This window comes from Cannabis sativa, chromosome 2 (genome assembly GCF_029168945.1).
Source record: "Cannabis sativa cultivar Pink pepper isolate KNU-18-1 chromosome 2, ASM2916894v1, whole genome shotgun sequence".
NCBI classification, from domain to species: domain Eukaryota; kingdom Viridiplantae; phylum Streptophyta; class Magnoliopsida; order Rosales; family Cannabaceae; genus Cannabis; species Cannabis sativa.
The window spans coordinates 54,060,277-54,132,365 of NC_083602.1; the positions used below are offsets into that span (position 1 = coordinate 54,060,277).

Sequence of the window (72,089 nt, forward strand, 5' to 3'; positions counted from 1 at the left end):
GCAGACTAGCCTCATGTACAAACTCAACCAGATTTTTGTTAAGAGGGGTAAATTTCGATTGACTATATTTCCTGGATCTGTTGACCATGCTTTCGTTGTAGCTTTGATTGTAATATTCCTTCATGGATAGATAGGGAAAATAATAGAATTAAGATTCATATTAGCAATTCTGTTGTGTAGGTAGGTCAATCAAGGGAAATTTGAGTTTTTATGCTCAATGGCACCATAAAAGAAATAATAAAAAAATTTAAAAAATTCATCTATTGTACACTATCAAAATTATGCCAATTTTTCTTTTTCTAATACTGAAATTCTCCTCTCATTTCTTCAATAGTTTTACTTTTTCTCTTTTTCTTCCTCTCTCTTTCATGTTTCTCTCTCCCTTTCATTTCCACTATTCTATGTTTTCACTTGAATCATGGATGAAATAACGCCAAAGACTGAAGGTATATTTTTTTTCTCTATTTCACATATAATACCTACTATTCTATGTTTTCACTTGAAACATGAGGAAATAACACGAATTTTTTGGATCTTTGGGTTCTTGGAGGAGAAAACTAATAGGCAGGAACTGACGTTAATTTTAACGAAGTCGATCATAGACGAACATCTAATCTTTTTTTCTAGTAGAGGTAGTTCTCACCCCTTTTGATGAGTGCTCACTCCATCCATGCTCCATAGTTTTTACATCGTTGGGGCTTGAGTTTTCACCCATTGTTGTTCTGCAGTTCTCTTATAAAGGGTGAAAAATGTGCTCCAAACAGTTCTCTTATGAAGAATGAGAACTATACTACAAAGAGGAGTATCAGTTGTACGATCCACTTGAACTATTCCAGTAATTTGGGGAATGTCTTTTTGTAGGATGTTATAAATTATAATCTATATGGATGATTCCTACTATAATATATAGCATATAATAGAAAGCATAATACATGTATCCATAGTCAAAGATTCGTAAAAATAAGATAGAGATTTAATTTAGGGTGTGTTTGGAAGTAATTGTGTAATTACTAGGTAGGGTAATTACTAGGGTGGTAATTACACAGTTTAATAATTACACTATATATGAGGTGGTAATTATATGTGAATTTTTAATATCTTGTTTGGCAAAATAGTTAGTAATTACATGGGAAAATAATATTTTTTAGTAGCTAATGTATAATATGGAAAGTTTTTAGTAATTACACAGTTAATTACATTCAATTCTCATGGGGGGCCATGAGAATTGGAGAGTGTAATTGGAACCCCTCAATTACTTCCAATTACACAGTTACAGTGTAATTACATGGTTAGACAAACATGTTGAATTGTGTAATTATCTTCAATTACACACAAATCCAATTTCATCGTGGTTTTCCAAACGCACCCTTACTAATTTAGTTACGAATACACAGTGGGAATAATGACTCCAAAGAGAGTAGTTAGATTAGGGTAGATTTTTTTTTTTTGGTGAAAATTACTTGTCACAAAGCACTTATTTTTCAATTCATACATCACTTAATATATATAGGCAATAGCTAGGTCATAAAATAGGTTTGACTTGCCCATTTTATTTTAAACTATTTAGTAAATAAATTAAAAGGAAATTAAAACCATATAAATGTGTTCACACATAAGTGGTATATAGTATATACCAATTATATGAGCCAACTTTAAATTTCAAAAATAGTTTCCAAATTTGTTTTAAAAACAAATTATTATTTATTTATTAAAATAATTGTAATCAATTAAATGCTTGTCAAAAACTAACCAATTATAATTTTGACCTTTTTTTTTTAAAAATAAAAGTCATCATTTTATCAAACGAATATCTCTGTTACCAAATTAGGTAACAACTCAACTAGAACAGTGTCCAAGTTGAACAGTCGATCAGGATGGGATATAGAGGCCCTCGCAAAGGAATGAGCTGCTACATTTACTGATCGTTTTACAAAATGAAAAGAAACATTACGCAAAGTACTTAACAAATTCTTACAATCACTTACAACTTTGCCAAATAAAGAAATCATAACCATAGAGCTACGAACAGTTTGAACAATTGAAAGACAATCCGTTTCTAAAGTCACATTAAGCAATGAATGATCTTTAATCCAACTCAATGCCTCCCAGACTCCAATTACTTCAGCCACCACAGGAGAAATCGAGCCATGAAATAACTTTGTACTGCCTTCAACAAAGAAACTACTGGAATCTCTTGCCACAAAACCAACTCCATAGGTAGAGGAATCATTAAACACAGCCGCATCGATAACCTTAATACTACTAACACTCCGAGCACTCCATTGCTCAGCCCCATCCCCCGGAATGAACCCAGTGAACAACAACTCATTGTTAGAATTCTGAGCAACACGCCATTGATTAAGGTAGTTTGTTGTAGATGCAACGATGCCTTCGATCCCCATGACTTTATCTTGCCAAACTTTATCATTCCTAGCATTCCAAATTGCCCAGCACAAAGCCACCAGCAAGTTTGCACTATTCAGATCAAGCATTTCAAATTGATTCATGCACAAGCCAAAAAAGAGATCTCCTGTTGCAATATCGTGCCAATACCCACCCGATCCCACACAGCTGCTGCAACTGGGCAAAATAAAAGTGCATGTTCAATGGTTTCCAGAGCCATATTACAGACCGGATAGGTGGAATTCACATGCACTCTTTTTTATTGCAGCTGGATCATTGTTGAGAGACATCTTTTCGCTGCACGCCATAACATATTTTTCATTTTCGGTGGGGGTTTTTAGCTTCCACAGCTTCCTCCAAAACCTGTCTTCGGCTAAAACATCCAACCCAAACTCACCATTAAGTTGATGCAGAAGCTTATATGCACTCTTCATTGAATATAACCCAGAAAGGTCAAGCGACCAATTTAAAGTATCCATGGTTGGTCGAGATAGAACAGGGATGGACTGCACCAACAATCTATCACGAGGCAGCAGCAAATCATTAAGAATGTCTTCCTCCCAGCTCGAACCGTCGATCTTCATCAAGTTGCAGACTTTGGCATTGGTTAAGCTCGGGTGAGATGAGATAATCAAAGGATTCTCAACATCCGGAAGCCAAGGTTCACCTAGAATGGATATACTTTTTCTATCTCCAACAACCCATCGGGTCCCCTTCTTTACCAAGGATTGAGCTTCCAAGATACTCCTCCACACAAAACTTGGATTAGGACCAATTGTCGTAGTGAAGAACGAACCATGGGGAAATATCTAGCCTTAAACACCTTCACCATGAGCGACTTCGAACTAACCAAAAGCCGCTATCCTTGCTTATCCAAAAGGGCAAGATTAAAATCACGAAGGTTTCTAAAACCCATGCCTCCCTTATCTTTGTGCCCACAAAGCCGCTTCCAAGACATCCAATGTATGCCTGAGGATGAATTATTAGACGATTTCCACCAATACTTAGCAATCATACTCTCCATATCTCTAACAATCTCAAGAGGAAGCAAAAAAACACTCATAAGATAACTAGGAAGAGCTTGTGCCACAGTTTTAATAAGAATCTCCTTACTCTCTCGGGAGAGGAACTTTGAGCCCCAAGATTGAAGCTGCTTTCTCAACTTTTCTTTCAAATAACTCAAGGCTGCCATTTTGTTTCGACCCATTGAACTTGGAAGACCTAGATACATACTTCCCTCTAGAGCAATAGGCACACCCAACAACTCCACAATCCTCTCCTTATTATCATCCGTAGTATTGGCACTAAAAAAGATTGACGAATTTGCAAAATTAACTCTCTGACCCGAAGCCAATTCAAACTTTTGAAGTACTTCTTTGATTCGGTGTGCTTCCTCATAAGTAGCTTTACAATTCAGGTAGTTGTCATCTGCGAAGAGCATATGTGAGATACGAGGGGCCCCGTTAGCTACTTTGCATCCATGCAACCAACCCCGATTCTCATACTTTCGAAGGAAGGCCGAGAAACCTTCCGCACACAGGATGAACAAATATGGGGACAAGGGATCCCCCTGACGAATGCCTCCGGTTGGGAGAATAGGACCTATCTCATGAGCACCATGAATAACCCTGTAACTTGCCGAAGACACACAGTTGAGAATCAGTTGAACCCAATGATTAGCAAAACCCAGCTTCCTCAACATCGCTTCTAAAAAACTCCAATCCACACGGTCATAGGCTTTGCTCATGTCTAGTTTAAGGGTCATGTAACCATCTTTGCCTTTTCGTTTCCTCCTTAAATAGTGCAAGATTTCAAAAGAAACCAGAATATTATCAGAGATTAAATGACCAGGGATAAAGGCTCTTTGATTAGCTGAGATGATTGTATCTATGAAGGGCTTCATTCTATTAACCATGACCTTAGTAATGATCTTTTATAGGACACTACATAAAGCTATAGGTCTAAGATCCCTCATTCTTTCTGGGTTTTTCTTTTTGGGGATCAAAACAATATTAGCCTCACCACAACCGTTTTCAAATGTACCATTCTCAAAAAACTTTCGAACACAGGCAATAACATCGCTCCCAACTATATTCTAGCACTTTTGGTAAAAAGTCAGTGTCATCCCATCCGGGCCTGGACTCTTATCTGGGTGCATTTAGAACAGAGCTTTCTTCACTTCCTCAACGTAAGTGGCTGACACAACTCCAGATTAACGTGGTCAGGCACCATCGGCTCCACACAATCCACAACTTCTCGACAAGAAGCACCCGAAGTCTGAAACACTTCCTGAAAGTAGCTAAAAACCACGTCTGACAACCCCGAATCCCAAGAAACCCAATTATCATTTGCATTACGCAGTTGGATTATCTTATTATAATTTTGACCTTTATTTAATTCATTTTATTAAAAATTTTGTTATTTCTTTTCTCAATGTGATATCTTTATGACATTTTTATAATTAATAATTAAATTAATTATTTAAGGCTACTGGGTTTATTTTTATAAGAGATGACATGGGAACCATGAATTCATGAACTCAAGTTCCAATAAGTTACAGTGATTTTATTTCAAACAAATAATCTCACTAGTTTATTAATTCTTCGTGACTCCACTATAGACTCGACATCGCACTCTTGATTTCATAGAACGTTTTACGCCAAGTATAAATAAGTTATCAATTGTTATAACTATTCCTGTTATTCAATCATCTATAGATGATATACTAATGAGGTGGGTACAAATTATCGTTTTACCCCTTCTTAGTATTTTATCCTTAACTCCCACTAAGTTCTTTATAAATGATATTTCTACAAACTTAATTATAGAAATGGGTACTCTATCATTTAACACTTGAACCTAGCTATAAGGAAATCAATGTTTCACCTCTTAAACAAAAGTTTAAAAGCTATAGATTTTATGTTTATGATAAATACTCTCACTCAGTTATACTACTAAATCTCCAATGTGTAAGTATGGACTAGTCCGTAGGATAAGTCGAAAATGAACAAATCAAAAGACTTAATAATATAATTAGTAGAATATATTTATCACTCGGAATAAAGATCAAATTGACCTATGATATGATTACATAATATACAATAACGATAATTAATTATCTTATCAATAATTAATTTCAGTCCAATATAACAAAATGTATTCGATCATATCTACTTGGTCAGTCCAATAGGACATCACACTAGATGTATAGGTAGATCATATTGTAGATAACTGAATCAGCAAAGATTTAGTGTGTTGATTTAATCTTAAGATAAAAGTATTTTACACATATAATTATAATTATAATTCACTGTGATTGTAATACTATCCTTGTAACTTATTATGTGTTCAAGATTTTGTAAATGTTTGTATTAATAGCAATTAATTATGTAATAAAGCATGTAAACAATGCAATTGACAGACCAAAAATAATTTTTACTTTTTTATTAATAAATAAATAAATTACATAGTTATAAAATAATACAAAGTAGATGAGAAGAAAGAAGTAGAAGATGAAGAGAGAAAGAAAAAGTGAATGAATATTTCTGAATTGTTTATTCTAATGGGGTGAATCCCTATTTATACAAATACAAGAGTGAAATATTAAGAAACTAAGAAAAAGGGAAACTAAGAAAAAGAGGAATGTTGATTACAATTATGGTAATAAATAAAAGATTTTGGCATCCACATAATTATTAATATTTATAACACTCCCCCTTGGATGTCCATAATAACTGCCTCATTAAAATCTTGCTGAAAAACTTGATCAAAAAGAAAAAGAGTATAGTGTAAACTAACTCCCCCTCATTAGGTATTTGTGGAGATCTTCTAATCGACGAAATTCCATCTTGTCTACTGTCTTCTCAAATATTGATGTTGGTAATAACTTTGTTAATAAGTTTGCAAGATTGACACTTGATTGAATATGTTGAACACCAATATGCGTTTTCTTGAAGCGTATAAAGAAGAATTTGGTGAAATGTGTTCTAACTCTATCTCCTTCAATGTACCCTCCTTTAAGTTGAGCGATGCAAGCAGTATTATCTTCATAGAGAACTGCTTGGGTTGATACTTCTCTATTGAGTGCAATCCATATGTTTTCTAAATATGCTATGTCAATGATCTCACTCACACACATTCTCTACTTGCTTCATAAAATGCAAGTATGTTAACATGATTTATAGTTGTCTCGTTAAAAACATTGCCAGAAAAACCCAGTGGGACAAAATCTGAGCTAGGGAAAAAGAGTACAATATATATTTCATATTCATAACTATTTGCAAGTTGCCTCATTAAAAACCTTGCCAGGAAAATCCAGTGGGACAAAACCTGAACTAAGGGAAAAAGAGTGCAACATAAATATGTCTTCCCCTCATGCACATATGATCCATAATTCTTTTGGTGATAATAGATCTCATAAGATTATTGTTATCACTTTTAAAATATCACCATATATAATCTTTGATCATATATTTTCTATAACTCTTCCAGAGTATGTATGGACTTCTAAATTATAGATGAGGGGTCTGTGGAACATTAGTCTTTAACCAACTAATTGTATCATTCATGTGTGTACACAACTTTGTTCATACGAAAATTTAAAATTTCAATTAGATATGAACATAACACATTAATGGTACTATAAATTTTCATTTGTGACAATGATGGTACTCCAAGACCATATATTTGTTCCACCTTGTTGTATGATCTTAATTTCCATATCAAAAGATCATATATCTATAATTCTTGATACATATGAAGTACTTCAGGACTTCAATACTAATGAACAAATTTTATACATTAATATTTCTCGAAATACAAAAGAAATAAAAGTTTGTTCTTCAATTAATCAAAAACTCTCCAAGAGTCTATCACAACGTATAATTTACGAATTTATATTGCATAAACAACCATAGGTATTTTTCAAATAATAATTTACTTACATGTCTTTATTTCATGCAAAGATCTTTGTCATATAGTGCGCGCGACTTTGAATTTATATCACTTAAGACATATATTAAATTCTTCTAGAATTTTTAGATAAGGCTTATTTCAAATTCTCACTATATTAGGAACTCCAAATAAATAATTTTTTGTTGCAACATTTATGTGACGCTTATAAATTCTCATAAAATATATTCCAGGCTATAATCAAATCATTATTATATTTTCTCAATATTTAAGCCTTACTTCAATCAATCTCATGTCTATGCAAACTTTGTACAACAATTCATTATGTACAAATACATATATGCAAATTTCTCATTAGAAATATTTATTTGCACACCCTACAGGTCTTACTTCACTTTATGTGAGTAAATTTGTCTGGACTGCGTCATAATATTTTGGCCAAAAATCAAAATGTATGTCGATAATTCTCGACAAATCTAATACAATGATCATTGCTATCTCATGTTAGTTTATTGCATATGCACACATTCAATATTTATTGTCGACAAAAATTTCAATAAATGATAATTTCCTCCCATATTGACATAACTTATAGAGATCTCTTTAAATTACATATTTTCAAATATGTTTATCATTTATAGGTACCTATAACGAATCACTTCAGGGATTCAATTATGATGAAATGTGTTATGTCTAACTTCTCTTAGGAGTCTCTTCGAGTACCGTTTTCATCACGGTTATCATTTTAATACTTTATAACATTAAGGTATCTCCATGAGTACCTCTAGATTTAACAACTTCAGGGCAAATCAAATGAACATTTATTAATAATTTCTATATTGTTCATTTACGCTTCAAGCGTTTTCAACTCATTCTATCTCAACGTTGAGTAATATTGATTTGCAGTTGGTATATATCATTTTGAACTATATCGTTCTTATATACTTTGTGCAAGGATCATTTTTCAAAAATTATCATCGATCCCAACTGCTTCTCTCCCCCTGATCGAGAGAATTTTTAAAAATTGTGATATCTAATAATATTAATACACCTGTAGGGATTTTAATATATCACAATGAATCAATATTTATTTAAACCCATATATACTATATGACATTGAACTTCAGGTTCAATAAACTTCAGGTTCAAGTTCAATACTTATGAACTTAATTCATTTCTAAGAATGAGTCACACGTGTATAATAAGAAATACATAAATTTACACATTTTGTAAATGCATGATCATAAAATCTTATCACATCGATAAAAAATTATGCAATAAAAATCTAACAATGCTCAAGATTGTTTAAGAAATATAATTTAAATATTTTTTATGTGCAAATATATGCATATTCTTCTTTTGAGCCTTATAAATTAATAATGAGAAGAATCTTCTGGTTCTTCAACAAAATTTAGTCAAATCCTTTGACAATTTATTGCATATGATTGATCATGTCAAAATAACTCAATTCATGAACTTCAGGTTCACTATAATTTGTATTTCAATGAAACTTTCACAAGGTAATGTAAAATCACTACAACATATAAGTAATCATAAAAAGTTTCATTTTTATATACACGAATAATATAATTATATTATTCTCCAAAACATTTACACTCTTCAGGAGTCACTATTATGTTTATCAAACTTTATATTTCTTCAGGAATCACTATCATCAATTTAATGACATGTATAATTTAAAGATACATGACAACTTCATCATGTTATTGTAATGGTCAAACATATATAACCATAATATATCATTCATTTTTCCTGGTATCTTTTTAACAAGTCGTCTAATTTATTAATAGACTATTCATTAGTCTAATTATCATGACTTGATATATTATATATTTAAATGTACAACCAGTACATACAATAAGTTATTTCTTATTACTTTCATAACTAGATAAAAGTTATACATCTAGGTGCATACAAATATATTTTACTACTCCAAGTAGCAATTGTATGTAAGACTTCTTCAGGAAGCTTTTCAAATAATCATTTTGTGATTCTTTATCACTTTGATTATATTGGATCACTAACAAATATTAGTAAATTATATATCCACTTTTGGGAATATGTAAACTGAATTATATAGTAACTATATATATACATATCCTGTACTAACAATAGTTTGAAACTATTGATTTCAAGAAATAATAAAATATGTATATATTAATTTGTTTCTGGCATTGCTAATATATGTGAAATCTATATTCTTTGAAATAAAATTTATGTCTATTCATTCTCTTTAGGGAATGATATTTGAATATTCTAAATGTACAATAAGTTTGTACAATTCACATTCTATTCAATAGTCAAATATACTTTTATCTTGATTATAAGTGTGTCCGTACTACAGGTACGTGACTACTATTATTCAATTCCACACATGATATATAGATTTTATACACTTTGATTGTGTGTGGTATCTCATCTTTTGGTTGTTTCCACTTTCTTCTGGAAATATTTGAGTAGTAAATAATGTCATCGATTATTTAAAATTATTACATTCACTTTGGGGAATGACGTTGAACAAGTAGAACATTATTATAAATTTCTTAAAAATTTATTACTTGTTCATCCATAAAGATATAAGAAATTATTCAGCAATTTCTTTTACAATATTTCAAAGAATATATGAATACAATTTTTGCATAATCTCCAAGATGTATGCAAAATTTGATCTTTAATATATGTCACATGCAATAATTTCCAACATTGCAAGTAATAACAACGTATAGTAACATGACTAATACAAACAATCTTTAAAAGTAGTTGAATTCAATTCGTATCATTCTCTGCAGGGAATGATGAACAATAAATACATGTCTCATGTATTTAAATAACATTAGTCATGCTCACTGCTATTCTTATACTTTGATGTTTCAATGCAATTTTCTTAACATTCTTTTTAGGTATTCTAAACCACTATAAAATTGCATCAATAATAATCATTTTTAATGATTCTTTAGATGTATTCACATAGATACAATCTTTTTTTTCTTCGATAAATATAAAACATTTACTTCAGGAAATGTTTGTCAAAATCTATATCGATATTAGATTACTTTTCATTGTCCTCAAAGAATACAAGAACATATATATAAATATGTATTCATCTCCTTCATTATATATCCATCAACTATATAATGAATATTACGTTTGCATAATCTTCAGGATGTATGCAAGATTTTATTGAGGACGCATAATCATCAAGATATATGCAATATTTTATCGAGGATGCATAATCTTTAGGATATATGCAATATTTTATCGATGATGCATAATCTTCAGGATATATGCAATATTTTATCGATGATGCATAATCTTTAGGATATATGCAATATTTTATCGATGATACATAATCTTCTGGATATATGTATAATTTATATAGATTTTCTCTATCATATCATAGGCACACATATATTGTAGATATTATGAATGATAAGAACATTATATATATATATATATGAATCAATAATAAATATATAAAAACATATACATACATATATAATATATAGATATATAGATAAAAAGAAAAAAGAAACCAAATGATTCTTGAAATTGTTTCAGTCAGAGCAGTATATATATAAATATATATTTAGTGTATTTTGACTTTGAAACAATTCAAGAACTTTAACAAGATACTTACATTGAGACTTGGGCAGAGACTCATGCTTGAAGCTTGGGCAGAGACTCATGCTTGAAGCTTGGGCAGAGACTCATGCTTGAAACTTGGGCAGAGACTCGTGCTGATAACGTGTTATAAAATAATATAAAATAATATAAAGTAGATGAGAAGAAAGAAGTAGAAGATGAAGAGAGAAAGAGAAAGTGAATGAAAATTTCTGAGTTGTTTATTCCAATGGGGTGAACCCTTATTTATACAAATACAAGAGTGAAATATTAAGAAACTAAGAAAAATGGAAACTAAGAAAAAGAAGAATGTTGATTACAATTATGGTAATAAATAAAAGATTTGGGCATCCACATAATTATTAATATTAATAACAAAAATATGATTTTATAAATGCATAGAACCAAACGCTTTTATGCTAACAATCAAGGTATATTTGATAGTTACTCTTGAGACTCGAGAGTGTCTTACAAATTTTCTCTGTGCATCTTGAATAAAAAATCCACGTGACACTAAAAATATTTTTTATTTATGGATAACAATACTAATTATGTTGATATTACACCGGCCTAAGTATTTTATATTATAAGATATATATGTGTATATTTATAATATTATATATGGAACACTTTTTAATGGGTATTGTTGCTCCAGAATTCGCCCAAAATACGTGGACCAGTCGAGAGGGGACACGTGGATCAGATAACTTGGAAAGATTTGCTAAGTCTTTGTGTGCCACCAGGAAGCGCTGTTAGCATGGGTCCCGGAGGAGGCACCCGGAGTACAAGGTACTCCAGGAAGCTAGTATAGCGAGAAGGGTCTCCGGGATGTGTCAGGTCTCTCCCGAGCAATCAAGTCGCATTTAATGCCGCATGGGAGGAAGCGTGTTGGGACTGTAACACGCAATAAAGTCTGACGGCACAACCCCCAAACAGCAGCGCTACAGTAATGATCATTTAAGTCTAGCGACGGCTACTCTGCGAAGAGTCACGTCAATCACAAGGCAAAAAGGACATTCTTCATAAAAGCCCTACAGCGCCTAGGGATGTGACCATGCATCACCCATGGTATATTCATCGGAAATGCCCAACTTTATGGATACTTACAGACACATGTGTAAGAACAATTCTAGGGATTACCCCACCAAAACACTATAAATACCCCCACAAAGCTCATTTAAGGGGGTCGAGAATCTTGGTTTGCAAAAGAGCAAGAAGAGAAAATACTCACCAAGAACATTCTCTGTATTTAAGAGAAAAACATTCTCTCAAGTGTAGAATCTGTATTAAATACATCCATTAATAAGAGAGGCTCGTGGACTAAGGCTCATTAACGCCCCAACCACGTAAAAAATCTTCATCTCACTTTCTTACAGCTCTTTATTATAATCATATTTTAATAGTTGCCGAAAACCTCGGTCAACATTTTGGTGCTTTCATTGAGAGCTGAGGAAAGCTGCTACATAACAAGCATTTAACTTCACAACAATGGTGGAGACAAGAGCTACACGTCATCCTCGTCCTCTAGAAGACGCTCAAGATCCCAATGAGGAAGATGTAGCCTCAAGGGCAGCAGAGGAGTCCGAGGAAGAAGAAGAAGAGATAGGTCCCGACGAGAACTACGAGGAACACCTCGACGAGTATGCCTATGACGGAGGAAGTTACTCGGAGTTGGTGCTCCTTAGACAAAAAGTCATCGATCATGAAGCTGAGATCGAAGCTCAGAAAGCGCAAAATCAAAAAATGCAGGAAGTGATGCTAGCCATGCAGAAAGCCATGGAGGCAGCTGGTATTCACGTGCATCCCAAGGCGATGGCCGCTGGGCTCGACGGGGAGCCAGCGACGTCTTCGCCTAATTCCCAGCAGCAAAGACCTAGGGAACCTAGCCCTATAAGGCACTCTGCTGAGGAAAACCAAACAAAAAACCCTACTTCTACCCCTGGTCGGAAGAAAAAGGTGCAGGATCCGCGAAGGGTCCGCTCGGATTTCCCTAAAGGGAAAGGTCCGCAGAGGGGCAAGCCCCAAAGAGGGAGTCTTGGCCCTCAGGATCGAGGGGACCGGAAAAGCGTTTCCGTGCACCAGGAACCAGGGGGTAGAGGAAGAAGAGGACAGAGATGTCCTCCCATTGATCTAAGGAATCAAATCAATGGGAATCAAGGTGACCTCCGGGATCACCTTGACCAAAAAAGATACAGGCCCGTGGTCTCCTCGGGTACTGTAAGCGAAGGGATTATGGCGGAACTTGCCATACTTCGAAAAGATATTGCTCGAGTCTCCCGGAGGCAGAAGGGAGACGACTCCGACTCGGACAGTGAGGATCGAGAGCCTTGTGCCAAACATATCCTGGAGGCGGAGCTCCCTAAAAACTTCAAGATGCCCGAAATGGCAGCATATACTGGGAACTCCGACCCCAGTGATCACTTGTCACGGTTCAACCGTGTCATGACAGTCATGCGGGTCAGCAATGACGCCAAATGCTTATGCTTCCCCCTCACTCTGAGCGGATCGGCAGAGGAATGGTTCAAAAAATTGGAACCAAGATCGGTGGGTTGTTGGAACAAACTCCAAACCAACTTCCAGAGACAATTTGTCGCTGCCAGGAAGGTCAACTTGGAGGTTAGTGCCTTGACCAACATCAAGCAACTGCCCACCGAGACCTTGAAGAATTACATCAAGAGGTTCCGAGAGGAAGCCTCGAAGACCAAGAAGGTCGACGACGGACAACAGCTTGCGCTTCTCCAAGCGGGGAATCCGCACTGGGACTCCGCTTCGGAACGAATTACAGCAAGAAGGTGCTGCTAGCCTTCAGGACTTCCAGAAGCGAGTCCAAAAATATATTAACCTCGAAGAAGCCCAGATCGTGGCTTACGGAGGCTATTATCCCACCGGGATAGCGGGATACATGCCAGGAGTGTCGCCCTCGGGTACTGTCCCGACCGCGACTCCCCCGGTAAGTGGCATACAGTTCTCTGCCACTCCCGGATACAGCCAGGGTCAAGCTTTGGCCCCGGCATCTTCCCATTACGGCAACCCGTCCGGGGTGAATGGACGGACTCCTTCACAGGCTGCCCCGACTGCTAGCTTAACGGGCCCTACCCAAGGGTCGAGGAGCAAAAGGTCCTCCAAGGGCAGCACCCGAACGGGAGAGAAGCGCCAAAAGAAGGGGTACACACCCCAATACACCCAGTACACAGAGCTCACGGACTCTCAGGAACGTGTATATTTTGCCACAAGGCAGAATACGCACTACCGGAGACCCCGGCCATTGTACAAAGACGGCTCCGGAGAGATCCGAGTAAAGATGCGAGTACCACAACGACATTGGTCATAGCACCAATGAGTGTAAAAATCTCAAAGACGAGATTGAAAATTTGATCCGTTTGGGCCACCTCTATGAGTGGATCAAAAATAGGTTGCCCCACCTTAATCCGGGGCGGGTGGCGGGGGTATGCCTCCGGAACGCCGGGGGGTACAGCAGAGTATTGCCTCCACTGCTCCCGCAGTGACACCCGGCATATACCCGGACTACGCCCCGCCTAATGGACGGGTAGCCATGATCTCCGGAGGTCCCCATATCGGAGGAAACACTCGCAAGGAGCGAAAAAGATATGCCGAGGCCGCAAGACACAGTGAGGTGTGGGAGGTTACTCAACTCCCGGCTCAAAGGCCCCGGCTAATGGACCAGCCCATAACGTTCACGGAAGAAGACGCCAAGACGGTGCGTTTTCCTCACCACGACCCGCTGGTCATAGAGACCCCCATCGCAAATAAGGTGGTGGCTAGGGTCCTGATTGACAATGGGAGTTCCGTGAACTTGCTCTTCAAAGAAGCCTTCATCGCGATAGGGTTGACCGACCGGACCTCTCGCCCGGTGGATCGCGGCTCACGGGGTTTAACGGGACGACGCTAATCCCGATGGGAAAAGTCGAGGCTCCCAGTTACCTTGTGCCGGATACCCCCCAAAGCACATTCAAGTATTGCACCTTCGTGGTGGTAGATCGGCTCCAACGACTACGGCGCAATCCTAGGCCGACCGCCCTCGTTGACTTTGGTGCAATTACTTCGATCAGACATCTATGCCTAAAATTCCCTACCCGAGAAGCCGGAGTCGGAACGGTGAGGGGAAATCGGGAGAGGCCGGGCAATGTTACAATGTTGCCACCCACTTACCGCACTCATGGTCCGGGGGCCCCCGAGATAGAGAAGGCCGAAGAGGACGAGTTGGATCCTCGCATAGGGTCCGAAAGGGTCGTGGAACCAATGGAGGACGTCGAAGAAATACCAGTGTGCGACGACGACTCCACCAAAGTACTCCGGATAGGGAAGAGCAGGGATCCGGAGGAAAAAGATAAAATAATAAAAACAACGAAGGGCGCCATCGACATCTTTGCGTGGCGCCAAGAAGATATGACCAGAGCATCGGCCCTCATGTCATCACCCATGTACTCAATGTAAACCCGGACATGCCCCCGTACGAGAAAAGAGACGCCGCTCGACTCGGTGAAAGCCGAGGCCTTAGAGAAAGAGGTGGATAAACTTTTGTCCAATGGCATGATCCGCGACGTGTATTATCCGAATGGTTGGCCAATCCGGTCCCCGGTGCCCAAGCCGAACGGGACTTGGCGGGTTTGTATAGATTTCACGGATCTAAACAAAGCACGCCCAAAGGATCGCTTTCCGCCGCCCAGATCGACCGGATGGTAGACGCCACGTCCGGATTTAAGCCGCCTTGTCTTTCATGGATGCCTATGCCGGGTACAACCAAATAAAAATGCATACGGCGGACCGAGTGCACTAGCTTCGGGACCGATAAGGGGGTATACGTTACCTAGTCATGCCTTTCGGATCGAAAAACGCCGGAGCAACCTATCAAAGAATGGTTAACCGGATGTTTAAAAGCCTCCTGGGACGAAACATGGAGGTATATGTAGACGACATGCTCGTCAAATCCAAAGCATGCAACAGCCATGCAAGTGACTTAGAAGAATGTTTCGAAGTCGTCCGGAGATACGGCATGAAGCTCAATCCGAAAAAATGCACCTTCGGGGTCAAGTCGGGAAAATTCCTGGGCTTCATAGTCAGCCAAAGGGGGATCGAGGCGAACCCGGAGAAAATCCAAGCTCTCCTGGACATGCCATCCCCCAAGAAACATAAGGACGTGCAGAGCTTGACCGGAAAGGTAGCCGCACTGAGCCGCTTTATCTCACGATCCACGGACAAGTGCATACCCTTCTTCAATATACTGAAGAAATGCCAAAAATTCGAATGGTCGGATGAATGCGAGGAGGCATTCAAAAGGTTAAAAGACCACATGGCCAAACCTCCTATCCTATCAAAACCCGTCCTTGGAGAAGACTTCTTCCTTTACTTGGCCGTCTCCGAGCATGCGGTCAGCGCTGCACTGGTCCGGGAGGAAGAAAAAATTCAGCACCCCGTGTACTATGTTAGTAAGCGCATGGTAGGGGCCGAGACAAGGTACCCGGTTATTGAAAAATTAGTATTCTGCCTCCTGATGGCATCAAGGAAGTTGAGACCATACTTCCAAGCCCATCCGATCAGAATCTTGACCAATCATCCACTCCGGCAAGTTCTCCGAAGCACCGAAGCATCCGGAAGACCCCTCAAGTGGGCGATGGAGCTGAGTCAGTTCGACTTACATTACGTGCCCCGGATTTCCATAAAAGGCCAAGCCTTGGCAGACTTCATCACCGAATGCAATGAAGCCGAGGCGACAGCCAATACACCGGAGCCACCAATCCCCACTTGGAGAGTATTTGTGGACGGAGCCGGAGTGGCTATGATATCACCTACTGGACTGCGGCTCCAGGCGGCACTCCGATTCAACTTCACAGCTTCGAATAATGAAGCCGAATATGAGGCCCTGATAGTAGGGCTAAAATTGGCTAAAGCTGTAGGAGCCAAGAGAGTGGAAGTCTACAGTGATTCTCAGCTGGTCGTAAACCAAGTTTCCGGAGAATACCAAACTCGCGGCGAACGGATGGCCGCGTACGTAGCAATAGTCCGAGAACTGCTCCACGAGTTCACGGACTATAAGATAGAAAGAATCCCCCGAGAGAAGAATGCTCATGCGGACTGTCTGGCTAAGTTAGCCTCGGACTAGGGGTGTTCATAAAAACCGAAAAACCGAAACCGACCATCAAACCGACCAGACCGTAACCGAATTTTCGGTTCCACGTCATCACCGAATTTGGCGGTCGGTTTCGGTTTCGATTTTGACTGGACATCGGTTTCGGTTCTTGAAATAAAAAAATAGTTTAACCAAAAAACCGTCAAAACCGCCAAAAACCGCCCAAAACCGCCAAAAACCGCCAAAAACCGCCCAAAACCGCCTAAAACCGCCAAACCGAAAACCGCCAAAAACCGTACGGTCGGTTTTATACGGTTATAATTTCTAAACGGTCGGTTACGGTTTTCGTAAAATAAAAACCGTAACCGTCCGGTCGGTTATAAAATTTTAAAAACCGACCATAACCGACCGATTTTCACCCCTACCTCGGACAGTCAAATCGAAGAGCTGGGGGTAGTACCAGTGGAACGCTTGGCAGAGCCAAGCATCAAAATAAAAGAGACCACACAAACGGTTGGGCAAGAACCCAGCTGGATGGTCCCCATCATAAAGTACATAACCACAGGTGAGTTGCCCCAAGAGAGGGCACTGTCTCGAAAGATTCGAAGATCGTGCTCATCGTTATGTAATGATGGATCAAATTCTCTACCGGAGAGGACTCAGCATGCCTTATTTAAGGTGTGTCTCGGACCCTGAAGCTAGACAAATCATGCTGGAGGTCCATGAAGGGTTCTGTGGAGATCATACGGGAGGACCCAGCCTCTCAAAGAAAATATTGAGGCAAGGGTACTTCTGGCCAACAATGAAAAAAGATTGTATAGACTATGTCCAAAAGTGTGACTCGTGCCAAAGGTACGCGAACATACCGAGAGCTCCTCCAAATGAGATCACTTTGATGACCAGCCCACAGCCGCTTCGCGGTACGGGAATAGATCTCATCGGATCTCTACCTACGGGAAAAGGAGGGGTAAAGTATGCAATAGTAGCAGTGGACTACTTCACCAAGTGGACAGAGGCTGAGCCTATGAAGACAATAACTGCTAAGAAGGCATTGGACTTTGTTATTAAAAACATAGTGTGTCGATACGGCTTGCCTCATAAAATAGTCTCAGACAATGGAAAGCAATTTGATTGCGAGGAATTTACTGACTTTTGCAACCAACACGGAGTGGTAAAAAGCTTCTCCGCGGTAGCCGGCCTCGAACAAACGGCCGGGCGGAAGCGATCGATAAAATCCTAAAGGTCACCTTGAAAAAGAAGCTACCGGCCCGTAAAAATAACTCGGCTCGAAGAATTGCCAAGGGTATTGTGGGCCTACCGGACGACCCCCGTAACCACAACCGTCACTCGCCGTTCTCAATGGCGTACGGTTGCGAAGCGATGATCCGGTGGAAACATTATTCCCATCCCACGGGAGGACGACTTATGATCCGCCACCAATCGAGCAATCGCTCCAAGAGGCTTTGGATCAAGTCGAAGAACTCCGGGATGAGTCTCAAATACGGATGGCTGCTTATCAAAAGAAGGTGACCAAATATTTTAACTCCAAGGTTAAAAATAGAAAATTCGCTATTTGGGATATGGTCCTAAGAAGGGTTTTTCCAGCCACCCAAGAACCCGGAGTGGGGGTACTTGGACCAAATTGGGAAGGACCATATGAAATCGAGGACGAAATCGGTTCTGGCACTTACAAACTGAAAAGAATGGACAGAACTACTGTCCCAAGAGCCTGGAATGCCGATCACCTCGTAAAATATTACCGGTAGCGAATTAAACTTAGATTTTGTTCAAAGGGTTTGTACCGTCCAAATGTATGCCTCCTCTATATTAAATAAAACTGAGTGCCTTAAAAACAAAGTTTCTATGCCACTCAGGGGGGTACTAGGGTATACCGCACGGACAAACAAAAACAAACTAAGTAAAATATCCTGACCCAAAGGGCAGGTCAAACTAAGTAAAATATCCTGACCCAAAGGGCAGGTCAAAAAGTATGCGCAAAAATAAAAAGCATAAGTATAAAAACCCTGAGCAAAGGACAGGTTAAAATATATAAGTGTGACAAATAAAGATCGCATATATAAAAAAAATATCCTAGCCCAAAGGGCAGGTCATATACATATAAATGGCCCGGGGACAGGCCTTAAAATATAATTGTCTCCCCTTCAAATGAAAGCTGCCTATATGTAAATTGTTCTAAGGCAGCAGCAAATATGTACAAACAAAAAAAAAGAGAGTTATAAAAGAAACGGGTAGAATCTGGGTCAATAATACGGCAGCTCAGTCAGCCCGCGGAGGAAGACGATGTCCAATCCGTGCCTCAAGCGCAGCATCAAGCTTCTTCTTCTTTTCCCAAAATCTGGCAATCATCTCCTCGGGTTTGGGATAAAAAGTAAGCTTGATACTCTGATCATTGGTGGCCCAAGCCATATAGACACCATCATCAAAGCGCTTCGGGCACCGGGCGCAGGAAACAGGAGAAAGGAGCTCGGCCCTTTTGGACTTCCTGGTGGACTGTTCTTTGAAATCCCTAAGCTCCTTCAACTCCGCAGCTAGAGCGGCCTTGGATTCGATGTCCGACTGGTGAGTCTCCTCTAGAGATCTCACCTTGGCGGCCATTTCATCCAAAGCCTCCCTGGCCTCCCGGAGATCTCGCCTGGCCTTCTCGGCAGCCTCGGTTTGAGCCCTTAGTTCCTCCTGATGATGGGCCTCCATCCTGTCTCTCCGCTGAGCCTCGTCCCGGATCATGGCCTCCGCCTGAGCCTCCCTCCGTTTGGCCTCCTCTTCCTTGGCCTTGGTCGCTGCCTCCTGGCGCTCGGCAGCCTCCTGGTAGATCTGCCTCTCCGCTGTGAGGTCTTGGAGGACCTTCCTGACATCATTCATGTCCCCAAAGTCGGACAGAGCGAAGCCATGGTTTATGATGTTCCTGGAGAGGCGGCCAGCCTCAGCAGCAAGCTGAACCATAACGAAGTATAAGGAAAAATTTCTCAAAGGAAGAAAACAAAATACAAACAACAAAAAGGAAACGCAAAAAAATTGCAAAGTACTTACCACCGCGAGAGAATGGCTGAGGTCCTGGACCTGGAAGATGGAGTTCAAGGAAGCACAAGTGGCAAACCGCTTGGGCGCGCAACGTGTAAGCTGAGAAGCGAACTCGCCGGTCATCTCCGCGGCAAAGGGAGCCAAGGTAGGCCCTAGGAGAGGACGGAACCAGTCCGTTAAGGGGTCCAGATTGAGGTTCCACGGATCATGGTATTCCGGGTGGTTGATGCTCGCCTCAACCTCAGCTCGCAGAATCCTCCTAAGGGCCTCCACTTCGGCATACCCCCGGGAGTACTCATCCATAGCGTAGTTGTGTTTGGCTATGCGAAGCTCCTGCCTCACCTCATCCCCCGGAATCGGGGTAAGCTCGATGTGGGGAGGAGCAGGATTTTCCTCCATCGGGGAGACCCCGCCGTCTAGGCCATGGGCAGGAGTGTCGGCCCTCCGAGGCCTCTTCGGCTCATCCTGGGCAACCATCTTGCCCTTACGCTTGCGAATCAGAGCCACTTCAGGCTCCTCCTCGTCCTCCTCTGCTACCTCCGGAGGGGCTTGAGGCTCTCGCGCACCCTCAACGGCTTCCTCCGAGAAGTCCCACCCTTTCCCTTGGCCTTCTCCCGGAAGCACCTCCTCGTCATCCACTAAGTCAATGGTTTCGGGCGGAGCGCCGGAAGGAACCTTCAAGGAAGGGGCCGGGGGAGAGGGGGTGAAAGCCGGAGGAGCCACGGGAGTATGAACCCCGGTAAGCTGTTCCAGGATGGCATCCATGGAGGTACCTGTTCCAAAAAATAAGCAAGTGTTAGAAGTTCGTGAGGAACCGCTTATAAAAGATACAACAAATAAGCTACTCCTACCCGAACTTCCTAATTCGGCCCTAGCAAAGTCCTGTACTTTAATGCTGGCAGCATCATCTCCAAGATAACTGTCCGAGGGCCGAAACCAGCTGGACGCTATGTAAGCTGATGGACCTAAGGGAATAGGTTCCGGAGGGCCGGAGCCCATCCGGGACCGACCTAGGTAATCTCCTAAGCTCGTAAAATAAAATTCCTTCAAACGATCCCCCCACCGGGTCAACGGCATCTTAAATCTACGAAGACGCTCGTCGAACCCTACGGGCCTATGACTGGTATATTCATCAACGGAAGGAACATAGCGAATTATCAAGGGAGACTTACCGCCGGCACCGGAAGTGCTAGCACCGGGAGCACCCGAATTTGGTTCGGGGGCTGAAGGCTGAGGCCGGGAAGTCTGCTTCTCAGAAGAATCTTCAAGACGAAGGGGCCTCCCGGTGGGACGATCCCCAATCTCTTCTTGAAGTATCTTGTCAAAAAATTTAGCTTCGGACTTCCCGCCAATGGCCTGGCTCCTTCGCACCACCGAACTCCCCACGCGAAGCCCTCTCCCAGAGGCAGCCTGGGCCTTAGAGTACGCCTTCTCCTGGGCCTTCCGGTAGAGATAATCTTGGTACTTCTTCTCTGCCGTAGCAATGAGCTCATCCCGGAAGGCCTTCTCCGCAACCGGCGCCCTCACATTGGGGCAGATGACCCGTGAGAGGTTGGAGTCATCCACGGATTGGTGAGAAAGGATAAGTTTGGCCTTCCTACAATTCTCCGTGGTGACTAGGCCCCCGACATCAAGATCGGCGTGGTCGTAGGAGGCGAAGGTTTGGGCCCTTCGAAGGAAGGCCTGAGTGGGAAGCGTCCGCTGGTAAGGTGGGATCCGCACCCACTCCGTGAGAAGCTCCGGGTGGTCCACGGCCCTGAACCCGGAAGAAAAGAAAAAGCGGTGGCGGTACTCCTTAACATGAGTCTGCCTATTATACGGAACCACCCCCTCGTTAGCAGGGTGGATCCGGAACCCGTAAAAACCATCCTTAAGTTTGTCCCCTTTCTTGGGGACGGATACAAGTTCATAAAAATACAAAATTTCCGCCGGGCTGGGAGACCCCCAGCCACGGGCGGTGTAAAAAATAAATAAGCCTGAGAGCAGGCGGTAAGCTTGAGGAATAAGTTGGTATGGCGCAAGGCCGACAAATACAAGAAAATTAACAAAGTAATCTTGGAGCGGGAGCATGGCACCGGTCATCAAATGGGTCTGACTCCAAGCCCCGAAGCCGTCATAGTTATGATTAGGCGTCTCCGAGTCGCGAGGAGGCCGGTGAAATGTCCCTGAGGTGGAGGGTTTGATCCCGGCCACATTAATAATGTTCTCCAGCTGGTGAGGACAAGTCAGGGTTGATCGAAGCTCGGCCGCTTCCCAACCGGTTGCACGGGACTTATACCCCTCCTGGGCAACGGGTCCCAGAGAAACCTCCTCCAGCGTGGCCACACCTTTCCCTTTCTTCTTCGAAGATTTTGAGCCAGAAGCAGACATTTTGTGTTCTGAGAAAAACAAAAAGGGAAAAAGAAAAGTCCGATTAGGTCCCATACCAAACCCTAAATCAAGAAAAAGGGAGTGGGGGTCCCCTAACCGCTGGAAAGAGGCCCCCTCCGGACACGTGTCACATGGGAAACTCTGGAGAGAATCCCTGAACAAGTGTCGGGTGCAGTGAAATCGCAGAAAGTGGTTTTGCAAAAAGAAAAAAAAGAAAAAAAAGAGAAAAGCCATCATATGCCCTAAGCAACTGTTAAACGAAGAACACATGGCCCTCTTCAAACAGAACTGTATAATTACAACAGGGGCATGATAATGGCGATTCTACAACTAACGCAGTAAACATAAAGCAGAACTCGAAGAACTTAAACACTCACACACCCAGAAGCCTCTAAGTGCGAACCCAGAAAACGAACGAAGTAAATATAAGCATGTTATTATCTAAGGATGCAAGAAACTTACAGTCGATCGTTGAACTGGAGGTACTGAATATGGTTGAGTGAAAGTTGAGAAGAACTGGCAAAGTCAAACACTGGAAAACTGAATGAAGTGTCTGGGTATTAAGACAGTTCGTGCTACTTTGAGGAATTTTCTCTCTAGGAAATTCGAGCAGAAATGGCAAGGAATGGAAAGTAACCGAAATGAAGGAAAGGTGGTGGCTTTTATAGGCAAAAACGCATGAGGAACAGGCGTCATCACCTACCAATCGCACGGTGGGGGAGACGCACGATTCGAATTCCCAAAAATCAACGGATCAGATCAATCTACCATTAAGGCGGTGGAAACGTTTGAGTATCCGTCTGACACCATTAATGCGCCGCATCAATCATGGGGCGTGAAACGAATCGAACTCTGCAAAAACGAATCGTTGCATTTAATGCCATTATCAGACGCACCTCCACGCGCCCCAAGCTCGTATCAGAAGACCGAGGAGGCGGCTGGAGACATTCCTGCAAAAAGCAAATCGCTGCATTAAATGACATCATTTAATTTGCCCCCACGCGCTCGAGGCTTGAGCTAGGGAAACGAGGAGTCAACCGGAGACAATTGAACAAGCCTTGGTTTATTTTTACTAAGTAAACAAGGCTTGGGGGGTAAATGTTGCTCCAGAATTCGCCCAAAATACGTGGACCAGTCGAGAGGGGACACGTGGATCAAATAACTTGGAAAGATTTGCTAAGTCTTTGTGCGCCACCAGGAAGCGCTGTTAGCATGGGTCCCGGAGGAGGCACCCGGAGTACAAGGTACTCTAGGAAGCTAGTATAGCGAGAAGGGTCTCCGGGATGTGTCAGGTCTCTCCCGAGCAATCAAGTCGCATTTAATGCCGCATGGGAGGAAGCGTGTTGGGACTGTAACACGCAATAAAGTCTGACGGCACAACCCCCAAACGGCGCGACAAGAATGATCATTTAAGTCTAGCGACGGCTACTCTGCGAAGAGTCACGTCAATCACAAGGCAAAAAGGACATTCTTCATAAAAGCCCTACAGCGCCTAGGGATGTGACCATGCATCACCCATGGTATATTCATCGGAAATGCCCAACTTTATGGATACTTACAGACACATGTGTAAGAACAATTCTAGGGATTACCCCACCAAAACACTATAAATACACCCACAAAGCTCATTTAAGGGGGTCGAGAATCTTGGTTTGCAAAAGAGCAAGAAGAGAAAATACTCACCAAGAACATTCTCTGTATTTAAGAGAAAAACATTCTCTCAAGTGTAGAATCTGTATTAAATACATCCATTAATAAGAGAGGCTCGTGGACTAAGGCTCATTAACGCCCCAACCACGTAAAAAATCTTCATCTCACTTTCTTACAGCTCTTTATTATAATCATATTTTAATAGTTGCCGAAAACCTCGGTCAACAGGTATTACTCATGAATCGTTACTAAATAAATTTAATTATAAATATTAATTTTATATATATATGAATGGTTACCCATATATATAGGTTCTAAAAGGAGGATCGGAGTGTATCGTACAAAGGTTTCATGCATATATCGTATCGCACAAATATAATATATATAGGTGATTATTCAATTGTTACATTTTTATTGTAACCATATGGTTATATTTTTATTGTAACCATATGGTTACATTTTTCTTTGACCTGTAATAATAGGTTATTAATAGGTAGATATTCTTTTTTTAGAATTAATTAATTATAATTAACTATTTTTTTAAAATAATTAATTAAATATTTAACAAGACCTCTTTTAGCAATTAATATTTATATTTAAATCCTTACTCTAATTATTTTAATAATTAAGCCATTTAATTATAATATTTACAATAAAATTTATTTTCTTACAAAAATTAAATTTCTTTTGACACAAATTAAAATTCTCTTCTTATAATAAATTTTTAAATAATTAATTATTTTTAAATGATATTTAATTATTTTGTTACAATTAGATGAACTAAGTATGAGGCCTTAAGCTAGTCAATCGATAACAAGCGTAGCCATTTTTTTTTCTAAAAAATCCTTCAACTTATTTCACCTTTTACTTTTTAAATATTTTAATAAAAAAATTAAATAATTAAGTGTAATAATTTAAAATTAAGATTACAAGTATAATAAAATTTAAATTATGAAATTATATGTGTATAATTTTAAATTATAAAAAGTTTTGTTATAAAATTTCAAATAATTTAAGTGTAAAAAAATAAATTGCTAAAAGATCCTTATATAGTAATAAATTGTAAAAAATTAATTAATAATTATAATTAATTTAATTTTAAAATATAATTAATCTTAATTAGAGTTTTATTAGGAAATAAATAATTAGGTTACTTTCAGGTTACAAGTTATTTATTATTTATTTTTTATTTAATTTCTAAATTAATGACAACCATTTAATAGTAATCTAATGACTTAAAAAAATGTAACCATGATGGTTACAATAAAAATGTAACCATTGAAACCTCTTCCATGTATAAATATATTACATAATATTTATATATATACAATTGTTCTTAGATAGGTTATTATATTTTAGTTGTTTTTGTCTTCCTGGTTCTCTCATTGTAATCAGAAGACATGTTGTATCTTGGGAGATTTTTTTTGTAAATCCTTAGGGACAGTGTCTTGTTTGCACGCCTCAGGTGTTATCATTTTATTATTGTAATTATTTTTCTAACAATCTTAAGGATTTATGGATCCCAATGCTACTGCTGCTGCTACTGTTGATAATACCTCAGGTTCTCTTCCCATTGGTGGTACTCCCTCTGTCACCGCTGCCATTAATGGAGATATATCTTCTGGTATTGGAGCAATCAATCTTTCTGCTCCTTCATCTGCTGCTGCTGTTCCATTCTCCAAGTCATTCCGTGACAATTTGAAAATAGAAATATTTGATGGTCAATTTTTCAAAAGATGGCAAGCAAGAGTCTTTTCACTCATTGATATACATATTGTTGCATGGACATTTTCTGAAGAGAAAATAAACACCAATGTTGATGCTTGGACTCATTCCAATAAAGTATGTAGACACACTATTTTGAGTATACTTTCTAATAATTTGTTTGATGTCTACTGCTCTTACAAGGAAGCCAAGGAGAGTTCCATATCTCCATGATTGCAAAGTACACTGCTGAAGATGCTGGAAAATAAAAGTCCGTGGTTGGCAATCTTGATCGTTGGAGGATGGAGGATAACTAAGACATCAAGGTTCAAATTAATAAGTATCACAAACTCAATGAAGATCTCAAGGTAGAGAGCATTATCCTACCAGAAATTTTTTTGACTAGACTATTAGTTGAGTCCTGAATCGTGGAAAAAATATAAGAGTCACCTAAAGCACAAGTATAAGCAGTTGTCCATTGCAGATCTAATTACCCACATCATTATTGAAGATACTAACTGCAAGGAACTCCAAGCTACCAAAGTGAGAGAAATGGCAGCAAATGCAAATTTGGTACAAATCACAAAACAAAAATAAAAGGTATGCCAATAAACCCAGTAGGTGATGGAGAAGAACATGTGTATCTTGGTGATTCTCAAACTACTCAAGTTCTTGGTAAAAGAAAAGTTGTTCTTAAACTCACATTTGGCAAGACTTTGGCTCTAAATGATGTACTTCATGTTCCTAATGTAAGAGCAAATTTAATTTACGTGGCTCTATTCAGAAAGGTTGGAGTTAAGGTGTCATTTGAATCTGAGAAGATTGTAATGACCAAAAATAATATATTTGTGGGGAAAGGCTATTGTAATCAGGGTCTTTTTGTATAGAATGTTTTTGATGTTATTAATGAGAATGCATCTTCTTCTGTTTACTTGGTTGATTCTATTGATTTATGGCATGCTAGACTATGACATGTTAGTGTTAGTTATATAAATAAAATGCAATTTCTTAGTCTAATTTCTGGAGTTAATAATTCTAGTCTAAATAAATGTGAAATTTGTGTTGAAGCTAAATTAACTAAGAAATCTTGTAAATCTGTTTAAAGAGAATCTAAATTGTTAAGTTTAATTTACACTGACTTAGGAGATTTAAAACAAACTATGACAAGAGGTGGTAAAAAATATGGTAAATAGCGCCATAAGTATCCAAAGTTTTAAGTTTGTGAGCGGTATAAACCCAATGTTTATTTTTAGCGGCATAAGTACCCAATGTTTGTAAAACTGTAATTTTCCTCTAGTTTTATCAGTACAGACTCTATTTTGAATATATTAAAAGAACATTTAGAAGTAACTGATACTACATGTTTATGTCTAGACTCAGTGATCAAGAATCTGGACCTTATATGTGGCCTGTTTAAGAAAATAATAGAAATTGTACTGACAAAATTAGAGAAAATTTACAGTTTTACAAACATTGGGTACTTATGCCGCTAAAAATAAACATTGAGATTATGGCACTTACAAACTTAAAACTTTGGGTACTTATGCCACTATTTACCCTAAAAAATATTATGTGATTTTTATAGATGATTTTTCTAGATATGTTAAGGTATATTTACTTAGAAATAAAGATGAAACATTTAAATGTTTTTATCTTATAAAGCAAAAGTAGAAAACCAATTAAATAAAAAGATTAAGAGAGTTAGATCTGATCGTGAAGGAGAATATCTTTCGATAAATGATTTATGTGAAAAAGAAGGCATAATTCATGAAGTAACTCCTCTGTATTCTCCTGAATCAAATGGAATTGCAGAACGAAAAAATAGAACTTTAAAAGAAATGATGAATGCAATGCTTATTAGTTCTTGTGCACCTAATAACCTTTGGGGTGAAGCTATCTTGTCTGCTTGTCATTTACAAAATAGAATTCCATATAAGAAAACAGGTAAGTCTCCTTATGAGTTATGGAAGGGATACAAGCCTAACTTAAAATATTTAAAAGTGTGCGGGTGTCTAGGAAAGGTTTTGTTACTTGAGCCTAAGAATAGAAAATTAGGCTCTAAAACTTCTGATTGCATATTCATTGGTTAGGCTAATCATGGCATTGCTTATAGATTCCTTGTTGTGAAAAGTGATGTGCTTGATTGTAATGCTATTATTGAAACAAAGAATGCTGAATTTTTTAAAAATATTTTTCCTTTGAAAACTGATTCAATTTCCCATACACATGCTGAAAATAATTTTGAAATTTTTTCTAAAGAGCTTAGAAAAAGTAAAAGGCAAGGGAAAGAAACTTTTTTTGGAAATGATTTTTATACATATCTTATTGAAAGTGACCATTTAACATTTTTTGTAGCTATTTCTTCATTTGATTCATCATTTTGGAATACAGCAAATAATACTGAAATTAATTCTCTTATTAAAAATAAAACTTGAATTTTGGTTGACTTACCTCTTGGAGTTAAACCTATTGGTTGTAAGTGGATTTTTTTTTAAAAAAAATATAATCCAGATGGGTCTATTGATAAATTTAAAGCTAGATTGGTTACAAAAGGTTTTACTCAAAAAGAAAATGTTAATTATTTTAACACTTTTGCTCTTGTTGCTAAAATTGCTTCAATTCGAGTTTTAATTGCTTTAGCTTTTGTCCATAAGCTTTTGATTCATCAAATGGATGTTAAAACTACTTTCTTGAATAGTGATTTAGAAGAAAATTTTTATGGTATAACTTGAAGGATTTGTTGTTTATGGTGAAGAGAATAAAGTGTCCAAATTGTTAAAATCTTTATATGGCCTAAAACAAGCTCCTTAACAATAGTATGAGAAGTTGGATCATGTGTTAATATGTGATGAATTTTCTTTTGTAGAGGTTGATAAATGCATATATACTAAAGTTGTTGATAACGAGTGTGCAATAATTAGCCTTTATGTAGATGATATGCTTATTTTTGGTACTAATATTAACATTATACTTAATACCAAAGCTTTCTTTGCTTCCAAATTTGATATGAAAGATATGGATGAAGCAAGTGTGATATTGGGTGTAAAAATCATAAAGAAGGGTGATAGTATAATGCTATCACAAGAACATTATGTTGAGAAACTTCTTAAGAAATTTGGACATTTTGATGTCACACCTGTGATAACCCTTATGACGTTAATACTCAATTAAAGAAAAACTTGGGAGAGCCTATTGCTCAATTTGAATATGCACAACTTATTGGGAGTTTGATACATTTAATGAATTTCTCTCGACCTGACATAACTTATGCAATATGCAGATTGAGTAGATATACACACAATCCCAATCGTGATCATTGGGCTCCAATAGTCAGACTGATGAAATATTTGAGAGGAACCATGAATTATGGTATCCTGTATAGTGGATTTCCTGCTATATTAGAAGGCTACAATGATGCTAACTGGATCTCAGATTCATATGAGATAAAATCCACTAGTGGTTATATATTCACTCTAGGTGGAGGTGTAGTTTCTTGAAAATCAACCAAACAAACTATTATTGCAAAATCCACTATGGAGTCTGAATTTGTAGCTTTAGAGTCAGCTGGAAATGAGGTTGAGTGGTTAAAAAACTTCTTAGCCAATATTTCATTGGGTATAAAATCAACACCTTCTGTGTCTTTGCATTGTGATTGTCAAGTAGCAATTGTTATTGCAAAGAATAAAACCTTCAATAGTAAGAATAGACAGATTCGTCTAAGACATGAAGTGATCAAGTAGCTGCTAAAATATGAATCTATTTCCATTGATTATGTGAAGTCAGAAGTGAATTTGGCCAACCCTCTAACTAAACTATGGGTAGAAAATTAATTAATGAAACATCGAGGGGAATGGGACTTAAGCCTATTTAATATATTAGCAGTAATAGTAACCCAACCTTTTTTGTTGGAGATCCCATGAGTAAGGTTCATATGGGTAACAACAAGTTGTTTGCTAATACTGCTAGCACTAATTTTGTCCCTTCCTATGTGTGAGAAGTGCTAAACTGCATAATTGTGAGGATGAGCTACTGTGCTCTTAATGAATTTCATATCTATTATGGGTGGTGTATTAAATGCAGTTTATACTTGATGAAATCACCTATATGAGTGTGGAGTGGGGTCGCTCCAATGAGATTGTGGCATAATTTGAGCACTCGTGAATTACCAGGCACGTGCATGACCTATTTGCGCAATACCGCGCCAAACAGCAAAAACTATGGGGGTGTGATTGATAAGATTATAATTTATATTAAAGAGTATTGGTTCATAGAAGCTAAATGTTTCACCAATATTTTATCAATTGTATCTTATTTTTCTAGAACTGGTTCATAGTCTAAAAGATACCAAATTCGAAGCATTTTACACTCATATATTTTACCCAACAATATTAATTTTTTATAGACTTTCTTTTGAAATATGTGGAGGGTTGTTGTAAGATATAGATATATGTGTATATTTATAATATTATGTGTATATATTTCAAAAGAAAGGAACGTGGCTCATTCATTTGTTGACTTGGCTATATATTTGAAAGATATAACATTCCTATTATTTTGCCACTTGATCCACTTTTTTCTCAAAATCAAGAGCAATTTTAATTTTTGGTTTAACGATACTATTTGGGTTTTCACATTAATTTTTAACAGAATATCCTATTATTTAACAGAATATTCTTTATTAATTTTATAATATTATTATATATATATGTAAAAATAAAAATTATATAGTTATTTTATATAAAAAAAATTTATTTAAATTTAAAATAGTTAAAATAGGATAGATATTTTTAATCATACTTTTAAATTTTTAATTTAAATTGAAAATAATTAAAATATTGTAGATATTTTTAATCATATTTTGAAATTTATTGGTTTAACTTTAAATTAAAATAAAAAAATTATGTAGATATTTTATACAAACAAAAAAATTAAATTTAAAATATTAAAAATATTTTAACCATATTTTTAATTTTTTTATTATTTATTTTATATTTTAAATTAAAATATTGTAATAAGGAATTGATTGTTTTTGTTTTAGTTATAGTAAACCGATTCACAAATTATATTTTTCGTAAAGTTTGAGAATAAAAAATCTTTACATCAAATTTATGAATTCTGTCTATATATATAGACACCCTTAAATTTGATTATGTGAGTTTTGGTTAAAAATATAGTAAATTACATTCAAATGGCATACTAATGTAGCAATAGCTAAAAAAATACTAATGTAGCATTATATAAGTAGTTGTTAGATTTTTTTTTTATTTTCTTAATAATTACCATAAACAGTTAACCTATTTTAAATGATTATACTTTATAAACGTTATCCAATATCCCATAATAGATATATTTCCATTTATCTTTATCTAAAATAATTATCTATCACTATCTGTATTGTTAGTTTTGTGGCTAGTTTCTAATTCCTCTTTTATCATCCATCTTTTTCTTCATTTTATCTTTTGGAGAGTATCAAATGTAAGCCAAACATTTAAACTTTGCCGTGAGTATTTTTGTTTTGTCCAACATTATAATTTTTCTATTTATATTTGTAAATACTTTTCAAGTGGCATTGTCTTGAAAAATAAATTAACTCCATAACCTATATAAATATTTAATTAGAATTTTCTCCTTAAACTTTTCAAGTCGTTTGTTTCAAAAAATAAAAAAAAAAAACTTTTCAAATCGTTAAAAAAATTTATTCACGTATTCTTATACACAAAGTCTTGATGTATGCTAGGAATGTTAAGTCCTTACGGAAACAAAAGCTGTATTTGAAGAATGAAAATGAAAATTTTGACTTTATTAATTTGTTAAGAGAAAGTCAATTTTCATTATTCTATAAATTTAGGTTTAGTTCTCATTGCAATTATTATATCCAATATCCAACAATCATAATATAATGGCGCCAATATCATTGTTGGTTGTACTACTAATGTCATGTAGTTTTAATCATCATCAACTGCAATTAGTTCTGGCAAATAATCCTTTTGATCAAGATTTTAGTTACATGAAATCAGTACACAATATTAATGGCGAAGAAGAAATTGGATCATCAAACTATAATAATAATTATTATGACTATATTATTATTGGAGGAGGCACAGCAGGTTGCCCTTTAGCAGCAACTTTATCCGAAAACTACTCTGTTCTTGTCCTTGAAAGAGGCAATGCTCCACAATCACACCCAACTGTCTTCACATTAGCTGGGTTCTTCTCTGATCTCCAAAAACAAGACGACGGAACGACACCGTTTCAGAGTTTCACCTCCAAAGACGGAGTTGGAAACCGAAGAGGAAGAGTTCTAGGCGGGTCGAGCATGATTAACGGCGGTTTCTACTCGAGAGCGGATGATGAATTCTTTGCGAAATCGGGCGTGGAATGGGAGATGGATTTGGTGGAGAAGGCGTATGAATGGGTTGAAGAGAGTGTGGTTTCAACTCATCCAAGATTGGATGTGTGGCAATCTTCTATGAGAGAAGCTCTTTTGGAAGCTGGTGTTGGTCCTGATAATGGGTTTAGTTTGAATCACAAAGTTGGTACCAAAACTTCTGGCTCTCTTTTTGATCAATTTGGGACAAGGCATGGAGCTGTTCAGCTTCTCAATCGAGCAAATTTGGATAACTTACGAGTGGTTGTGCAGGCCACTGTAGACAGAATCATCTTTGATTCCACCACTACCAAACCCTACTCATCATCAAGTATGTTTGTTTTTACATAAATATATACATATATATAGGCTGCTTATTATATGGTGCACATCTAACAAAATAAATAGGCATTTGGTACATTTTTTTATTAATTTTATATAAAATATAGTTTTTTAACATTGTAATTATTTAAAGTATTTATACAAATTTTGAAAAAAAAAATTACAATATAAAAGATAAAGTTCAAACAAATTATTTTAATATTTTCCATATACATAAGAAAAATAGTCACAAACATTATAACATATTGAACCATGTTTTTTTCACTTAAATTATTTAAAAAAAATTTAAATAACTCTAATGTAAAAGAATTTTTTAAGAAAAAAAATAAAAAATTTACATAAAAAATTGAACAAAAAAATACAAAAATATATCAATTGGGAAAAAAAATTATTTTTACACTTTGAACTTTTTCATTATAAAAATATATTTTTAGTAAAAAAATAAATTATATTTCTTTTTATTTTATAGTTTATTTATAATTGTATTATAATTGTCATGAGGTTATTTTTAGTTGTTTTATAGTTATCGTGAAGTTGATCTCTCGTTATTTTTTTAATTGTTTTCTTACTTTTTGATAAATAAAGTGTATTTTTGTTTTCTAAAACTTTACAAGTGTATTTTATAAATAAAAAATTTTAAGTCATAAAATTATGCTTTTCTCATAATAAAAAGTTAATTATAAGAGTATAAATGAAAAATTCTTCTAAAAATTCCCTAAAAAAATAATAGGAGAAAAAAAAATGCAGCGGATACCCCCTCTTTTTTATGCTCTACAATAGCTTTTTTGTTAAATTTTTATTAAATACATAAAGTTGGTTTATTATTCAGTATATTAATAACTACATACATAAACTAATTAATTAATGATGATGGTATATAACATACACACAGAACCCTCAGCAATTGGAGTGAAATATAGTGATTCAAAAGGAAAATCTCACAAAGCATTTCTACGGCGAAAAGGTGAAATCATATTGAGTGCTGGTGCCATTGGAAGCCCTCAACTATTACTACTTAGCGGAATCGGTCCACAATCCCAACACCCAAATGTTGGAAAATTCATGGCTGATAATCCTATGAACATCATCAACATCCTACTCCCAAATTCTTCTATGGAGCCTTCCATAACAAAAGTTGTAGGAATTAATGACAACTATTTCATAGAGCCTGTCATCTTTCAACCACAACTAAATATGACTTCAGGTAGCCTTGCTGAAAAAATACCAGGACCCTTGTCAATTGGCTCTTTGTGGTTGGCCAATTCGACCGATGTGAAAGTCACACCAAATGTTCGATTCAACTACTTTGATAATCCAATTGACCTCTCGCGTTGCGTTATGGGAATGAGAAAAATTGGTGAAATGTTGGAAACTGAGGCAATGAATCAATTTAAACACAATGGAGAGTTATTGTTCTCTGGACCATCTTTACCTAATAATAATAGTAATAATTGGGAATGGGAATCGTTTTGTCGAACAACTGTGGGTACGTTTTATCATTATCATGGTGGATGCGTTGTGGGGAAGGTGGTCGATGGTGATTTCAATGTGATGGGAATTAAGTCAGTTCGAGTTGTGGATGGCTCGACTTTTAATATCTCTCCTGGTACAAATCCTCAGGCCACTCTTATGATGTTAGGCCGGTGAGTTTTAGTTAATTACTATATGTTTCATTGCAAATGCACATTATTTTTGTTTTGAAATATTGTATAAGTGTCTTAATAATTTAATTGAGCAGGTACATTGGGCTTAAGATGTTGGGAGAAAGGTCAAGAGAATGATGAGCTAGCTAGCTAGAGATCGATGCATACAAATATATATCTTTGTATGGGCACTTCATTATTGTAGAAGCTTCTTCTACTTACTATTATATGTAAGTATATGCTAATGTATACAGCAATATTATTTGTAAAATAAAATAAAAGTTATTTCTTATAAGGAAAATAAAATGTACAATATGTAAAGAGATGGTTATTAATTTGCAAATCAATAGTGTATGTTTTTTCTTAAGTATATTTTCATATGTATGTTTTTAAATACTTTCGACAACTTTATTATACACTTTTAGTAGCAACATAAGAAGTGAATGTTGTGTGAAAGAAATTAGTAAGATCCCATTGGAGATGGTTAAAGAAAATATAGTTGTTGTGTGTAAAGAAGAAGAAAACGAATTGTGTTGTGAGATATCATCTCATCCCTATTTGTTCCTTTCTTACAAAAATGAGAGATTGAGATGACCCGAAGTTGGCAACCACTGAGCTTTGTGACAAAAACTTAGGGCTTTTGGAAGTGGTGAGCTTAGAGTTATGCAAGATGTACGAATAGAGGAAAATATTCTTAGGGCCCATAATGACTCTCGAGATGTTCAAAGAGAACACCCAGGAAAGTTGGAAGGTTGCTGGTGGCAACTTGGGTAGTTTGAAAAAATAATTGGTAGTGTTGTTATAAAATTAAGTAGCAGAGAAAATACAAAATATATATTTAAAAAAAATGAATTGAGAATTTCTTTTCTAAAAAACTTTTTGCGCCAAAATAAAAGGCTTTGGGCAAAGACCCAACCTGCCCTACTGTTGGACAGGCCGTGGTTGGAGGTCAATGGTGGAGTCAGCCCGCGTTGTGGGATGGTGAGTAGCAACTTGGCTTTGCTAGCCAGCACATAACATGGCCGGGTTGGGATTGTGGCCAATGGTTGTATTAGGAATAGGGCTGAGATACAAAATGACCATAAATCTTAAAATTAAGTAAATGTCTCCATTTTCAAATATTTAGGAAAATGGTTCAACTGTTAAAAATTTAACAATGAATGTACAATTATAATCTTAAAAGTTTTACCCTAGTTTTCTATCAGAAAAAGAACGTAGAAATTTATTTATTTTTGTTGACTCAATTTCTTAAGTCTTCTTGTTTTGATGATTAACAAATATTTTATTATTTGTCAATTATGAGTTATTTGATTTTGTAGCACAATTAAAGATAAAATAAGATTTTTAAGGCAAAATTAACTCCAAGAAAAAAATGGTAATTTTATCGAAACTCTCAAAAGTGAGCAAAAGCAAACTCAAAAGCTCAAGGAACTCAAGATAATTCTCTATGAAGATTTATTTATGCTTCCTAGTTTTGTACAATGATTTTCAAATCCATACTCAACAAGTTCTAAGTACGAATTTTGGGCCACTAACTTGTGTGACAATTTATTTAACAAAAATGATATCTAAAGTTTCTAAATTGATTTTTAAGATCACATATCATTTAACTAAGAGAACAAAATTTTAATTTTTGAAATCGAATGAATAAGTAGAAAGTTATGCGTGTTTTAGAGCCGATAAAATGGGACTTTGCCCCTACTCTGTTTTCGGTCTACCGTTTTTCACAAAAACAATAGATCGCTTAAAAAATGGCAGATCCTTTTTCCCAAGATTCCTTTTTGAAAAGTGTGCTAACGGGTATAAATGGCTAGTTTTTGTTCATTCACTATAAAAATTCATTTTTCACTCAAAAATTTAGGTTGGTTGAGCCTTTAATCCATATATCAAACATATTCAAGTGATTTTAAGAGCTTCTAAGTTTAAAATTCAATAAAACACTTTTCACACACTTATTTGGCACAAAAATTCGTATTTATTTCTCCTAAGTGTGTTTGATAATCACTCTAAGTTCTTCATTGTATCATCATACATCTAGAGTGAGTTTGCTTGTAATTCTAAGCATATTTCCAAATTGTGATTGAGGTGAGGTGTTGCGAAAATTATGAACAATACGCAAGTGCACGTAATCAAGTAGTAAACTCATGCAGGTGAGGTCGAACCACAGGGAATTGAACTGAATACCACTAAATTAGACTTATGATTCTATTTGGTAGATAAATAATTTTGATAGATTTTGAAATAAAGAAAAACAAGAAAATTAAAGAAAGCAATAAAGGTGTTTAATCAAGGATGAGAAATTAGGGAAAAGAATTCTATTGATTTAATTACCCAATTGTTAATGCTAATTACTATTCCTCTTTCTTTATGTGAATGACAGATTATAAAATTAACCTAACTCTTTTCAGATCTTTTAGGTCCTAAATCACATGTTATCTAATCATCTCTGAGATAGATTAACATATAATCATCATTAACCAATAATCTAAATGTCACAAAGGTTATGCAAATACTTTCGTTTCACATCAAAACCTAGTTTAATTATCCAATTTTAGCATTCCCAATTCTCACTTTTCAGATTTTGAATTGGGATCATAAAACATGTAGAAGGTGGTCAATCTTAAACATGTAATTAAACACAAATATGGATAAATTCACAATCAAGAAAGGAGAAATAAAAATTATCATTAACCAAAAGTAATTTCAATAAACATTCATCATCTCCCCAAATAGGAGTTTAGTTCATAAAATCCATAATAACATCCATAATCAAAACTAAAACAGAATAACATAGAAATTAAGAGTTTAAGAAAGAACTAGTTGGTGATTGCATTCCGGATCGCCACCATTACTTCCTCTGCCTCCTTCTTTCACTTTTGGACCCAATTTCTGCCTCCCTTCCTTCTAAAACGCGAGCCCCTTAAATAGAAATTAGGGTTGCTACCTTTGAAAAAGTCAAAAACTGGCCAAAAATCCCGTATTTCGCCCCTGGTCGCGACCATATAAAGCCTAGTCGTGACCATAGGAAAGATACGAAAAAACACTTGTTTTCTGGCCTCCTAGTCGCGACCATGAAAAGGGTCGCGACCATGGAAAGTGGTGGTCGCGACTACTGGAGCAAAATTTAACAGCTTCAGCATCTTTCAGTAAAATATGCATAAATTTTACATACAAACTCCAAATGAGTTGATTCAAGATGCGTTGGAAAGAAAAAAAAGAAATCTAAAACTTTTATGTTTTGACTTTTTCCAAAATCGGATCAGAAAATAGTCAAATTTAAGCTTGAAGTTTCAGCTTTATTTTCTTGCAGAATTTTCTCTATTCTATAGATTGTTGTTTTCCGAAATTTGATCAATTTAAACATTCCAAGTATGAAACCTGAAACCAAAGAAAACAAGCATAATTCTATTCCAAATATAATAATAAAGAAGGAAAACAACTATAAAAAGCGACCAAAAAAGTAGGCTAAAAATAGCCTAACAAATTCCCCCAAACTAGATTCTTACTCGCTCTCGAGTAAGACTAAGACTTATACTAAAACTCGATTAACTAAGCTATCAGATAATTATATTACTGCTGGCTCATGTGAAATTTACTTCCATTAACTAAACTAGATTTTCAATTCTAAAAACTCTAACAATTAATTAGGATGCTCATCTTATCACACAATGTACAGATACAAACTAACTTCAATATTGAAATAATGTCATAATTGTTTCACTCTATCAAATCAGTCCACAAGCAAATAACTCATATGCTTGCATGCTTACCTCTCTCCACTAATGTTGATAACATTCTTTTCGGAATCAAAAGGACTTTTTAAGGTTAGAATTTATGGCTTAGATATTTGGAAAATGAAAGACAATTTTGGCTAAAGATATCATAAGCACAAAAGAACCCACAAGCTTCTCATAATTTTAAAATTTCCCAAAGTGTTCCCACAACTAACCATGATTGAGATTTTTCTACTTTTTTTCAATCACTAGACATCACTGAAATTTTCTTTTATTTCTGATTTTTTTTCATTTTTTTTTTCAAGTGATGGCGAGTTACAATTCTTTTTTTTTTTCACATGTTTCTCAATCACACAAGATTTTTTTTCTGTTCTTCAATACTTCCACATACTATATATTTCACTCCCCCAAACTTATTGTAAGGCTTATGATACCATTCAAAATGTAATGAGGACAAAAACAACAGTGTGGATACATCTTTTAGTTCAATGGGTGAAGAAACGAAACAGGTTTAGGCTCAAAAGGGTTCACTAAGGATATTCATTTTATGGTAGGCTTGAAAGGCTCAAACTATACAAACAAACTGCCTAAATCATGTTCCTATTAAATGTTGTCAAGGATTTCGCCTCAAGAGAATAAGACATGCACGTTCTAAGTTATTCAATCAATCTTACCACAAACCACAGTAAAATAATTATAACATATTTCACAGATCGTCAAATCGCATTCATACACAGGTTTCACAAGCATCCAAACTAATCCAAAGAGCTAACAGAATTAAGCACACAGTTTCAAAATTTCAGGACATATCACAATTAACAGCAGCACACAACTATCTTCAGTTTATTTAATCGACTAACAACCAAATAAAAAGACTAAACTAAAGCAAAATAACTAAAAAGAACAGAATAACTAAAACAATTAAATTTTTTTTATAAGTCCCCTCCCCCAAACTTAGAATACACATTGTCCCCAATGTGTCATGCAAAACAAGGAAAGGGAGACTTACCTGCACCCCCATCAGAAGGGGTTGAACCTCAATACTACTTCAAATTGGATCAAGTCCACCCCTTGCATCCAATAGAGCCCTCGTACGGAATGAAGAAAATTGACCTCCAATATTGTTAATTTTAGAGTTTTGCACAAGAGTAAGTCCACCTTCAGAACTACCACACATCAATCTTTTCCAACGGCGCCTAATCGTTCGAAGTCGCTCTTTAGGCTTTACTCTCTTTTTATCAGCTTTAACAAAAGAACCCTTCACCATCTCAATCTTGCAACAAGTAGGAATGTCGGTTGGAGCAAAAACATTAAAATTAACCTCTTCATCTTGCACTCGCAACTTTAACTCCCCCTTTTGAACATCTATTAATGCTCGCCCCGTGGCTAAGAATGGTCTTCCCAAAATAATGGGGATAGTTGAATCTTCCTCCATATCAAGAATTAGGAAATCAGCAGGGAAGATAAACTTACCAACCTTCACCAGTACATCTTCAATTATCCCACGAGGATGAGTCAAAGAACGATCCGCCAGTTGTAAAGTCACTGTTGTGGGCTTTGCTTTTCCCAATCCTAGCTTTTTGAAGACAGACAAGGGATTAGATTAATGCTCGCTCCCAAATCACATAGAGCTTTAGTTTCCACCGCACCCCCTATAGAGCATGGAATATTAAAACTACCCGGATCTTTAAGCTTGGGGCGGTAGTTTCTTCTGCAAAATTGCACTGCACTCATCAGTGAGTGCCACTGTCTCGAATTCTTCCAACTTCCTTTTCTTAGCTAAAATTTCTTTCATGAACTTTAGGTAAGTTGGCATTTGCTCCAAGGCCTCAACAAATGGAATGATAATGTGCAGTTTCCTGAATATTTCAAGAAATTTTGAAAACTGCTTGTCGAGGTTGTTCTTGCGGAGTCTTTGAGGGTAAGGAATTTTAATATGGTGATCTATGCTGATCGGAGGTGAAGCTTCTTTCGGTGCAAGACCCTCAGTAGTGTTCTTTTCCTTTGGTGCTTGTGTCTGTGCCTGTTGATCCTGAACCCCATCTTCAACTGGTTGCTTGCCACTAGGTCCCTTATAACTCTTTCCACTCCTCAAGGAAATTGCTTTACATTGCTCTTTTCCTTTTGCCTCACTAGTGCTAGGTGAATTTCCTTGAGCTTGTTTTGCCACTTGAGTAGAAAATTGTTCCATCTGAGTTTCTAGAGTTTTAATAGAGGCTTTAGTCTCCATCATGAATTGGAGCAATAAGTCAGCTTGGATATTTAAGCCTCCACTAGGACTTTGTTGTTGAAATTGTTGTTGGTTTTGTTGGGGCTGATTTATCTGCTGGTAGAACCCCTGTTGGTTGTGCCCATAATTATTGTTTTGAGAATAGTTCCCAATGGCCTTTGCTTGATCCATTGGCAAACTGTTCACATCCACCGAGCATGTGTCATATGTGTGAGGGCCCCCACATAGCTCACAAGTAACTTGAGCCTGTTTCACCTGAGCAGTCATCAACTTCGTCAGGGCCTCCACTTGGGCTGTCAACTTGGTGATGGCGTCTACCTCGTGCATACCAGGAGCTTTCTTTGTTTGGCTTCTTTCAGTTGGCCATTGTTGGTTATTCATGGCCATTTCTTCGAGCAGATCATAGGCCTCATTTACACTTTTTCTCATAAATGCCCCACCAGCTGCGGCGTCTATAATTGTTCTGGTATTACCAATCAGCCCATTGTAGAAATTATGAACCAACATCCACTTTTCGATCCTATGATGTGGACATTTTCTGATGAGATCCTTGAACCTCTCCCAAGCCTCATAGAAAGATTCATTGTCCAGTTGACAAAAATTATTAATTTCACCTCGCAGCTTGGCAGCTTTTGCTGGAGGAAAAAACTTGGACAAGAACTTTGTCGCCAAATCAGTCCATGTTGCAATAGAGTTCGGTGGCAAGGAGATCAGCCAACTCTTAGCTCGCTCTCTCAGCGAGAATGGGAAAAGTCTCAAGCGGATTGCATCATCACTAACTCCATTGACTTTGAAAGTCTGACATAACTCCATGAAATTTGACAAGTGCAGATTGGGGTCTTCAGAGGGGAGTCCACCGAACTGAACTGAGGATTGCACCATTTGGAGTATGGCAGGCTTTATTTCAAAGTTATTGGCATCTACGGCTGGTGGTCTTATACAAGACTGAACCCCCGTCAAAGTTGGAAGAATGTAGTCCCTCAGACTACGACCATTTGCTTGATCTTCAATGGCACCACCGTTATTACCGTTGTTGCCTCCATTGTTACCGCCATTAGCATTCTCAGCCATGATTTCTTGTGTTTCAGCAGTTGCTGAAACTCTTTCTTGCCTCTTCTTTCTTCTGTTTCTCCTACAAGTCTTTTCAATTTCAGGATCCACCGGCAGTATGACACCTTGTCCTTGACGTCGCATACACCTTTAATTCCTAAAATAGACAATCTAAAAGAAACAGATTAGCAATAAGCAAAAAGAATTAACCAAAGTAGAATTTAATCTAATTTTTGTAATATCAATTTTTAAACAATTCCTCGGCAACGACACCAAAAACTTGTTGCAAAATTATGAACAATACGCGAGTGCACGTAATCAAGTAGTAAACTCACGCAGGTGAGGTCGAACCACAGGGAATTGAACTGAATACCACTAAATTAGACTTATGATTCTATTTGATAGATAAATAATTTTGATAGATTTTGAAATAAAGAAAAACAAGAAAATTAAAGAAAGCAATAAAGGTGTTTAATCAAGGATGAGAAATTAGGGAAAAGAATCCTGTTGATTTAATTACCCAATTGTTAATGCTAATTACTATTCCTCTTTCTTTATGTGAATGACAGATTATAAAATTAACCTAACTCTTTTCAGATCTTTTAGGTCCTAAATCACATGTTATCTAATCATCTCTGAGATAGATTAACATATAATCAGCATTAAGCAATAATCTAAATGTCACAAAGGCTATGCAAATACTTTCGTTTCACATCAAAACCTAGTTTATCCAATTTTAGCATTCCCAATTCTCACTTTTCAGATTTTGAATTGGGATCATAGAACATGTAGAAGGTGATCAATCTTAAACATGTAATTAGACACAAATATGGATAAATTCACAATCAAGAAAGGAGAAATAACAATTATCATTAACCAAAAGTAATTTCAATCAACATTCATCATCTTCCCAAATAGGAGTTTAGTTCATAAAATCCATAATAACATCCATAATCAAAACTAAAACAGAAATTAACATAGAAATTAAGAGTTTAAGAAAGAACTAGTTGGTGATTGCATTCCAGATCGCCACCATTGCTTCCTCTACCTCCTTCTTTCACTTTTGGACCCAATTTCTGCCCCCTTCCTTCTAAAACACGAGCCCCTTAAATAGAAATTAGGGTCGCGACCATGAAAAAGAGTCGCGACCATGGAAAGTGGTGGTCGCGACTACTGGAGCAAAATTTGACAGCCTCAGTATCTTTCAGTAAAATGTGCATAACTTTCGCATACCAACTCCAAATGAGTTGATTCAAGATGCGTTGGAAAGAAGAAAAAGAAATCTAAAACTTTTATGTTTTGACTTTTTCTAAAATCGGATCAAAATATTGTCAAATTTAAGCTTGAAGTTTTAGCTTTATTTTCTTGCAGAATTTTCTCTATTCTATAGATCGTTGTTTTCCGAAATTTGATCAATTTAAACATTCCAAGTATGAAACCTGGAACCAAAGAAAACAAGCGTAATTCTATTCCAAATATAATAATAAAGAAGGAAAACAACTATAAAAAGCGACCCAAAAAGTAGGCTAAAAATAGCCTAACATGAGGTTGACACCAATATTGTAAACAAACTGGTTAGGGTGAGATTGGTACTACAACAATCTAAGAAAGAGATTGATAGTCCTTGGTGGTAGTAAACTATTGTAAGAGGTTTGAAAATACTTTTGGTGAAAAATTCTCGATTGTAAGGGTTAGTCAAGCCTGTTAACTTAACTCAATAGTGAAAATCAAAGCTATGTCCATAACTTAAAAAACTAAGGACGTATGTGGCTTAGTTTTACCGAACCTTGTAAAAATCGAGAGTTTACAATTTCTTACCCTTAAACTCTTTACGTCACAAGCTTGATTATTTGCTCTCTATATTTTCTTACTATACTATATTTATTTACTTTATAAAATTGATTAATTGCATAGATTTGTGTTGAAAGTTTTAATTTAGTGAAATTAACTTAAATTTTCAATTCACTCTCTTTTGAAAATTTATCTTAGGTTAACAATTGGAAACAAAGTGAGGGTTCATTTATTCGATTAGATTTCACTATTTAGAGCATGACGTTTCCAAGTAATTTACAAAATAACATGTTAGAAGGTTTGAACACAAATAAAGCACTATACGTAGATTTTCCTTAATGAAAAATTACCTTCAATCTATGAATTATGGTTTATGACATATAATGTCTAATGGTACTTATATTCCCAAACACATATTATAAACGGTGTAGAAATGGTTAAAACTCAAGAGATATATGATCAGAATGATGAAAAAATACTGTTTAACAATGATTGAGCTAAATATGCACACCTATATGTGATTTGAAAAGAAATGTATTTAAAAATATTCAACAAGTATCTACCGCTTTTGATATGCGGATCTCCACATACGATTAGTGCCGCGCCAAGCAAATCATAAACCTGTCCGCAGTGGATCCAAAAGTATCGATCTCTCTCGGCCCTCTCTTCCTCTTCAATGCACCGTCGCTGACTCAAACGAACGACGGCTTTTCTTTAACAGAAAAGAAGGGTTTCCCTACCAAAGCTTAAACCCCAACCTCAAACCCATTTCCACCGCCGAGTCTTTTTGTATCAACTACTAAGATGGGCAGGCAAAAAGGAGAAGGAGCAAGAAGCAAGGCTCGCCCTTCAAGCAGCAGGTATTTGTTTATATATGTATTCATTCTCAAGAACACACATTTGTATACATATATGTATGTATTTGTGTGTATAAATCCGATATATTGTATATACTCGAATTTTCTACAGTCTAGCGGCATCGCTTTTGCCGTCGGGTTCTACTGCAGCTGTGGGATTTGGCGGCTATGTCGGTAGGTCTCGCCTCGATTCTTCTCTCGCTGGCGAGGATTCTGCTTCCTTTCAGGTACGCTTCCATTTTACTTTTACTTTCATTTGAATTTGGTTTATTAATAAGTCTGAAGTTGAAAATTTTAATCTTTATGCATTATAAGAATGTGTATATATTTAATTCACAGGTGATTTCTGTTTTGGATTTTATAGGATATAGATAGTGAAGTGGCAGTTCATTTGAAGAGGCTTGCGAGGAAAGATCCGACTACGAAGGTTTACCTGTTAAAATTTGTTTATGATTTTTGTGTGTTTACTATTCACAGAAAATTTCTATTTTCTTTACTTTCAACATGCTTATATATATTTATGTGTGTGTGCTTGCCTTTGTAATTAAAGTTTCGATTATTCATTTCGTTCACTGTTTTTCAACAGCTTAAAGCATTATCATCTCTATCTGAGTTGATCAAGGAAAAGCCTGGGAAGGACTTAGTGACCGTAATTCCACAATGGGTATAGTTTCGGGGCCTCTTGATGCCTATATTTATCTATATTAGCATGTTTACTCTAGTGAAGAACTCTATCAGCGGTTGTCTTTTTTTATTATCGTGATTGGTTATGAAGTTTCTGAATTTTATTCTCATAATAGATTTTGAAGCTTTTGTTTATTTTATAGTTTTGTTTTTGTATTCTCAGGCATTTGAATACAAAAGACTGTTGATGGACTATAACAGGGAAGTTAGGCGAGCAACTCATGACACAATGACCAACCTTGTAACTGCTGTCGGGTTTGAATTTCTCCCACATACAGTATATATGTTTACTTTTTTCTTCTTCTTCTTTGTATTGCGCTGTTTTAAAATGTTATAAATGTGAGGAAAATTTATTTGTCATTTTTGTCAATAAATGCATTCCTTTTATGTCATTTGATTTTGTATAGCTTGGTTGTAAATATTGGTCATGTTCTTCACAAGAAATAAGCCAGTAATGTGTGAGCAGTGAGCTTGGTCTCCGGAAAAGAACAAACTAATTTGACTTGCTCAATTTCAATTATTAAAGACAAATAGAAATGGGTTCTACTGATTCTCCAATAAAAAAAAAAAGGAAATGGGTTTTACTGAACTAGATGAGTGAGCACTAAGATGAAAGCTTTTTTTTTTTTTTTAACACATGTAGCTATAGAGAAATTTTAGTATCTCTACAATTTGAAAACTTAATTGATAGCAGGATATGTAGTTATGTGTGACTTTTAAGTATTCTCCTCTTGTTGTGTTTTTGTATGTAATCTTGAAGCTCATATATTATGATTATCTGTGCACGTACACACTGATTATTCTATATGTTTGTGAAATGGTGAATTCCAACTTTCATTATTTCACTAGTTGTAGTTTTTTTTTTCTTCTCCTAAATGCTTTGATTACATGCATATTTTCTTTATATTTTTTTTCCAGAAGAGACTTGGCTCCACATCTCAAGTCTTTAATGGGGCCATGGTGGTTGTCTCAGTTCGATTCAGTTTCTGAAGTTGCACAAGCTGCAAAGAGGTCATTACAGGTTTGCTTTCATGAATATAAAGCTTCATTTAGTATCATTTGAAATACTTTTGAGACAAACAATGGATGGGAGTGGAGTGGAGTGAAGTAGCAATGTAACTAATTGAATATTCAAGACATAGTTGTGCCATGAGTAAAAACGAGGGAGGGAATTTATTTCCACTTGGTCATTTTTAATTGTTGTTTCAAGAGTTTCATTTCCTTCTCTTCTAAATTGGATGTGGTGCAATCCTAAAAAATTTTGCAGAATGTTTTTACTTAATTTTCTTTAAAATGTACTTATGGTCATGGAGGAACATTTTACTTAAGTTTTACAATATTTCTTTAAATTCATATATATGAAAGGTTACATTCAGATGTTCTCAAGTAGATGTAAGGTCTAACAGTTTCTTTTTCTTATTAAATATCTAAATGCTGACAACAGGCGGCTTTTCCAGCATCGGAAAAAAGACTAGATGCTTTAATTATGTGCACAGAAGAGATTCTTATGTATTTGGAAGAATGTTTAAATCTCACACCAAAAGACATGACTGATAAAGCTGCTGCCTTGGATGAAGTAGAAGAGATGCATAATCAGGTACTCACTCAAGAGAAATATGTAGTGGCTACACTTGTTTAGTTCCATTACATGTAGAAGTTTCTTATTAAATGGTAACCAAGAAGGTTTATGCTTCTTAATAATATTTATTTTTTCCTTAGGATAACTCTTGCTTCTAGTGGGAATTAATATCTCGCTCTTGTACATAATTTGGTATTTAACTAACCATAAAAGTCTGAAATTTGACAAAATGGAGTTCTGTGGAAGTAATTTAAAGTTTAGTGGTGTTCTAATATTACATTATTGTGTATAGATTGTGGTTAGTCCACTGATTTTTTAAATCACAAGTGACAGGTGCTGTAAAAATTTAAATTTGTATTACTTGGTCAGCAGCAATAGTCACTATTTATCAAAGTGATGAAGATGATCACAAACTAAAATTTTAAAAAGATAAAGAAGTCAAAGACCATATTATTCATTTATAATATTTATTGTGTTTATTTTTTTCTGTAGATAATATCTTCATCGTTACTGGCATTGGCTACCCTCCTTGATGTCTTGGTTGGTGTTCAATTAGAAAGGTCAAGTTCTGACACTGAGAGTGTGGCTGCTCAACCAAAGAATGCTTCAAAAGCTAGGCTGGTTGCTACCTCCTTTGCTGAGAAGTTGTTTGCTGCTCATAATTGTTTCTCGGACTTCCTAAAATTTCAGAGTGCTGCAATTCGTTCAGCTACATATTCAGTGTTAAGGAGTTTCGTAAAAAATGTTCCTCATATTATTAATAATGGCAATATGAAATCTGTTGCTGGATTAATACTAGGTGCCTTTCAGGAGAAGGATCCTGCTTGTCATTCATCAATGTGGGATATGATTTTGCTGTTCTCGAAAAGATTTCCTGATAGTTGGACATCAATAAATGTCCAGAAAACTATTCTAAATCGTTTTTGGCATTTTCTTAGAAAGGGGTGCTTTGGATCCCAGCGGACTTCTTATCCAGCTTTGGTTTTATTCTTAGACTATGTGCCACCAAAAGCTGTAGTTGGGGAGAATTTTTTTCTTGACTTTTTTCAGAACTGCTGGGCAGGAGGAAGCCTTTCCAATTCATCAACTGCAGATAGATTAGCATTTTTTGCAGCATTTAAGGAGTGTTTTCTCTGGACATTGCATAAAGCTTCCAGGTAGGACCTTTTCTCTTGGCATTGTGTAAGCTGTGCCGGCAATTGCTACTCTGTTCATTGAAGCTTCAGATTGTCTTTTCAAAAATTTCTTTCTTTAATTTCTGTTATATTATCTTGCTTCATTGCTTGCAGGTATTATGACGGAGCGGATTCAATTCATCATTTTCGAGTCACACTTATTGAGAATGTTTTGGTAAAGATTTTGTGGCAGAACTACTTTTCTTGCATTGGTTCAAATGAGCAACAGTATTTATCTAAGGATAGTGGTTTTCCCTTGAGCAAGACTTTAGAAGCATCCAATGTTAAGTGTCCCATTACTTACTTGCAAGACTTGAAGAACTGCATAATTGACATCCTCTCGGGTATCTTTGCCTTGGAGCCCAATTTGCTCTCTGGCTTTTGTATGGAATTTCAGAAAAATTGTTTGGGTTTATTTCAACTCCCTTTGAACATAGATCCAACAATTGAAAGTTTTGAACGGGTCTTTCAATTTATTATTTTAATAGGACAACATGCTTCACAGAAAGGTGAAACTTGGCCTCTGGCTTATGTAGTGGGACCAATGTTGGCCAAATCCTTTCCAATGATAAGATCACTTGTAAGTATTTATTAGTTTTTGATGATTTATTTGAGTCGTTAGATTTATTCTACACGTGTGGTGTTCTACGATTCAGCCATTGCTGTCTTGAATTTGTTCATATGAGTAACAATGAACATCTATGGTTGGGCATTTTATTTCTAACTAATTAAAGCCAATGGAGTCAGTCTTTAAGTCAATTAATTGTTTGAGTTTCTCTCCCTCCTCCTATTCTTACTTTTGTAACTAATTAATGCCAATGGACTCTTTGTGGAAAATGTGTGTTACAATTTTGGGGCTGTTGGTTTTGTTTTCTCTTTCTTTCCTTTTATTATTTACCTTTGGTTCAATCTCCAGGACTCACCAGAAGGTGTGAAACTTCTCTCAGTTGCCGTTTCTGTATTTGGTCCACGCCAGATTGTGCAAGAACTTTTTGTTCACAATAAAGAGCATTCCTTTAGTCCTGATGATCGGGTAGATAGAAGTTTGGAGGCTGATAAATTTATACAAATATTCAAGGATACTTTTGTTCCCTGGTGTTTGCACAGTCATGATAGGTCAACAAGTGCTCGACTTGATCTATTGCTTTCTTTGCTTGACAAGGAATGCTTTTCTGAGCAGTGGTGTGCTGCTATCATGTATGCTATTAACCTAGAAGATTCTGGAACTTCATCTGAGTCTCTAGATTCGGACCAAATAACCATTTTGGCACTACTTCTGGAGAAAGCAAGACATGGAATTACAAAACTGAAGAAGGATGAAGACTGCAGACACTGGATAGCTGCAGAGCCAGAGCACTGGCACTCTGAGCCTCTAGAATCATTTACTGTTGCTTTAGCATGTTCCCCATTGTCCTACGGGACATGTAATTCTCGATTTCTGTGGTACGTGAATAAGAAGACTTTTACATGATGCTTTTCACCATCTATGATTTGGAAAACGTATCATGAGGATTTCTAACACTTACATTTTCTTCATATGTGCAGTGCTGTTCTAGGTGGTTCAACTGAAGGCGAGCTTACTTCTTTTGTATCTAGAAAGGCATCAATCCTGATTTTTGAGGAAATTTTGAAGAAGTTACTTTCTTTTATCCATGAGTCATCATTTGATTGGGTTAGAGATGCCGGCTCCATGATAACTGCTTGGGCAATCAATTCTGGGTTAGAATCTAAGAGTTCTGCTAGCACAAAAGAGATGTCTCATTTTGCTCTTCAAGTACTTGATGGTAGTTTTTTTTGCTTGAAGACACTCATTAAGGATAGTGAGTTAGTGCCAGGAATTTTAGGTGCAGTTTTAGTTATTGATTGGGAGTATAGCTTGAGAAAGTCATTGGATAACGTTGCTGAGAATAATGAAACTAACATAGAATCTAAGGCCAGGCTTGAATTTGGTGATTCTGTTCATGCCTTTTGCTGTAAGAGAAATAAGCAATTTCGGAATGGTCTTGACATAAACAATCTACAAAGATTATGGAGTATCCTGATTCAATGCATTAGATCCTCCATCTATAATGAATGTAAATTAAACACAGAGATTATCACTTCTTGGTGCTGCTCATGGATACTAGGCTTTTTAAGTTGTTTCTGTCAAGGTCAGTTGGAAGAACAAGTACTGTTAGAAAAGCTTCTGTGTGAGAATGATACGTGGCCTTTGTGGATCGTTCCTGATTTTAGCAGCCCAGAGCAATTAGCTTTCAGAAAAGCATCTATTCATGTGAGTTGTAATAGTAGCCTAGAAATATTATGGTGATCTATTGATATTTTATCTTGTTCTTCTTTAGTGCCAATGACACTTATGTCAACATGTTGACTTGAATTTTAGGTATAGAGTAAATTACCCAGCACTTGAGATGCAATTTATATTTTGTCTGTGTATGGTTTTCCAAGCTGGGAAACTTTCAGAGTTTGTATTGACTCAGCCAATCCAATAGTTAACTTTAAACACTTTAAAACTTTGTTGTACATGGTATGGTTATAAACATTCTATGAGAGGGAATAAAACATACTCTGCTTCATCTTATGTGGTATTTTGTTCTTTCCGCAAATAAATAGTCTGTTAGAATCTTCATATAAGTGTATAAGGTTCCTTACTTATAAAGTTTGACTTTGTGGAAATGCAGGACTCAGGTCATTGCAAGTTTGTTTCCTTTATTGACAAGCTTTCATTGAAACTTGGGATTGATAAGGTTCTTACTGGCTATAGAAAGCTTGCACTCTTGTCGCCAGGAGGGACAACACTCTCTTCCTCAGAAGAGACAATACATGAAGACGTTACTGTTCGATCCTGGCTTGCTGCTGAAATATTGTGCACGTGGAAATGGCCTGGAGGCAGTGCTCGAGACTCTTTCTTACCTTTACTCTGTGCATATGCCAAGAATAACACTTCTCCTTCAAAGGAGACCTTGTTAGACTCCATTTTCATCATTTTACTTGATGGTGCTCTTGTTCATGGAGGCTGTGGCGGACTGAATTTTGTCATTCCATGGCCTGCTTTAAATGATGAAGTAGAGCATATTGAAGAACCTTTTCTGAGAGCTCTTGTATCTTTCCTTTCAACTTTGTTTAAGGAAAATATATGGGAAACATGCAACGCTATCAAGCTGTTTGAACTGGTTGTTAATAAGCTTTATATTGGTGAAGCAATAAATATGAACTGTCTGAGGATTCTTCCTTGGCTTGTTAACGTTTTACTTCAGCCACTGTGTGATAGCAGATCTGGTGAAGCTGATAGAGATGCTGAACATGATTCTTCATGGAATAATCACATCCAAGGCATCATTGCTGGTTGGGTCCAAAAAACTATTCTGCTCCCACCTCTGGTCATGTTGGAAACAGGGCAAGGTAAATGTTCACATCAAGTCAGTAAAAAATTGATTCACTAGCATTTGATTGTAGGTTTGGCCAGTCAAAGAAAGGTTTGATGACAATGGCCTCTGCTCCTATTATTCCACTATTGGCAAAGAGTCATGGTTATAGTTTTCCCTGTAGTTCTTTTATTAATTTTTTCTCATTTTTTTCTAATCTTATTGATGTTTTTCTTTTTTAAGGTGTGGAAGATTGGTTTCAGTTGGTTATAAGCAGTTATCCTTTTGTTGCAATCGGGGGCATACAAGAATTGAGTCTGGGGAGAGTTATCAGTCAATTGGAGAGGACTCTTTTACTTGAATTGTTTCGCAAACAGAGACAAGGTGTTGGCACATCAAGTATATCTAATATGCCACCGGTGGTACAGCTGCTGCTATCAAAACTAATAGTAGTTTCAGTTGGTTACTGTTGGAAAGATTTTAATGACGAAGACTGGGAGTATGTTTTATTTCAATTAAGGCGTTGGATTCAATCATCTGTGGTTCTTATGGAAGAACTTGCTGAGAATGTGGATGAAAATATTACTAACAACTTTACTTTAGAGAACATGGATGACGATCTTAAAAAGCTTGAGCAAATTGCTTTAATTCCCGACTCTTTTCCTTTTGATATTGCTAAAAATGCCCTTTTATCTTTTTCTCTATGTTGCGGACCTTTTGGAATTAAGCAATTAAATGATGCAGAAAATATAAATCCTCTTGGAACAGAAAGATGGGACCCCATCAAGGATCGGATTCTAGAAGGTATTCTACGTTTGTTCTTCTGCACAGGCATTGCAGAAGCTATTAGTAGTTCCTACTGCGATGAAGCTGCATCTGTCATATCTTCATCTCGATCTGAGCACCTCTATTTCTGGGAGTTAGTGGCCTCGAGTGTAGTTAACTCTTCAGTAAATGCTAGAGATAGAGCAGTGAAGTCGGTAGAATGTTGGGGCTTGAGCAAAGGGCCGATCAGCTCTTTATTTGCCATCCTTTTTTCTTCCAAACCAGTTCCTTCATTGCAGTTTGCTGCTTACGTTATTCTTTCAACTGAACCTGTTTCAAACCTGGCTATTTTGGAAGACATCACTCACTTAGATGGTAATATTAACAGTGAAGAGGATTCACGCCCGATTGATCTGTCAGTGGAAACAAGCGTCCATTTGAAAAAGGAAATAGCTTGCATGATTGAAAAGTATCCTTACGAGGTCCTTGAAATGGACTTGATGGCACAACAACGGGTAATATGCTGCATTTATGTAGCCACTTTGTTTGTGGCCTGTTGTAATATTCACATTTATATATTCCCTTACAGCTCTTTCTTTTATGCACTTTCTAGCTAGGACAATTTTAATAATAATGTGATGTGCTCTTTTAACTTTCAGGTAAATGTATTCCTTGCATGGTCTTTGTTGCTTTCGTATTTATGGTCATTACCATCATCATCACCTGCAAGAGAAAGACTAGTTCAGTATATACAAAGTTTTGCTACTCCAGTTATATTAGATTGCATCTTCCAGCATATACCTGTAGATCTTTCAATTTCACAAAATACTAAGAAGAAAGATGTAGAGCTTCCTGCAGGGCTATCAGAAGCTGCAATCGCAGCAACCCATGCCATCAAAACTGGCTCATTATTGTTTTCCATAGAGTCTCTTTGGCCTGTTGAACCAGTGAAATTGGCATCACTTGCTGGAGCATTATATGGTTTAATGATCTGTGTTCTTCCTGCTTATGTTAGAGAATGGTTTAGTTGTTTGCGTGATCGATCTACGTCATCTTCAATTGAATATTTCACCAGGGCATGGTGTAGTCCAAGTCTTATAGCGAACGAGCTGTCACAGGTATGTGTACTTGGATGGAGGATCTGGTTTTTGTCAGCTGAATTTTACCTACACAACAGTATTTTGCATACAACCACTGATGCACGAACAAATGCATGCATGCATAAATAATGATGACTTAGTAATAAACAATGTATAATTAGTGACCGAAGCCACATTATAAGATTTTTAATTGTTGGGCAGGTGCCATTTATTTTATCTAATTAAAGAAAACTTAAAAAAAACTGGTCAACCTGATTCTCTAATTTTAATTAGTTTTAGAATTGACTCCTTGTTACACGCAGCTGATAAAGAAAAAATGTTATTACTAGCGGTGGTATAAAAAATGTTGTGACAGATTATGAAATTTATACTGATTTGTATTTTAATGCAGATAAAGAAAAATAAATTTTCAGATGAGAATTTTTCAGTTAGTGTAAGCAAATCAGCAAATGAGGCTGTCGCTACCTATACAAAGGAGGAGACAGGAATGGACCTAGTTATCCGGCTTCCTGTTTCTTACCCATTACGACCTGTAGATGTTGATTGTACAAGGAGCCTAGGAATTAGTGATGTAAAGCAGAGAAAGTGGTTAATGTCTATGATGTCTTTTGTTCGCAATCAGGTACTTATTATCCTCTTAAATCTCTTTATGTTTATTGCCTTCTTCAGTGGTAGACGATTCAGTATCTGAAGTATTTAGGATAATACTGAGTGAAACATAAATTGATGTGGAAACAGAAACTGAGATTGAATTTGGGTAAAACTTTCTAGGCTCTTCAAATGGGAGAGTGGTAGTATATCAGCCAGTTTAAGAGCCACCTTTTCTTTCAGAATAGTATATCAAGAATAATATTTAGTGGCTGGTGGGGTAGGAACAATGTACAAACATGATATTTTTGGGTTAATAGGTTGACTCATTTAGCGTTATGTATCATTTTCTTACCTTTGTAATGCAGAATGGAGCTTTGGCTGAAGCTATTGGGATATGGAAGCGGAATTTTGACAAGGAATTTGAAGGTGTTGAAGAGTGCCCTATATGTTACAGTGTTATTCATACTGCAAACAACAGCCTTCCTCGTCTTGCTTGCAAAACTTGCAAGCATAAATTCCATTCAGCTTGTCTTTACAAGTGGTTCTCAACCTCTCATAAATCAACCTGCCCATTGTGCCAGTCTCCCTTTTAAAATGAAAATTGAATTTTAGTTGTGGGTTTCATGGACATTGCAATTCCCATTGAACCTTTCTGCCAAAGAAGTTGATCTTGATGAAGTTAAAGAAGAAAGTATAAACATGCATAAACAAATAGTTTGAATTATTGTGGAAGACTGTTAACGAGCGGTGTGAACCAGAATATGATTGTCTCCCGAATGTATACATATATGGTCCATATATCCAGGTTTTGAGATCTCATATATGGTCCATTCTGGTTGGAGAGCAAATATATGCCGAGCTCTTGCTACAATGTACTTGTAAGTTTGGCAATATTTTGTTATGCTGAAATTATATATTTTTCTCTCCTTGTAAAAATGCTTAGTTTTCATAAGGTTGGTAAGTAGTGGTAGATAAAATGAATCTCAGCAATTTAGAGTATAAACATTTTTTTTTTTCTTTTCTGTTAAATTGAATATTAATCTCTGTTTTTCGTTCTCATTAATGTCTACCATCGAAGCTTGACTTGGATTTGTTGTACTGGACAAACAGGTTCTGCGGACACGTGGTAGATCGATTCCAAGCCATAGTGAGTAGAACATGTTGTTCGAGTCTTTAGTGCCATTTTTTTTTGGGTTCTCTTTGTAATATTAATTCTAGTCAGAGGTGAGACGTGAATACAGTAGAATGTACAGATACAGAACTAGTCCTTTCTCACGAGTTCTCTACTCAAGTTTTGCAAATTAAGTAATAATATTCATTATGCTTTACTAGTTTATCTGATGATATAATAGTCATGGTTGTACATATAATTACAAAATTAGAGGATCAAACGAAACTTACACACTACTTCGGTGCCTTTGGGGTCAAACTGACCGCTCTTAATGTTACAATAACGGTTGAAACTTGATACACGAGGTCAAATAGAGCAAAAGCAAATGTATAGTAAGCTTGGCACAAGAGAAGTTTTACAGAAGGAACAAAATGCTTCAGATGGTAGTCCACTAGTCCTTTGACAAAAATAATCTCAGTGGCCCGAAGAAATTTATTGGGACCAAAACTTGAACGTCCTCAGGCAAATATAATTGAGAGCTTAAGCATATATGAATGTGAATTTGAGCGAGGGGTTGAATCTAGACGCAGCCCTTTCACTTGAGTTTTTCCTAAAGTATTGTCACTAAAAAAGGGTATGCTTGAAATGTCACCGCATGAAAGGCATTAACCATCTCATCTCAGATCCATTTCCATTTGCCAAGTAATATATCTTCTTCCAGCTTTCTTCAGAGAATGATTCACGCCGCGCTAGTCTTTGTCTGTCATAAAACAACGAGCAGGGCATATTAGAGAGCGAGCATTTCACTAGAAGAAAAATAGTAGTATACATGCCTTTCTCAGTATGAGAACACATATTTTTGCATTCAACAAGTTATTAATACCGCAATACTCTTGCAATGAATACGACCTGCCCCCATTAATCAAATCATGGTATGTTGTTTACATGACCAATAGATAAGAAAAGAGCTCCATGACGATTAAGCACAGGTTTTATCAATGTTTGTTGTTTGTCTATGGTCATAATCATTTATGATAGTAGAGTTTATCATGTTGTTTAGAAAGTTTTTAAGTTATAAACTTGCTATCATACTCTCCAGAGACAATAAAATATATGGATGGCATGAAAGATGATTTTGGTGAATTGTAAACAAAACTTTATAACAGTTGGTAACAAATCAGGCAACACTATTTTCTAAAGCAGCAATATAATGAACTTGGCTATCTGTCAAATTACCTCATGTAGTAATGGCTCACACTTGCTGCTTCGTCTAAAGTGTAGCGTGGAAGACTAACACGGGCCTCAGCAGGAACATTAGGCAACTGTTGTCGTAGCTTTCCTACTGCTGTTGAATGAGAGAAAGCACCCACCATCATGTCATCGTGCATCATAGATCTGAAAGCATTAACCTGCAAGGATTCCTCACAAAAGGCATATAAGTTTCTTATACAATGCACAGAATGCACCAAAGTGATTAGAAGAATATTAATGGCAAAGTTATTCGTTTCCAGTAATAAATATTAATATAGATTACATGCCACAAAAAATACATAATTACCATTAACAGTTAAATAACTCTAACTAAACAATGGATACTTACTGTAGCAAGTTCTCTAGCATGTATTGGTCGAGTAGAACGAACAGTTACTGCCTCCTCGTACTCGCTGAATGTAAACCAGCTATTGTACTGGAGAAAAAGCAATAACAATGAATTCAGAAAGTTGTTGGGAATTTTCCAATAAATGTCATCAAGTGTTGACAACAATAGGATATGATCAGAAGACTATCGTACTTGATCAATTGCAATGAGAACAGGTATATCTTTCACAACTGATAGCTCCCTCCTTAAATGAACTAACACTCCAACGGCTGCATGGGTGTGCTTGATTCCTGTATCAACAAGGTCAAACAGACTTGAACCCTCAGGCATAGCCATTGTATCAGTGCCGTCTTTCATCCATCCAACACCAGCACCCTCTCCCAAGGGAATGAGATCAAATATTTGGCATGGCAATTGTTTTAAACGGGTTTCGTTAAATTTCAGAAAGTCCTGGACGGGAATAGCGCATGTGAATATTACAATCAAATAGAAATTAGAAAGAACTGCAAATTAAGAATCTGAATAGTATGGTAATCTTAAAATTTACATGCATGAGGAGCATAACAATCAAGACTGAGTACATATAATCAACTAATGATTTAATGACATGGACTTGCTTCTCTTTTTTTGTTTTGTTTTGGTTTTGAGTCTACTGAATAATTATTAATTTATCTGAACTATTGATTCAAAATTATGTTCAGCATACTTTGGCAGACCATATAAGAACTTCAATACTGAATTATACAAAAAAATGATAAAAGATTAAAAATTCTTGCCTTGAGAATTTTTTCAGCTTGAACGGGTGTGTCCCAAAGACCCGTTTGTGGATTTTTATAGAAGAACCCTCCATGCGTCCACTCCCATCCTCTGGGAACATAAAAAACCAACCAACCTTCATCACGGGCCCAATGAACAAGCATTGCAAGAGCAATACTCTTCCCACAGCTAACAGGACCATCCAATACTATCTGCTTTCTAACTTTTGTATCTGAAAATACCAAATCCACAGATAATTTAGTGCATAATCATGCATTATGATCTCAACACCTAATGTATTGACTACATAAAAGGAATGAAACTAAAAGAAATCCTCGTATGAATAGGGAAAGAGAACCACCATGTATTTTTTTCATATTGCAATTTATGCCAATAACAATATTAGAAACCACAAACGAACCATTTCTAAAACTAAGGTTATTTATTTTCCAAATATACCCATTCCAACAATCTATATGTTGTGTTTCCAATAGTCATAAGCACGAACCTTTAGTGCTCGACACCAACATTGGTGGATCCACGACTCGACGAAAATTGTCACGGAGATCGAGAAAACTCTGGCGAACAAGCACGGCGGTTCGCATCGAATCCTCGAATTCTTTCACCATTCCAAGCGGCAACCCCTCCGGCAATGCCTCATTCAATTCCTCCATTCTAAAAATAATAATTAAAAAAAAAAAAGCAATTTCATGCGAACTCGATCAAATCAAAACCCCATACCCATATTTGCACATCCATACATAGATACAAAGACAGATACGGTTAGGGTTATCATACTTGAACTTGAAGTAAGTGCAGGAATCCTTGCGAGTGAGCTCAGACAACGAAGGCGTGGAAGTGAACAAAGGTTGTCCATTGGGGCCTATATTGAGGGAAGGGTCGTTCTCCTCAGCGGCGAGCCTTCGAGCTCGAGAGCCATCTTCAAAGAGTGCGGCGTCGACATCGGTGGCGGCTGATTCGTCGGCTGCTGCGGCATCTCCGCCTTTGGATTTGGACTTCTTCCTGTTCTTCTCGTTCTTTACATTGGTCTTCGTGGTCTTGGAGGATGAGAAATTGGCCGTCGACGAGAGGTACCAGGGCTGAGCTATTGGGCCGGTCGCCGCTGCTCGTCTCAGAATGGACCTCAACATTGTTCTCTCTCTCTCTCACACTCTCTTTCTCTGTGTTTCGTTTCAGAGGTTTTTACGAGGTTTTGGGGAAGTTGGAAGTGATTGAGTTAGGCCCAATTTTATGAGTTTGACATCCTAATGGGCTATGTTACCAAAGGACTTTCATAACTTTCTAAGACTCCCATCACTTTGAGTTTGGTAATAATTTTTAATTAATTTTTTATATTTTTAAAATTTTAATTATGAAAATGAAAATATTTTTAAAAATATATTCAATAAAATTATTTTTATTTTTTAATTGAGAATTAAAATTTTAAAAATTTTAGAAAAAAAGAATCACTTTCAAATGGGCATTTGATAACACTTTTATTTTATTTATTTTTTAATTTTTTAATCACAAAAATATAAATGTAAAATTTGTGTTTTTAAAATTTTATTTTTAGAAAATAAAAATGTATTCTATAACAATTTTATTAAAAAACAGAAAATATAAGTGTGTTCTATAACTTTCATTTTTATATTTATTTTTTAATTTTATTTAAGTCGGGTCCAGGTCTGGATTTGGGATAGGGATCGTGATCTGAGTTCGAGACTTGAGCTGGGGCTGGAGTTTGGGTCCTAAGGTCCAGATTGGGGTCGGAGTCTAAAATATTGATTAAAAAAATCTGTTTAAAGAAATTGTGAAAGTAATTTTTTAAAATTTTAATTCTTAATTAAACAATTGAAAAGTGAAAACAATATTATTTAACATGTTTCTGGAAAATATTTTCAAATTTTTTAATCACAAAGGTTTTCTAGTTCAATACTATTGACTCGTGGACTAGAGTTCAATAACACTCGAATACGTAAAAATCTTGATTTCTTCTTCTCTAATTTACTTCTTTCTTAAGCTTATTTATTTTAGATAAATTACCCATTATACCACCTATTTACAATTATTTTTCGTTTTTCCGTTTTTTTTTTTTAAAATTTTCAATTCTATAAAATTTTATTTACATAAATATTACTTTTTTGACTTTTCAAATTCATTTTTAATTTTTGTTGCTAAATCAAAACACTGGTTTTACTGGATACAACCCCAACACCAGAGACCTTCACCCCGACCCACACAAAGCCTCCACCAGCAACCTCCAATAGCCACCTGAGCATCGCCACCACCTTAGACCTGGGAACAAAGCCCAGTCTGTAAGATTTTTGAACCAAGCCAATGACCAAAGCCGGTGCCTGTGGTGCCAGTGGAGGTCCTTTCTGGCGATCTCGCGACGGAGTATGGTGGTTAGACCAATTGGGGGAGAGGCCGGTGTAGTGGTCGAAGCTGGGTCTTGAGTAGAAGCCGTCGGCAACTGGGGCTGCGTCTGAGGGCGAGGGAGGCGTGATTGTCGTGAGAAGGGAAAAGTAGAAGCCCAACCCAAGTATTTTTGTAAAACAAAATATAATTTTGCTTAGTTTTTAATATTACTGTATTTTTGAAAATAAATTAGATTATAAATACAAAAATGAAAACTCTCATTTATTTTATAATTAGTTTCTGAAATCTCAGTAAGCAATTAGTAATCGTTTACCAACACATCATTGAAAATAATAAAAAAAAAATAACTCATTTTATATTGACAATTGGTTGCTACTACATTTGCAATCAAGACATCAATATTTGTAACAAATTAAAAAAAAAAAAAAGAAATTACTTCATATACTATTCTTTTAACATTTTTTTTTTAAATTTACAGTTTGTGTTTATAAAGTGATATCTTCGGTGATTTCTATGTGAGTTGCTATACGATTTTTAATTACGATTTAAGTTGCTCCGCTAGTTGTAATAGAAATTTCTATGTAGAATTTTATAAAATTGCAAAAAAAAAAAAAAAACTATTTTAAAGTGCAAAAATAAAAAAGCCCCTAAAAAGTTTATTGTAACCAATCAATATGTATATTTTATTTATAATTTTTGTTTGAAAGGTTGCAACATGTACTTACTCAATAACTAATGGCAATAACTAATTATATATATGAAAGACTTTTCAATGGGTATTACCCATTAATAGTTACTAAATAAATTTAACAATAAATATTAATTTTAAAATATCAAATCATTAGATTTTAATCCAATAGCGAATAATAAAATAGAAATTTAAAATTTTTACTTAATTTTAGCTACTTAATTAAAAAAAAATATCTCTCTTTACACTATATTAAAAAGAGCTTTTTTCAGTTTTAACCAAAAAAAAAAAAAAGAACAATATTACAAAAATATTTCCAGCTGGTCAAATAAACAAATATACAACCCAAATAAAAAAAATTACACAAATACCACTTACACACACCTTCAACCCAAGATCCATGCTTTCTGGGCAACTATCACGCAACCACGCAGCAACCTGACGTAACTGAAACGAAAATTCAACCAGAAAGAGAACCACCATTAATTTCAGCGACTTCACCTAAGAAGACAACCAAAATCAAAAGAGGGGTTGTTTCGAATTCATGAAAAAAAGTGTAGAAAAACTACTACAAAACTAAAATTCAACCGGAAATCCAGTTTAATTTGCATAAAACTAATGTCCTGACTTCAATTTTTAGATCCATGAAAGGCAGATCTCAAAAAGTTGAACTGGAGTTCCCAAACAATCCAACTCAAGTATAATTCAAAAAAAATTATGTCAATACTATAATAAATGTTTATCCTGGTGTATTTTCGTTGTTTTCCAAATTTCTAATGGTGAATTTGTTCATATTAAATCATAAAGAGACATGTAGATAGAGTTATACGCACGTGGAAACACTGTTATGATTTTTAATATTTCACAATAGTTGCATAAATATTTTACTAACAGTTATTTCGTCTGATGCAACCTTCGGCCAGCCACCCAGCAACTACCTAGAAACTTTCGTCTGATTAAATTAAAAAATTAAGCATAAAAACTCAAATTTTCTTAGCTACTACCCATTCATGAGAATACCTATTAATGCACCCATATATATTAAAGTTCTCAATAGAAACCAGTTAGTACTAGCCTATCAAATATAAAAATAATATTATAAAGTGAAAGATTAAAAATATATTGATATTGCTGAGATATTTAGTTATCATTATAAAAATTTTGTGAAGTAGGGGGTGTTCAGGGACCATATATAATATTTTTAAGTCTATCTAGATCCAATCTAATAATATATTGGATGTTAGATTTTACCATCCAATCTGATCTAATTAATTTCAGTCATTCAATCGATCTAACATATATTGGATGTTAGATTGGAACAGTTTTATCCATTGGATGTATTTTATGTATAATTATTAGTTTAATTTGAGTTTATCTAATATTTCAGACCTATTATTTTTTGGATCAGATCACATTCATTCAATATTTTAGAATCCAATATTAATAAGATTGGATTGAACTTCAATTCAAAAAACATGAGTAAAATTTTAATGTAAATTTTTATATATACACATATATATATTTTACGTATAACAACATAAAATTTAATTACTAATTTAAATTTTAAAAAATACTAATAAGTTCAAATGGATGTTGGATGTAATTGAATTTTTAGACATCACATCCAACGTCTGATCTAATCTAATTAAATATCTAATATTTAATGGTCGGTTGTAGCTTGATCAATTGGTTCTTTTCTAGTTGGAATGATTTATGTTCTCCCCTACTTTGAAGGTGTAATACCATAATAGTGATCACCACGTATAATCAACTGAATTTTTTTATTTTTACTAGATAATGTGGTGACTGTAACATCTTAATTCTAAACAGCACATCTAAAAAGTAAACATGACTTTAAGTATATTATTATTAAATAAACCTAATATAAATAAAAGGTAAACATAACTTAAGTTGATTGTTATAAAATAAAAAATAAAAATATATGAAATGAATATTTATTTTAAAAATTAATTAATATAAATATAAACTATTTATTTTTTATTGTAGAAGTTAAAGTTAGTTTTGTAAAAAAAAATGGTGATTTTTATAATAATGTAGGTTGAAAATAGATAAAATATTTAGAAAAATTACTCCATATACTATATTTTAATTTTTTTTTTTAAATTTACAGTTTGAGTTGTTCCGGTGGTTTCTATGTGTGTTGCTATACAGATTTTAGTTCCAATTTAGGTTGCTCTGAGTTTTTGTGTAGAATTCCGTAAAAATATAAAATAAAAACTATTTTAAAGTGTAAAAATGAAAAAAATTCTAAATATTTATTTATAATTAATAGAAAAATAATATAATATTATTAAAATAATGATAATTAAAATTAAAATAAGAACTTTTTATATACTTTGTTAAATATTATTGAAAAATATTTCTATTATTAAAAATGTAAATATGTTTTTTTTTTTTGAAATGAAAATGTAGATATGTTAGTAAGTATAAGTATAAAAAAAAAGTAATAAACATAATATTTTTTTTTATAATTGTTGTTGCCCCTGAATTCGCCCAAAATACGTGGACCAGTCGAAAAGGGACATGTGGATCAGATAACTTGTAAATATTTGATAAGTCTTTGTGCGCCACAAGGAAACACCCTGGGCATGGGTCCCGGAGGAGGCACCCGGAGCACGAGGTACTCCCGGAAGCTTGCATAGCATGAAGCCTCTCCGGGATGTGTCAGGCCTCTCCTGAGTAATCAAATCGCATTTAATGCCGCATGGGAGGAAGCGTGTTGGGACTGTAACACGCAATAAAGTCTGACGGCACAACCCCCAAACAACAGCGCTACAGTAATGATCATTTAAGTCTAGTGACGGCTACTCTGCGAAGAGTCACGTCAATCACAAGGCAAAAAGGACATTCTTCATAAAAACCCTACAGCGCCTAGGGATTTGACCATGCATTACCCATGGTATATTCATTGGGAATACCCAACTTTATGGATACTTGCAGATACGTTTGTAAGAACAATTCTAGGGATCACCCCACCAAAACACTATAAATACCCCCTCAAAGCTCATTTAATGGGGTCGAGAATCTTGGGTTGCATAAGAGCAAGAAGAGAAAATACTCACCAAGAACATTCTCTGTATTTATGAGAAAAACATTCTCTCAAGTGTGGAATCTGTATTAAATACATCCATTAATAACAAAGACTCGTGGACTAAGGCTCATTAATGCCCCAACCACGTAAAAATCCTCATCTCACTTTCTTACAGCTCTTTACTATATTCATATTTTAATAGTTGCCGAAAATCTCGGTCAACATTTTGGTGCTTTCATTGAGAGCTGAGGAAAGCTGCTACATAACAAGCATTTGACTTCACAAGAATGGTGGAGACAAGAAGTAAACGTCATCCTCGCCCTCTGGAAGACGCTCAAGATCCAAATGAGGAAGATGTGGCCTCAAGAGCGGCAGAGGAGTCCGAGGAAGAAGAAGAAGAAATAGTCCCCGACGAGAACTACGAGGAAAACCTCGACGAGTATGCCTACGACGGAGGAAGTTACTCAGAGCTGGTGCTCCTCAGACAAAAAGCTATCGATCATGAAGCCGAGATCGAAGCTCAGAAAGCGCAAAACCAAAAAATGCAGGAAGTGATGCTAGCCATGCAGAAGGCCATGGAGGCAGCTGGTATTCACGTGCACCCCAAGGCAATGGCCGCTGGGCTCGACGGAGAGCCAGCGACGTCTTCGCCTAATTCCCAGCAGCGAAAACCTAGGGAACCTAGCCCTATAAGGCACCCTGCTGAGGAAAATCAAACAAAAAACCCTACTTCTACCCCTGGGCGAAAGAAAAAGGTGCAGGATCCGCGAAGGGTCCGCTCAGATTTCCCTAAAGGGAAAGGTCCGCAGAGGGGCAAGCCCCAAAGAGGGAGTCTTGGCCCTCAGGATCGAGGGGACCGGAAAAGCGTTTCCGTGCACCAGGAACCAGGGGGTAGAGGAAGAAGATGACAGAGATGTCCTCCCATTGATCTGAGAAATCAAATCAATGGGAATCAAGGTGACCTCCGGGATCACCTTGACCAAAAAAGATACAGGCCCGTGGTTTCCTCGGGCACGTTAAACGAAGGGATTATGGCGGAACTTGCCATACTTCGAAAAGACATTGCTCGAGTCTCCCAGAGGCAGAAGGGAGACGACTCCGACTCGGACAGCGAGGATCGGGAGCCATGTGCCAAGCATATCCTGGAGGCGGAGCTCCCTAAAAACTTCAAGATGCCCGAAATGGCGGCATATACTGGGAACTCCGATCCCAGTGACCACCTGTCACGGTTCAGCCGTGTCATGACAGTCATGCGGGTCAGCAATGACGCCAAATGCCTGTGCTTCCCCCTCACTCTGAGCGGATCAGCGGAGGAATGGTTCAAAAAGCTGGAACCAGGATCCGTGGGTTGTTGGAACAAACTCCAAACCAACTTCCGGAGACAGTTTGTCGCCGCCAGAAAGGTTAACTTGGAGGTTAGTGCCTTGACCAACATCAAGCAACTGCCCACCGAGACCTTGAAGAATTACATCAAGAGGTTCCGAGAGGAAGCCTCGAAGACCAAGAAGGTCGATGACGGACAACAGCTTGCACTTCTCCAAGCAGGAATCCGCACTGGGACTCCCTTCTGGAATGAATTGCAGCAAGAAGGTGCTGCTAGCCTCCAGGACTTCCAGAATAGGGTTCAAAAATATATTAACCTCGAAGAAGCCCAGATCGTGGCTTATGGAGGTTATTATCCCACCGGGATAGCAGGATACATGCCAGGAGTATCGCCCTCGGGTACTGCCCCGACCGCAACTCCACCAGTAAGTGGCATACAGTTCTCTGCTACTCCCGGGTACAGCCAGGGCCAAGCTTTGGCACCAGCATCTTCCCATTACGGCAACCCGTCCGGGGTGAATGGACGAGCTCCTTCACAGGCTGCCCCGACTGCTAGCTTAACAGGCCCTACCCAGGGGTCAAGGAGCAAAAGGTCCTCCAAGGGCAGCACCCGAACGGGAGAGAAGCGTCAGAATAAGGGGTACACACCCCAATATACTCAGTACACAGAGCTCACGGACTCCCAAGAATGTGTGTACTTTGCCACTAGGCAAAATACGCACTACCGGAGACCACAGCCATTGTACAAAGACAGCTCCCGGAGAGATCCGAGTAAAAGATGCGAGTACCACAACGACATTGGTCATAGCACCAATGAATGTAAGAATCTCAAAGACGAGATTGAAAATCAAATCCGCTTGGGCCACCTCTATGAGTGGATCAAAAATAGGTTGCCCCACCTTAATCCAGGGCAGGTGGCCGGGGGTATGCCTCCGGGAACACCAGGGGGTACAGCAGGAGTATTGCCTCCAGCTGCCCCCGCAGGTGACACCCAGCATATTCCCGGGCTACCGCCCCGGCCTAATGGGCGGGTAGCCATGATCTCCGGAGGTCCCCATATCGGAGGAAACACTCGCAAGGAGCGAAAACGATATGCCGAGGCCGCGAAACACAATGAGGTGTGGGAGGTTACTCAACTCCCAGCTCAAAGGCCTCGGCTAATGGACCAACCCATAACGTTCACGGAAGAAGACGCCAAGACGGTGCGTTTTCCTCACCACGACCCGCTGGTCATAGAGACCCCCATCGCAAATAAAGTGGTGGCTAGGGTCTTGATTGACAACGGGAGTTCCGTGAACCTGCTCTTCAAAGAAGCCTTCACGGCGATAGGGTTGACCGACCGGGACCTCTCGCCTAGTGGATCACAGCTCACGGGGTTTAACGGGACGACGCTCATCCCGATGGGAAAAGTAAGGCTCCCGGTTACCCTGTGCCCGGATACCCCCCAGAGCCCATTTAAATATTGCACCTTCGTGGTGGTAGACTGTCCAACAGCCTACAACGCGATCCTTGGCCGGCCGGCCCTAGTGGACTTTGGTGCAATTACTTCAATCCGACACTTGTGCCTAAAATTCCCCACCCAGGAAGCCGGAGTCGGAACTGTGAGGGGAAACCAGGGAGAAGCCAGGCAGTGTTACAATGTTGCCACCCACCTACCTGTACTCATGGTCCGGGAGTCTCTTGAGATAGAGAAGGCTGAAGAGGATGAGTTGGATCCTCGCATAGGATCCGAAAGGGTCGTGGAACCAATGGAGGACGTCGAAGAAATACCAGTGTGCGACGACGACTCCACCAAAGTACTCCGGATAGGGAAAAGCCTGGATCCGGAGGAAAAAGACAAAATAATAAAAACACTGAAGGGCGCCATCGACATCTTTGCATGGCGCCAAGAAGACATGACCGGCATAAGCCCTCATGTCATCACCCATGTACTCAATGTCAACCCGGACATGCCCCATGTACAGCAAAAGAGACGCCCCCTCGACTCGGTGAAAGCCGAGGCCTTAGAGAAAGAGGTGGACAAACTTTTGTCTAGTGGCATGATCCGCGACGTGTACTATCCGGAATGGCTGGCCAATCCGGTCCTGGTGCCCAAGCCGAATGGGACTTGGCGAGTTTGTATAGATTTCACAGATCTAAACAAAGCCTGCCCAAAGGACTGCTTCCCGCTACCCAGGATCGACCAGATGGTAGACGCCACGTCCGGATTTAAACTGCTGTCTTTCATGGATGCCTATGCTGGGTACAACCAAATAAAAATGCATACGGCAGACCAGGAGTGCACTAGCTTCAGGACCGATAAGGGGGTATACTGCTACCTAATCATGCCTTTCGGACTGAAAAACGCCGGAGCAACCTATCAAAGAATGGTTAACCGGATGTTTAAAAGCCTCCTGGGACGAAACATGGAGGTATATGTAGACGACATGCTCGTCAAATCCAAAGCATGCAACAGCCATGCAAGCGACTTAGAAGAATGTTTCGAAGTCGTCCGGAGATACGGTATGAAGCTCAACCCGAAAAAATGCACCTTTGGGGTCAAGTCAGGAAAATTCCTGGGCTTCATAGTCAGCCAAAGGGGGATCGAAGCAAACCCGGAGAAAATCCAAGCTCTCCTGGACATGCCATCCCCCAAGAAGCATAAAGACGTGCAGAGCTTGACCGGAAAGGTAGCCGCACTGAGCCGCTTTATCTCACGATCCACGGACAAGTGCATACCCTTCTTCAACGTACTGAAGAAGTGCCAAAAGTTCGAATGGTCGGACGAATGCGAGGAGGCATTCAAGAGGTTAAAAGACCACATGGCCAAACCTCCTATCCTATCAAAACCCATCCTTGGAGAAGACTTGTTCCTTTACTTGGCCGTCTCCGAGCACGCGGTTAGCGCTGCCCTGGTCCGGGAGGAAGAAAAAATTCAGCACCCCGTGTACTATGTCAGTAAGCGCATGATAGGGGCCGAGACAAGGTACCCGGTCATTGAAAAATTAGTATTCTGCCTCCTGATGGCATCAAGGAAGCTGAGGCCATACTTCCAAGCCCATCCGATCAAAATCTTAACCAATCATCCGCTCCGGCAAGTTCTCCAGAAGCCTGAAGCATCCGGAAGACTCCTCAAGTGGGCAATGGAGCTAAGCCAATTCGACCTACACTACGTCCCCTGGATTTCCATAAAAGGCCAAGCCTTGGCAGATTTCATTACCGAATGCAATGAAGCCGAGGCAATAACTAATACGCCGGTACCACCAATCCCCACCTGGAGGATGTTTGTAGACGGAGCTTCTAATGAGAACGGTTCGGGAGCCGGAGTAGCTATGATATCACCAACTGGACTGCGGCTCCAGGCAGCACTCCGATTTAACTTCACAGCTTCAAACAATGAAGCCGAATATGAAGCTTTGATAGCAGGACTGAAATTGGCAAAAGCTGTAGGAGCCAAAAGAGTGGAAGTCTACAGTGACTCTCAACTGGTCGTAAACCAGGTATCCGGAGAATACCAAACTCGCGGCGAGAGGATGGCCGCGTACGTAACAATAGTCCGAGAACTGCTCCACGAATTCACGGACTATAAAATAGAAAGAATTCCCCGAGAAAAGAACGCTCACGCGGACTGTCTGGCTAAGTTAGCCTCGGACAGCGAAATCGAAGAGCTGGGGGTAGTACCAGTGGAACGTTTGGCAGAGCCAAGCATCAAAATAAAAGAGACCACACTAACGGTTGGGCAAGAACCCAGCTGGATGGTCCCCATCATAAAATACATAACCACAGGTGAGTTGCCCCAAGAGAGGGCACTGTCTCGAAAGATTCAGTATCAGGCTCATCGTTATGTAATGATGGACCAAATTCTCTACCGGAGAGGACTCAGCATGCCTTATTTAAGGTGTGTATCGGACCCTGAAGCTAGACAAATCATGCTAGAGGTTCATGAAGGGTTCTGTGGAGATCATACGGGAGGACCCAGCCTCTCAAAGAAAATATTGAGGCAAGGGTACTTCTGGCCAACAATGAAAAAAGATTGTATAGACTATGTCCAAAAGTGTGACTCGTGCCAAAGGTACGCGAACATACCGAGAGCCCCTCCAAACGAGATCACCTTGATGACCAGCCCCTGGCCCTTCGCGGTCTGGGGAATACATCTCATCGGGTCTCTACCTACGGGGAAAGGAGGGGTAAAGTATGCAATAGTAGCAGTAGACTACTTCACCAAATGGACAGAGGCTGAGCCTATGAAGACAATAACTGCTAAGAAGGCGTTGGACTTTGTTATCAAAAACATAGTGTGTCGATACGGCTTGCCTAATAGTCTCAGACAATAGAAAGCAATTTGATTGCGAGGAATTTACCGACTTCTGCAACCAACACGGAGTAGTGAAAAGCTTCTCCGCGGTAGCCAGGCCTCAAACAAACGGTCAGGCGGAAGCGGTCAATAAAATCCTAAAGGTCACCTTGAAAAAGAAGCTGCTGGCCTGTAAAAATAACTGGCCTGAAGAATTGCCAAGGGTATTATGGGCCTACCGGACGACCCCCAGAACCACAACCGGCCACTCGCCCTTCTCAATGGCGTACGGTTGTGAAGCAATGGTCCCGGTAGAAACATTATTCCCATCCCACAGGAGGACGACTTACGATCCACCGCCACTAATCGTGCACCTTTGCTCCAAGAAGCTTTGGATCAAGTCGAGGAACTCCGGGATGAGTCTCAAATACGGATGGCTGCTTATCAAAAGAAGGTGACCAAGTATTTTAACTCCAAGGTTAAAAACAGAAAATTCGCTATTGGGGATATGGTCCTAAGAAGGGTTTTCCCAGCCACCCAAGAACCCGGAGTGGGGGTACTTGGACCAAATTGGGAAGGACCATATGAGATCGAGGACGAGATCGGTTCCGGCACTTATAAACTGAAAAGAATGGACGGAACCACCGTCCCAAGGGCCTGGAACGCCGATCACCTCAGGAAATATTACCAGTAGCGAAATAAAACTAAGTAAAATAAAACTGAGTGCCTTAAAAACAAAGTTTCTATGCCACTCAGGGGGGTACTAGGGTATACCGCATGGACAAACAAAAAACAAACTAAGTAAAATATCCTGACCCAAAGGGCAGGTCAGAAAGTATGCACAAAAATAAAAAGCATAAGTATAAAAACCCTGATCCAAAGGACAGGTTAAAAAACATAAGTGTGACAAAAAAGATCGCATAAAAAAATATCCTAGCCCAAAGGGCAGGTCATATACATATAAATGGCCCGGGGACAGGCCTTAAAAATATAATTGTCTCCCCTTCAAATAAAAGCTGCTACCTATATGTATATTGTTCTAAGGCAGCAGCAAATATGTACAAAAAAAAAAAAAAAAAAGAGAAGAGTTATAAAAGAAACGGGTGGAATCTTGGTCAGTTGTATGGCAGCTCAGTCAGCCCGCGGAGGAAGGCGAGGTCCGATACGTGCCTCAAGCACGGCATCAAGCTTCTTCTTCTTTTCCCGAAATTTGGCAATCATTTCCTCGGGTTTGGGATAAAAAGTAAGCTTGATATTTTGATCATTGGTGGACCAAGCCATGTAGACACCATCGTCGAAGCGCTTCGGACACCGGGCGCAGGAAACAGGAGAGAGGAGCTCGGCCCTCTTGGCCTTCCTGATGGATTGTTCTTTGTAATTGTTATAGTGAGATTTCTCTCACCTAGAAACTCGAGACCAGACTCCTCTTTAAAGGACACGTGTATTCAGATTTCCAATGAAGGCTGAATGTCCGTGAGAGACTTCTCGAAGTTTAGACCTCGCTCAGGATAAAAACAGCGAGATACTGTAAGTGTGACTTAAGTCGCACCGCATAACCATAATTCTCATCATGCAGGGTAGATCCAACTCGCATATGTCAGAACATGTGCGAGTGTCCCCTCTATATCTCCGCGACAAGTATAGAGACCAACCCCCTATGATGCAGTTTGGTCCCAACGACCCAATAGCCCTGACAGACCAATATAAGTTCGCATGTCCAGACTTTACTAGCTCCAACATGCGACGTCTACAAAGGGCGATTACCTAAGGACGCAGACGTTCCAAACGTACTGGCGATCCTGCGAGCTCAACAAACGGAACATGAACGGTCAACTCGCAGATGCGGAAGACGCATACGTTGATGAATTTAGTAACTGTCACACATTTATTAATGTTAACGTTGTTTGAGTTTAGTTATTGCAATTCAATGTGTAAATAATGGATTAACAATGAATGTGATCCTCATGTAACCGATTGGACACCTACTTTGTATATAAAGGGGTGATCCACCATGAAAATGGACCTACGAATCCTTTGCTACAGTGGACTAAGCAGAACGAAATCTGACTGAACCACTATAATTCATTGTCTTGTTTACTTTTTCCAGCCTGGTTTTTTGTTCTTGCATTCCCAGTCGAGTACTCGCCATTTTAGGTCGAATACTCGCACTTGTCATTTCCCAAAAAAATTCTCTTTTACATCAATTAAATAATACTTTTTGGTGTTGCGAAATTCACTCGACAACATTTGGCGCCGTCTGTGGGAATTCGACTGTAAGATTTTATTCACTTCAAAGAACACCACTCATCATGGCTGGAAATCACGTTAACGGAGCTAACAACGGATCCATCAATATTGGAATGATGAGCGTACCATTGCCTGGAGCTGGAGTGCCACCTGTAGACGTCATCAACGGCGGAGTAGGGAGGAGCAACATCAGACCTCTCAACCTATTCCCAGAAACAACTGGCCCTCAAGTCGGAGACACGTCCACACCACCAGCAACCATGCACTTTCCCCCCGTCACCCCGGCGGTAGTGTCCGAAGGAGTGGTCCAGCTCACGACCGATCAATATGCTGCAATCCAGGATCAGCTGCGAGCACTACAAGCCGAGGTAGATGGACAGAGTCGAGCTCGACGCCCTCCTCGAGTTCCTGCCATTCGCAACGAAAACCCTCAGGTAACAGTTTCCAGACGTCAAACTAACCGTGTACGCAGGGAACGAAGAACTGATCCTGAAGTTCTGGACTTGAATCACCCGACGTCAAGAGATCAATCTGCAAGGTTTCCTAACCAGAGCGCACAAATCGACGAGGATCCTGAGCGCCGCAACCCTCGCAGTCGTCCACCTCGAGATAACGACGCAGAGTCGGCCTCTTCATCCTCGCATGGCCGCACTCCGAGCAGGTATACGAGGTCTGGCTCTGTACAGACACAGCAGGGAGGACATTATCGTGTACACCGAGGTGATCTGCGTGATCACCTCAACGCAGTCTTTAGGGCACGCTCCCGCGGCCCGCATAACACTGAGACGCTCCATGATCCCCATACGGGCGATCAGGGTGTCAATACAGTTAACAACCCGCCTATCGCGCCGATCGCGACCACTGGGATTAATATCCCCTCGAACCTTGCCGCAGTGGTTGCGAGCCCCGCAGTCGTAGCGACTCCAACCCCTGCGACAGGAGGAATCGATCAAAGCATGCTTCTGCAAGCTTTGAAGATGCTCGAGCAGCAGCGTAAGCCCATATACAAGCTGCACGGCACTTCGCCTTTTACCGCAGAAGTGCGGCAGGCCCAACTTCCAAAAGGGTTTCGTTTATCCGAATCCCTCAAATATAAAGGTACTTCTAACCCGTTAGATTACCTAGAAAAGTTTAACACTATAATGGAAGTGGACCAGGTACCGCAACTTGCGAAGTGTCGCATTCTCGCGGCCACACTCGAGGAGAATGCCCATGATTGGTTCACCCAATTACCAGAGGCATCGATATCGACGTGGGAAAACTTCGTCGACTTATTCCTCACACATTTCCAGGCCACGATGACGTATAGGCCACCCTATACGACTTTGGCCAACATCAAACAAGAGCCTGGTGAGTCTTTACAAAATTATTTCAAGCGTTTTAACGCCGAAGTAACAAAGGTCGAGAAGGCCCCCGAGTCTTCGCTTGTTTGCATGCTAATAACAGGTATCTTGCCAAGAACCGACTTCTGGAAGGAGCTACAGGCCCGAAGGCCAGAATCCTTGGTAGAGTTCTTCGCCATGGCCGAACCTCATAAGAGAATCGAGAATTCTTTGGCAGAATTAGAGAAGGGCAAGAACAAA

General features: G+C 37.8%; 4 protein-coding genes and 1 non-coding gene across 8 annotated transcripts in view; 4 read left to right on the forward strand and 1 right to left on the reverse strand.

The window, feature by feature from the left end:
* The window catches only part of LOC115720974 (protein LURP-one-related 7), a 2,201-nt gene extending 1,890 nt beyond the window's left edge, over positions 1 to 311 (forward strand). For 2 of the 3 annotated variants that reach the window (XM_061110617.1, XM_030650198.2), the window contains exon 3: positions 5 to 311. In XM_061110617.1, coding sequence (XP_060966600.1) covers positions 5 to 130 — 126 coding nt within the window. In that variant the 3' untranslated portion in view covers positions 131 to 311. The other variant, XM_030650200.2, reaches the window with a different exon arrangement.
* A 31,251-nt stretch (positions 312 to 31,562) lies between these two features.
* On the forward strand, positions 31,563 to 34,527 carry LOC115718612 ((R)-mandelonitrile lyase 1). Its single transcript, XM_030647428.2, has 3 exons — positions 31,563 to 32,505; positions 33,409 to 34,159; positions 34,255 to 34,527. The coding sequence occupies exons 1-3, from the start codon at positions 31,707 to 31,709 to the stop codon at positions 34,295 to 34,297; spliced, it is 1,593 nt and encodes a 530-aa protein (XP_030503288.2). The 5' UTR covers positions 31,563 to 31,706; the 3' UTR covers positions 34,298 to 34,527.
* A 6,113-nt stretch (positions 34,528 to 40,640) lies between these two features.
* Positions 40,641 to 40,747, forward strand: LOC115721639 (small nucleolar RNA R71). The gene has a single exon (XR_004012646.1). It is a non-coding gene; the product is annotated as a small nucleolar RNA R71 (small nucleolar RNA).
* Positions 40,748 to 43,459: 2,712 nt separating this feature from the next.
* Positions 43,460 to 54,405, forward strand: LOC115719668 (E3 ubiquitin-protein ligase listerin). 2 transcript variants are annotated; one of them, XR_009686294.1, is made up of 17 exons: positions 43,460 to 43,824; positions 43,934 to 44,048; positions 44,186 to 44,248; positions 44,408 to 44,485; positions 44,669 to 44,760; positions 45,424 to 45,526; positions 45,950 to 46,102; positions 46,577 to 47,241; positions 47,374 to 47,839; positions 48,176 to 48,702; positions 48,805 to 49,531; positions 49,938 to 50,658; positions 50,865 to 51,901; positions 52,046 to 52,504; positions 52,878 to 53,108; positions 53,443 to 53,955; positions 54,188 to 54,405. XR_009686294.1 is itself a non-coding variant. In XM_061110618.1 (16 exons), the coding sequence occupies exons 1-16, from the start codon at positions 43,769 to 43,771 to the stop codon at positions 53,668 to 53,670; spliced, it is 5,721 nt and encodes a 1,906-aa protein (XP_060966601.1). In that variant the 5' UTR covers positions 43,537 to 43,768; the 3' UTR covers positions 53,671 to 54,136. The 2 variants fall into 2 exon arrangements, 1 of the variants encoding a protein (XP_060966601.1); XM_061110618.1 differs by lacking the exon at positions 54,188 to 54,405 and having other exon boundaries at positions 43,537 to 43,824; positions 53,443 to 54,136.
* Positions 54,370 to 57,818, reverse strand: LOC115719669 (uncharacterized). Its single transcript, XM_030648791.2, has 7 exons — positions 57,343 to 57,818; positions 57,053 to 57,219; positions 56,565 to 56,776; positions 55,981 to 56,238; positions 55,789 to 55,875; positions 55,425 to 55,597; positions 54,370 to 54,948 (listed from the first exon to the last, which is right to left on the reverse strand). The coding sequence occupies exons 1-7, from the start codon at positions 57,693 to 57,695 to the stop codon at positions 54,837 to 54,839; spliced, it is 1,362 nt and encodes a 453-aa protein (XP_030504651.2). The 5' UTR covers positions 57,696 to 57,818; the 3' UTR covers positions 54,370 to 54,836.
* Positions 57,819 to 72,089: the final 14,271 nt, after the last annotated feature.

Bases quoted from the DNA above. Each gene is read 5' to 3' on its own strand.
- LOC115718612 (XM_030647428.2), top strand. From the start codon at position 31,707: ATGGCGCCAATATCATTGTTGGTTGTACTACTAATGTCATGTAGTTTT. The intron at 32,506-33,408 runs GTATGTTTGTTT...ACATACACACAG, and splicing joins CAAACCCTACTCATCATCAA to AACCCTCAGCAATTGGAGTG. The intron at 34,160-34,254 runs GTGAGTTTTAGT...TTAATTGAGCAG, and splicing joins ACTCTTATGATGTTAGGCCG to GTACATTGGGCTTAAGATGT.
- LOC115719669 (XM_030648791.2), bottom strand. From the start codon at position 57,695: ATGTTGAGGTCCATTCTGAGACGAGCAGCGGCGACCGGCCCAATAGCT. The intron at 56,239-56,564 runs GCAAGAATTTTT...ATTCCCGTCCAG, and splicing joins AAGCTGAAAAAATTCTCAAG to GACTTTCTGAAATTTAACGA. The intron at 54,949-55,424 runs GTAATTTGACAG...GTTTTATGACAG, and splicing joins GTGAGCCATTACTACATGAG to ACAAAGACTAGCGCGGCGTG.
- LOC115719668 (XM_061110618.1), top strand. From the start codon at position 43,769: ATGGGCAGGCAAAAAGGAGAAGGAGCAAGAAGCAAGGCTCGCCCTTCA. The intron at 44,486-44,668 runs GTATAGTTTCGG...TTGTATTCTCAG, and splicing joins TGACCGTAATTCCACAATGG to GCATTTGAATACAAAAGACT. The intron at 50,659-50,864 runs GTAAATGTTCAC...TTCTTTTTTAAG, and splicing joins CATGTTGGAAACAGGGCAAG to GTGTGGAAGATTGGTTTCAG.